This window comes from Cibotium barometz, chromosome 52 (assembly GCF_041138505.1).
Source record: "Cibotium barometz isolate CiBa-2024 chromosome 52, ASM4113850v1, whole genome shotgun sequence".
NCBI lineage: Eukaryota > Viridiplantae > Streptophyta > Polypodiopsida > Cyatheales > Cibotiaceae > Cibotium > Cibotium barometz.
In genome coordinates this window covers 5471597-5543685 of record NC_141097.1, presented here as the reverse complement: position 1 = coordinate 5543685, position 72089 = coordinate 5471597, and the positions used below count along the sequence as shown (strand labels likewise).

The following is a 72089-nucleotide window of genomic DNA, read 5'->3' as shown; positions in this document are numbered from 1 at the left end:
TTGAGAAATGTGGTGCCATAGTACAAAAAGTGTAGAGCAAGGAGGAGAGCATGCACATTGAAAGGGAAGAAGAAATACGAAGGGTCCTAGCTCAAAGGTTGATTTATATGGGCACTTATAAAAGGTGAAGTCGCTCGCGCAATCTCAGCAATGTGCCTATTTTTTCGCTCAGCAACTCCATTTTGCTGCGGAGTGTATCTGCATGTAAACTGTCTCCGAATACCATTCTTCTTCAAAAATTCAGAGAACTCATACTCTCCCCCTCCATCTGACCTTAGGCACTTTACATATTTCCCTGTTTGCTTTTCAACCATAACTCTGAAATTCTGAAAATGAGTGAACACCTCACCCTTCTCCTTCATGAAGTATACCCACACTCCTTGTGTGGTCATCAATAAATGTCACATATAATACCTGCAGCCTCCCATAGACATGGTCTTCGTAGGACCCCATACATCTGAATGCACAACATCTAGTGCATTTCTGCTCACATTTTTGTCACGTGGAAATACATGCTTTGTTTGCTTTCCAAATTGGCACGCTTCACATATTTTCTGCATACCTTCAACTTTAAACTTTGGCAACCCTGTCACAATTCCTTTAGTCTGCATAGACTTCATTCTCTGCACATTCACATGTCCAATTCTTTTATGCTAAATGTCTGTGTCTGCAACAATTCCTGAACCATTTGCAAACATTGCAGCACTCACTCTGCCCACTCTGTTTACATTCAATGTAAACATTCTGCCCACTCTGTTGCCTTTTGCAACTAACTTGCACTTGTCTTTAAAGTCTTCAACATAACAACCATCAGGATTAAACCGAACCTGCAAACCCTGCTCAATCATCTGGCCAACTGAAACCAGATTATTTGTTATGTTCGGAACATGAAGTACGTCTACAAGGTACTTCACTTTGCCATCCTGCATAGACAATGGCACATCTCCAACAATTGGATGAGCAGTGTCATCCCTTGTTTCCACAAAACCTAGTTTTTCAAGGTTTTTCATCTCCTTGAACCACTTCCCGAACCACTTCCCACCGTGACTTGTCATGTGGTTCGAAGCACCTATCAATGTACCATACATCATCTTTATGTGTTGTTTCAACATTTTCAGACATGGCATTCACGACATGCTACATAACAAATAACCTTTCATTATCCTCATTGTTTCTGCTCGAGGATGCATAGCTGATTTGCTGCAATTTTCCATTTTGCATGTCAGCCTGCTTCTTATAACAATCTGCCTGCACACATGTCCAGGATTACCACAATAAAAACATCCACGTGTATCATTATACTGCCTTTGTCAGTTTCCACGACCTCTTTGACTCCCCCTGCCTCTGAATTGGCCTATTCCACCTGCATGTTGTTGTTGTTGTGATTTCTGGGACTGTGCTGCTGGCCATAATTCTGATTGCCTGTTCGGTCGCCACCTCCTTGGCCGCGTCCACGGCCTCCTCTACCTCATCCTCTTCCTGAACTTGTGTAGAAGGCCTGTTGCTCTGAACTGTTTTTGTTTTGTGAAGGCTGTTGGTCTTCACCCAAGCTCTTCTCTTCTATAATCAACAGACACCAAATCCGTGAAATTGGGAATGTTTTCCCGAGTCTGAAAGATAGATGTCTTAAACGCCTTGTATTGTGGCCCGAGACCACGTAGACAGACTTCCACCTTATCATCATCATCTACTGAAACGCCAATAGATGCAAGGGATTCCACAATACCCTTGATCTTCAATGCATAGTCATTCACAGACATACTCGTTTTCTCCACAGTATGAAGTTCATTCTTCAACTGTATCTTTCGTACCTTGGTATTCGTTTCATAGAGTTTTACCAAGGTGTCCCATGCCTCCTTGGGGGACTTGGCATCCTGTATGTGCCCAATCATGGTGTCTTGTATACTGATAGAGAGCTAATATATAACTTTTTTGGCTCCTTGGTTCCAATTCTTGAACTCTTTCACATCTGCAGCAGCAGTCGGATTGATCTCCGGTATCTCCGATGCCTCTTCATGCTCACCTTCTATGTAGTCCCAGTAACCCTTTCCCATTAGGAAATTTGTCAACCTGAACCTCTAAGCATGGAAGTTGTTCTTATCAAGCTTATCAGCAATAATCTGGTTTATGCCATCATTTGACATCTTGCCGCCAGACACACAAATTTACTAGAAACAACACTCTGGTTTGTCCTGCACAAACTGCTGTATTTTCTGCAGCGGTACTGTATTACACTCAAATGTCACAACCAGTGACCTCAATGTGCATGCATACACCCACCAATGGCAATTTTTGACCTCCTTGTAGCACACACAATGTCTGCATAGCCAATCTGTCTTCCTGCAGTTCTTAAAATAGAGTTCTACAAAGAATCGATGACTTACCCGCAGTGCTCAAAATCTCCTACTTTCTGGAAAACGGAGGTCGTAACACGCTCAAAATGCGTTTTCGGCCCAAAAAAAATTTGTCCTATAGGACAGAATAGTTACCCTATAGCTTTACTCCCACGAAGAAAGCTCCTCAATCAGAGATCGTTTGACGGTGCCTCTCGTAGAGCTCCCGACAAGGGTGTAGTCACCAACACAAATACCATGATCTCACCAACCATGCCAGTGGTGTAAGTGTGGGGCCTATCCCCCAGGCGGGTCATCAGTGTCCACCGCCTCACTAGATGAGCTCGATATCTCAACACTCTAATGGTCTATTATTCGCCTGGCCTAGCTCCTCCACCCATCATTTCCCTTGCTCCAGGGCTAACACTAGAAATGTTGAGAATAGCTATGGAAATAGGGAGGGGGTGGTTGCGGGCATCACGCCCCCAACCAGCACCAGCCCCAACTCAACCAGCACCACTAAGACCCAGACTAAAGTGGAACAAAACCGCAAACATCTCGAAGCTAATCACTAAGCTCGATGGGACTGGAGACCCCATCCCAAACTTAGAGATGTTTAACCAGATCTGTGAAGCCTTCGGCCATGTGGACGATCAAGTTAAGGTGAGGCCTCACCCTAGATGGTAAGGCCGGTCAATGGTTTAGGTCCTTGAAAACTGAGGACAAGGCCACCTTCAAAGCCTTGAAAGAGGCCTTCAAGGCTGGATATTCTCATCAAGGAGCCAGATGGAGTCCTATTGAGTAGCTACACAATGTTAGACAAAAGGATGGTGAAACCATCCGAGATTACTACATCAACAGAGTCAGATATCTCCACTCTTGTTGTAGTGCTAGAGACAAGTTCTCTAATGAAAGGTTAATAGGGAGATTTTTGGAAGGTCTGAATGACATACCCGTATATCATTCCTTGTATGCCTTGGCCCATACCTCCTTCAAGCAATGTTGCAGGAGTGCTATGGACTTCGAGGATAACTTTAAGGGAACACGTTCCCGAGAACTCCATGAGGGTACATTAGAAGCCTCATTCAAGACCACCAGCACGAGATCTAATGGAAAGAGAAAGGAGTCCACCTCTGGACAACAGGTTGAGCAATTGTCCGCTACATTAATGCAGCAAATGACCAAACATTGGAGGACTAGCCAAGGTCGGGATCGAGTTGTCCAACCCCATCTCTATCTGAAGAGGGAGCTAGTATGGTGCCCAATTTGTTGAGCTAGCCACACCAGCACAGAGTGTCCACACCTGCGACCCCCTTCCACCCTCTATTGCACATATTGCCAAAGATGGGGAAATCATGAAATTACAAATTGCTATCAACAAAGGGTTGCTCAAGCCTACGCTCTCCGCTGGCCTTGCCAACACCTGCGCTTCACAATGTACCTCAACCAGGACAAGAAGTGGCCCAAAGATGAATTCTCAGGTACCCGAAATACCCTTACCACCCCTAGTTCTCCCACCTCAACCCCCATTGCCGCGCGACTCACACTTGTTCGTCAGCTAACCCTGACGGAAATTTTTGAAGAAGGGGATGAGGGGGAATTTCCTGAAGGTCCCACCTATGAACCTCTAGAGCCAGCTAGTCTGACCTCCCAAATTCTAAGCCACTACGTGATGGAGAGCCACCAAATGTTTCCAATGTACTTAACTACCCCAATCCCACGGGGCCGGGACATGAATACAATGGCCAAACAACCACACACGCAATGCTACCATTGCGTAGGACCTCACCGAGTGGCTGAGTGTCCAATCAAGAAAGGGATGGCAGCGCTTCCATATTAACCCCTTTATGCGTTGGGTGTGGGATATACCATATATATAAGGATTCTCCTGCTGAGACCAGGAACAATAGGGAAAGCTCTTGAAGCAAAACCAGCACCAAAATTAATCGGCTCTGTAATAAGAGACGGCTTAATCCATACGGTCCCTCTCACATCGTGACCAGATTGCAGAACAGACAGAGGGCCGCAGCTCATGCTACAGCAAAGGCATCGACCTCGTGAGACAAGAGGCAAGCAAATGTCTTAGCCCCAAAGAATGTCCTTGAACAAGCACGAGCAACTAGACACTCGAGAAAGAAAACCATGAAAATTGACAAAGGGGATAGCCAGGTAGTTATCAAGAGTGGTTTAGAAGATGGCAGGACCACACATGCATCAACCTGTTTCGTCAAAAGAAGAACATCTGCTACACAGCCACCTGAGCTAGGTAACCGATTAGCACTAACCAGCTCCCTAAAAAGCTTATCAAATACCCTAATCCCATTGAGGAGAAGGAAAGACTCTTGGTAACTCAAGAACTACTCAGGGACTGCCAAGCTCAAATAGAAGATGAGCCTCCAACTGCTTACCTTGAGCCATGCCCTTTGGTCTCCAACATGAGACCTATTGAAGAGGCTCAGGTATATAATGGAGAGCTCCTAGATTAATCACCCCCTCATAGGCCAACACAAGCAGTAGCACCTAGTGTGATAGCTACCCCCACTAGGGAAATCGAGTAGCTGAATATCTCAAAAACTTGGGGGATGAGCATCTCAAAAGAATAGACATGGAGGTCCCCATCCAAATACCTTATACAAATAAGAGCTTGAGAACAAGCCAAGGCGACCTTTGTCACGTAATAACCTCTTCTCCTAGAGACATTGTTGGTCTCTCTTCCTTCCTCTCTTCTCAAATCCAGATCCCCATTGGCACCTTGCTTCAAGGTAGCCCAATCTTATGGAAGGATCTAAAGGATTTATTGGAGGGACGCCTCGGGGCACGCATGCAAGAGTCCTTAGAGCTAGACAGCTCTAATGAGTTAGAGGAAGATGAGAGTATTGAACCCCATGAGATCACTAGCACCTCCACAATTTGAGTAAATAAGCTTGGACAATATTTTGAAGGCAATGAGCTCAATGCTGCATTGTCAATAACATTCGACGGCCTCCAAGTCATAGAAATCCTGGATGAGGGAGCATGAGTGAGCATTGTTACAAAACAATGCTGGGAAAAATGGTGAGTACCCGCCATGGATGACACAAAATTACTGGTAAAACTCGTTGATGGAGCCACCGTTAGACCCATTGGTCTATTGAAGGCTTTGAAAATAAAGATCCTTGGAACCACCTTGGAACCACCGTTAGACGGCCTCCAAGTCATAGAAATCCTGGATGAGGGAGCATGAGTGAGCATTGTTACAAAACAATGCTGGGAAAAATGGTGAGTACCCGCCATGGATGACACAACATTACTGGTAAAACTCGTTGATGGAGCCACCGTTAGACCCATTGGTCTATTGAAGGCTTTGAAAATAAAGATCCTTGGAGCCACCGTTAGACCCATTGGTCTATTGAAGGCTTTGAAAATAAAGATCCTTGGAACCACCTTGGAACCACCTTCTACCGCCATACCTTTGTGGGGTGATGAACTTCAGATGTCAGGTTTCATATGACTGCATCCTTGGGTGACCTTTTATGAGGGAAACCAAAATGATCCACTATTGGGATACCAACCATATCTACATTTGAAGGAAAGATCAGATAGTTAAGATCAACCTATGCACCTGGAAGGTACATCCCATGAGCGGCAGACCCTTTGCAGAGGCCTCAGTAACAACTACCAGATCCATTGCAGAGGCCTCAGTAACAACTACCAGATCCATTGCAGTCCATCTATGTCAAACATGCTATAAAACAATAGATGATGAAAAGGATAGTGAGGAATGTGCACCTCTTTCGGAGCCAGAAGACTCTGAGAATTGGATGCATATCCTTGTTACCCTAGACATACTTGCAAAACGCACGGGAATCAGGTTTGCTACAGCCGAACGGTAGGAGATCACATCTCTCTACATGCTTAACAGTGCATACATGCCTGATGTTGCTACTCAGGAACCAGAATAGGTCGATAAAGTAAAACCATCATGGGGAACAGGCTCACACAAAACTCACAAGCCTGATGGATTCCCTGGGCCAAAATGCTATGTTTTCCCCTATTGATTCAGACACCCACTGGCTAAAAAATGTAGGGGTGGTTGAAGCACATGACCACTTCTACCAAATAGGGCAAAAGAAGTTCACAAATAACTCCCTTTTGGTCCACACGACCACCCCAAAGACAATGGAATCCATTGTTCCCAAACCCAGACTCAAAAAGCTTTGCTACTTTGCGCACAAAGAAGTTAGTGGCGTTGGCAGAAAAACTCGGGGGGGTCACTCGTATAAATATGTAAGTATCACGTGGGTTCAACAGGACATTTTAAATATTTAAAACTTACAGAAATATATTTACAGAGGGGATTTATTTATTGTATTTTATTTTATTTTTTACCAGATTTGAATAGGAAAGGATACATTATATTCACTAAAAAATTCACAGATAAGGGACTTTTTAAATAGGCCTTGAACGCACGTGGTAATATAGAGGATTTACATATAGTGACCCCCCCCGAGCGAAAAAAGAAGCCAAAAAACTGATAGAAGAAGAAAGTGCTATAGGGAAGAAGAAAGTGCTAGGGAAGAAGAGACCAAACAAGTGCCCAAACACTTCAAAACCTTCCAGATGGCTGACGGATTTGTGAAATATGACTCGGCACAAAGGTCCCACAATAGAAAACTAGGGACCTCATATGATGGTCCAGCCAAGGTGATGAAAATTAACATGGTGGGCCTAGGCAAAGACCCAAGGCTAGTATACATTGGAGATGACCTCTCTACCAAAGGAAGGGTCTGAACTCGTCATCGCTCTACTCATAGAATTCTAGGATTGCTTTGCTTAGAAGTACACGGATATGAAGGGTGTACCTCATAATCAAACACATCATTCCGATGGTCGATGGAGCAAGACCGGTCAAACAAAGGGCTTACCTTATGAACCCTAAGTATTCTAAGATAGTCCGGGAAGAAATGAATAGACTCATTTATGCCAGATTCATCTACAAAACATAGCACACAAAATGGGTATTACCCATCAAGATAGTACCCAAAAAGAATGGGAAGAAGGTAAGAGTGTGTGTGGACCTCAAAAAGGTCAAGATCACTATCCCTTACCCGTTTTACAGAGCACGTGCTTGAACGAGTCGTAGGAAAGGAAGCCTACAGCTTCCTTGATGGAGTTTTTGGCTACAACCAGGTGTTGATTGACCTCAAAGACCAGCACAAAACACCCTTTGCCATAGAATGGGGCACTTACGCATACCATGTATAAGGAATATCTTCAGAAATTCCTTGAGGTCTTTATGAATGACCTTTGTGTCAACTCCTTGTGGAAGGCACACCTTCACTACTCACATAAGGTGTTAGAAGGATGCAGGTTGTACTGCATTTCATTCAACCCACTTAAATGTCAGTTTTGGGTTGGGCATGGAGTCATCCTGGGACACATTGTCTCCTAAAGCTTTGCCAGCCGCTACAACTAAACGAGGCTAAAAGAAATTATACCACGCCAAAAAGGAAAGGGTTGGCCATGGTTTACACCATTAAGAAGTTTCACCGGCGACCAAATTTATCTTCTTCATAGACTATCAAGCCCTTCTATACCTGGTAAACAAGCCCTGTATAACAAGAAGAATCACGAGAGGTGGCTATTGATCTTGTTTGAGTTTGACTTCACTTTCACAGTGCGGAAGGGCTCACAGCATGTCTTGGTAGACCACATGTCAAGAATCCCCAACGCGACGAGCCACCCATGGTAGTTGATGATGATTTACCAAATGCCGCCCTATTCCAATTATGTTTAATTCTTGAGTGGGGCGAGGAGGTAGCACACTTTCTAGCCAATGGCTTACCAGTTAACCCCCTCCTAAATAAGGATTGTGGTCGATGCCTCAATAAATAGGCGAGCCCCTACCAACTCATTACATGCCAACTCTACAGGTAGGGGAAAGACAAGATTATCAAACATTGTGTCCGTGTGAAGATGAATACGTCTTCCTTCTAGAACATGCTCACTCTGCTTGTGCTGGGGGCACTTCAGGGTAGATATCACTACATGCAAAGTCCTCACATCTGGGTTATGGGGTGGCCCACCTTAATAGCTGATACAGCCGTGTAAGATTCCTCCCCAGTCCCTCAATATGTCCAGTTTCTTCCCCTGTAATCAATCCCCTTTTCAGAATAATAAAAGATCTTGTTTCTACCTGTTTCGGCCTAGAGAGAGAAAATATTCTAGAGAGAGATAATTTAGTTTTTAGATATATTTGGATGGAAAATATCCTTTCTTATTAAAATAAATTCCCATGAAACAGAAGTTTAAAAAGAAATTCCTAAGGTGCATTAGAAATAAATTATAATATTTATGCTCAAAAGACCTTAGCCTAAGGGTCCAGATTTTTTGAAAAATTTGGATTAAGGTTCTGAGGGACCAATAAGATTAATCCAAATGTAGGGAGGAGATAAATTGAAGAAATAAAAAAAACCTCCCAAAAATGAGTAAATACTCACATAAGATGAAGAGTGGACTAAGGACCAAAGGAAATATTAAAAAAATGAATTTTTGACACCTCAGAGTGGGGATTCCCCCTCATGAAGGAGGCACCTTTTTCTCATCATTGCTCCCCACTTTTAAATCAATTAAGTGAGATATTTCATCTCTCCGTTCTCCTATTTCAAGCTAGTTCCAAAAAGTAAGCTGAACTGACCAAAAAATGGTCAAAAATTGACCGAACTGATCTAGAAAATTTTAGAATCAGTTTGCTTGGTTTGAGGCTCACTTTTTCCTATAAATAAGTGCCTCCCCCTTTGTAAAAGCTTAATAGTGTTTATGCACTGTTACTCTATAAATAAGTGCCTCCCCCTTTGTAAAAGCTTAATAGTGTTTATGCATTGTTATTCTACTTTTACCCAGAGCCAATTACATTCAATTTTCTTGATAATTCAATTATTTTTTACTAAATCCTCTCCAAAGAAATTGGTGGCCACTCTTGATCTAAACAAGAGTAGAACCCTCAATCCCTCAAGCCAAAGGAAATCTTACAAAACTCCATGTAAGCTAAAATTTCTATTTTTAATTTCAAATCTATGGTTTTCTAATTTTCTTGTTTTTTTAGTTGATTAAAGTGAATTCTGATGCTATGCTTTGATGAAAAGGCCATCCCCTTCTCTTCCTTAAAAATTCAGCCTTTCTTTATCCTAGAATGATTAACAAATAGATTGATTAAAGTGAATTCTGATGCTATGCCTTGATGAAAAGGCCATCCCCTTCTCTTCCTTAAAAATTCAGCCTTTCTTTATCCTAGAATGATTAACAAATAGATTGATTAAACTTTTCTTATTGTTTACTCTCTTGAAATTAAAAATTATGTAGATTAGAGTTCTTTATATCCTATTGGGGTTAATTTAAATAGAAAATAGAATGTTAAAAATTGAGAAATGGTTAGCCATACAAAGGAGGTTATGGCAAAATTTTCTTGAATTTTTGTGGAAAAGAAAGTTTATTTTTATGTTATTCTAAAAGAGTAATTCCCACCGTTTGTGCATTCTAAAAGAAATATTATTGTTTACTACATGTACATATCATTGATATTAATTATTGAATTTAAATTCTATGCATAGAAAGATGCATAATGGAATTTTTTTTATTATAAAAGTGTTATTTTCATTGAATTTAAATTCTATGCATAGAAAGATGCATAATGGAATTTTTTTATTATAAAGTGTTATTTTCATTGAATTTAACTTCTATGCATAGAAAGATGCATAATGGAATTTTTTTAATTATAAAAGTGTTATTTTCATTGAATATAATTTCTATGCATAGAAAAATGCATAATGGAATTTTTTATTATAAAATCATTGTTTTCATTGAATTTAAATTCTATGCATAGAAAGATGCATAATGGAAATTTTTTTATTATAAAAGTGTTATTATCATTAAAGTTAAATTCTATGCATAGAAAGATGCATAATAGAATTTTTTTATTATAAAAGTGTTGTTTTCATTGAATTTAATTTCTATGCATAGAAAGATGCATAATGGAAATTTTTTAATTATAAAAGTGTTATTTTCATTGAATTTAATTTCTATGTATAGAAAGATGCATAATAGAATTTTTTTAATTATAAAAGTGTTGTTTTCATTGAATTTAATTTCCATGTATAGAAAGATGCATAAAGGAAATTTTTTAATTATAAAAGGGTTATTCTTATAAAAATTATTTTTTATGCATAAATAGATGCATAAAGAAATTCTTTTTATTTTAAAAGTGTTATTTCTATTAAATTGATTTTATGCATAAATAGATGCATAAAAGGATTTTCTTTTATATAAAAGTGTTATTACCATTGAAGTTGATTTTTATGCATAATTAGATGTATAAAGAATTTTTATATCAAAATTATAATTTTCTTTAATTCTATGTTTAATTTCTATAAGTATTTGATAAATGAATAAGTAAATACTCTGATAGAGAAATTTCTATCGTTTTATATTCCCTCGAATTGTAAAAAGAAAATTTAAAAAATCTATCGAAGTCGAAATATTCAGATAAATGATTAATTTATTCCTCATCGAAATTCATGATTAATTTAGAAATCAGTTAAGTGAATATTCAATGAATGAAATTCAGTAAAATAGTAACTGAAATATCACCCCCCTTTTTGAGAAAGATAGTTAAGGAAAAACCTTATCAGACTCGAACCCTGAATCAGACTATGACTAAGACCAAACTCTTTCATCAGTTTCGAGGAAAGAAGAAGTGACTAGTTCTAAAAAATACACTCAAATCTCCTACCAAATTTGAAACTAAGTTTGAGACCCTTCGAATTGATCTGTGGATTGTTGAGATATCGAGCTCGTCTAGTGAGGCGGTGGACATTGATGACCCGCCTGGGGGATAGGCCCCACACTTACACCACTGGCATGGTTGGTGAGATCTTGGGTGATATGCGGCTAGTGGGATGACAGGCTGTGTGGCAGCCATTCTAGAGACTGGCATAGTTATAGCGCCAGCTCATTTAGTCGGGTTCACACTATAGAGAACCCGTGTATGTATTTGGTTGAGTACCTTTCATATTGTGTGTACTCTTATTCTTGTATATGGTGTGTTGAGTGTTGAGTGAAGAAGAAGAAGAAGATTTTCAGCCTCTCACCTTGTGTGTTCTCTATTAAGGTTTTGTGAGTGTGTGTGTGCTTGCAAGAGCTCAAGCTCTCTTCCCCCCTTGCATCTTTTCATGGTATCAGAGCTTGGTTCGTGCTAAGGGCTGAGCTGCAAGCAAGAGAACCACAGGAAGGAGTATGAGGGTAAGAACTTCAACTACTCTTCCCTATTTGTGTTGGTGACTACACCCTTGTTGGGAGCTCTACGGGAGGCACTAGCAAACGATCTCTGATTGAGGAGCTTTCTTCGCGGAAGTAAAGCTATAGGGAAACTATAATGTCTTATCGGATTTCTGGGCCGAAAACGCGTTTTGGGCGCGTCTGGAGCTCCGTTTTTTTGAAAGCAGGCGATTTCGAGTACTACGGGTAAGTCATCGATTCTTTGCAGAACTCTGTTTTAAGAACTACAGGAAGATAGATTGACTGTGCAGACACTGTGGGTGCTACAAAGAGGTCTACAGTTGCCATTGGGTGTATGTATGCACATTGAAGTCACTGGTTGTGACATTTGAGAGTACTACAGTACCGCTGCAGTAAATACAACAGTTTGTGCAGAAAAACCAGAGTGCTGTTTCTGGTAAAATTGTGTGTTTGGCAAGATGTCAAATGATGGAATAACCCAGATTGTGGCTGAGAAGCTTGATAAGAATAACTTCCATGCTTGGAGGTTCAAGTTGACGAATTTCCTGATGGGAAAAGGCTATTGGGACTACATAGAAGGTGAGCATGAAGAGGCACCGGAGATACCAGATATAAATCCGACTGCTGCAGATGTGAAAGAGTTTAAAGACTGGAACCAAGGAGCCAGGAAAGTCATGTATTGGCTCTCCATTAGTATACAGGACACCATGATTGGGCACATTCAGGATGCCAAATTCCCCAAGGAGGCGTGGGACACCTTGGTAAAGCTTTATGAAACAAATACCAAGGCACGTAAGATACAGTTGAAGAATGAACTTCATACTGTGGAGAAAAAGAGCATGTCTGTGAATGACTATGCGTTGAAGATAAAGGGTATTGTGGAATCCCTTGCATCTATTGGTGTGTCAGTAGATGATGATGATAAGGTGGAGATTTGTCTACGTGGTCTCGGACCACAATACAAGGCGTTCAAGACATCTATTCAGACTCGGGAAAACATTCCCAACTTTACAGATTTGGTGTCTATGCTGATTATCGAAGAGAAGAGCTTGGGTGAAGACCAACAGTCTTCACAAAGCAAAAACAGTTCAGAGCAACAGGCCTTCTACATGAGTTCAGGAAGAGGACGAGGTAGAGGAGGCCGTGGACGCGGTCAAGGAGGTGGCCGAACAGGTAATCAGAATTATGGCCAGCAGCAGCAGCAACAACAATAGTCCCAGAATCAACAGCAACAACACCAACACGCAGGTGAAAGAGGTAAATTCAGAGGCAGGGGGAGTCAAAGAGGCCGTGGAAATTGGCAAAGGCAATATAATGATGCACGTGAATGCTATTATTGTGGTAAGCCTGGACATGTGCAAGCAGAATGCTATAAGAAGCAGGCTGACATGCAAAATGGGAAAGTGCAGCAAAACAACTATGCATCCTCAAGCAGAAATAATGAGGATAATGAAAGGTTGTTTGTTATGCAGCATGTCGTGAATGCCATGTCTGAAAATGTTGACGCAGCACAAAAAGATGATGTATGGTATGTGGATTCAGGTGCTTCGAACCACATGACAAGTCATGGGGAGTGGTTCAAGGAGATGAAAAACCCGGAAAGATCAGGTTTTGTGGAAACAGGGGATGACACTGCTCATCCAATTGCCCATGTTGGAGATGTGCCATTGTCTATGCAGGATGGCAAAGTGAAGTACCTTGCAAATGTACTTCACGTTCCGAACATAACAAAGGATCTGGTTTCAGTTGGCCAGATGATTGAGCAGAGTTTGCAGGTTCGGTTTAACCCTGATGGTTGTTATGTTGAAGGCTTTAAAGACAAGTGCAGGTTGGTTGCAAAAGGCAACAGAGTGGGCAGAATGTTTACGTTGAATGTAGACATGCCTGAAATGAGTGCTGCAATGTTTGCAAACGGTTTAGGAATTGTTGCAGACACAGACATTTGGCATAAAAGGATTGGACATGTAAATGTGCAGAGATTGAAGTCTATGCAGACAAAAGGAATTGTGACAGGGCTACCAAAATTTAAAGTGGAAGGTATGCAGAAAATATGTGAAGCATGCCAATTTGGGAAGCAAACAAAGCATATGTTTCCACGTAACAGATATGTGAGCAGAAATGCACTAGATGTTATGCATTCAGATGTATGGGGTCCTACGAAGAATAATATCTATGGGAGGCTGCAGGTATTATGTGACTTTCATTGATGACCACATAAGGAAAGTGTGGGTATATTTCATGAAGGAGAAGAGTGAGGTGTTCACTCACTTTCAGAATTTCAGAGTTTTGGTTGAAAAGCAAACAGGGAAATATGTAAAGTGCCTAAGGTCAGATGGAGGGGGAGAGTACTTCTCCAATGAGTTCTCTAAATTTTTGAAGAAGAATGGTATTCGAAGACAGTTTACATGCAGATACACTCCGCAGCAAAATGGAGTTGCTGAGCGAAAAAACAGGCACATTGCTGAGATTGCACGAGCATTGATGGAAGAGAAGAATATGCCGCATAGCTATTGGGCTGAGGCTGTTTCTACAGCAGTATACATCATGAACAGGACTCCAACTGCAGCCATACATGATGTAACTCCAGAGGAGAGGTTTACTGGCAGAAAACCAGATTTGTCTGGATGCATTGCATATGTGCATGTGCCAGATGAGCTAAGAACTAAGCTGGATCCGAAAGCTGAAAAATGTGTGTTTATTGGATATTTCCTTGAGCAAAAGGGATACAGGTGTTCTAACCCTGCTACACGTGAGTTGAGGGTAAGCATATGTGCATGTGCCAGATGAGCTGAGAACTAAGCTGGATCCGAAAGCTGAAAAATGTGTGTTTATTCCCTTGAGCAAAAGGGATACAGGTGTTCTAACCCTGCTACACGTGAGTTGAGGGTAAGCAGGGATGTTGTCTTTGATGAGATGAGCAGCTGGTATGCTGCTGATAAAGAAGCTGTTGGGGCTGATGTGAGTGGAAGTGTGGTTGCACAGAATGCAGGTCAGCAATCACAGTCTTTGAGTGGACCAGGAGAGTCCTCATCTAGTGGGTCTGTTGATAGACCATGGAGTGGCAGGCTGCGTCATAATACCAACCCTGCAAATGTGATTACTACATCACGTAAAGGAAAAGAGAAAGTGGTTGAGCCCCTTGGTATGCATTGATGAGGCTATTGGAAATGTGTGTTGGGAGAAAGCTATGGATGAGGAGATGGATGCACTATATGGAAATGAAACTTGGGATTTAGTGTAATTGCCTAAAGGCAAGAAAGCCATTGGATGCAAGTGGGTGTACAAAGTTAAACATAACAGTGATGGAAGCATAAATAGGTACAAGGCTAGATTGGTAGCCAAAGGATATGCGCAGACATATGGGATTGATTATGAGGAAATTTTTAGCCCAGTTGCCAAGATGGCAACGGTGAGAGTTGTGATAGCAGTGGCTACGTCAAAGCAATGGTCTTTACATCAGATGGATGTAAAGAATGCATTCTTGCATGGGGATTTGCAAGAAGAGGTGTATATGTTGCAGCCACCTGGTTATGAGAATGTGGGTCACCCCGAGCATGTTTGCAGATTGAAGAAAGCCTTGTATGGCTTAAAGCAAGCACCAAGAGCATGGTATGACAAGATTTCTAAATATCTTGTCACTATTGGCTTTCATGTAGCCAATGCAGATTTCTCGCTGTATGTGAGACATGGTGATAGAGGAGTTGTGCTTGTTGTCATCTATGTAGATGACTTGATCATTACGGGGGACCATGATGCAGAGATCTTTGATGTAAAGATCTTGCTTAGACAGAAGTTCAAGATGAAGGATCTGGGGGAGCTCAGATATTTCTTGGGCATTGAGGTAATTAGGTCACCACATGGTATTGGATTACTGCAGAGATAGTATGGCTTGGACATGTTGTCCAAGTATGGTATGACAGGCTGTAAGCCTATTTCTGTGCCATTAGATCAGAATGGCAAGTTGAGTGCAGATTTAGGAGAGATCTTGGAGGATCCTACTATGTACAGGCGCATAGTAGGAAGTTTGATCTACACGACGATCACCAGACCAGATTTGAGCTATGCTGTTGGGTTGGTGAGTCAGTTTATGAAGGTTCCACGGAAATCGCATTTGGATACAGTGAGACGCATACTAAGGTATGTGAAGTCTACTTTGCATTGTGGACTATTCTATGAGACTGGGACAGAGATATGTGTACATGGGTACACAGATGCTGATTGGGCTGGTAGTATCTCAGACAGAAGATATGTGTACATGGGTACACAGATGCTGATTGGGCTGGTAGTATCTCAGACAGAAGATCTACCAGTGGCTTCATGTTTTCTTTGGGGAGTGCTGCCGTGACTTGGAGCAGCAAGAAGCAGCCTACGGTTGCTCTATCGAGTACAGAGGAGCTGCTATGGCAGCATGTGAGGTAGCTTGGTTGAGAAAGCTACTTGCAAATTTGGGTCTATCAGTGGATAGACAAGTTGTCATTTTCTGTGACAACATTAGCAGTATACAGTTGGCCAGGAACCCAGTCTTTCATGCTCGTACGAAGCACATAGAGGTCCACTACCATTTCGTCAGAGAGAAGGTCACCTTGACCTTGTTTATATCAGCACAGAGGATCAGGTAGCTGACATCTTCACCAAAGCATTGGGTACAGAGAAGCTCCGCAGATTCAGGGCTTCGCTTGGTGTACATGAGATGGAGTTGAGCTCGAGGGGGAGTGTTGAGATATCGAGCTCGTCTAGTGAGGCGGTGGACACTAATGACCCGCCTGGGGGATAGGCCCCACACTTACACCGCTGGCATGGTTGGTGAGATCTTGGGTGATATGCGGCTAGTGGGATGACAGGCTATGTGACAGCCATTCTAGAGACTGGCATAGTTATAGCGCCACCTCATTTAGTCGGGTTCACACTATAGAGAACCCGTGTATGTATTTGGTTGAGTACCTTTCATATTGTGTGTACTCTTATTCTTGTATATGGTGTGTTGAGTGTTGAGCGAAGAAGAAGAAGATTTTCAGCCTCTCACCTTGTGTGTTCTCTATAGGGTTTTGTGAGTGTGTGTGTGCTTGCAAGAGCTCAAGCTCTCTTCCCCCCTCTGCATCTTTTCATGGATCAAGGTTACCGAATTCGAGAAATTATGTTATGAAATTTAGTAATTCGATATCATGAAGTTTTGGGAATACTGATTTAAGATATGATCATTGTATTCAAAAGAAAAATCAAACTGAAAACTTGCATAGAAACTCTGTTTTCTTAAAGGATTGTCTTACACTAGAATGCTGGAGGGAGCATTTGGTATATGTTTTTCTAAGGGAAGTTCAGTTGCAATAGCTAGCGGGGAGTGTTCAACTCACGCGGCGGCAAAGCCTGCCTAGGTCTTGACCAGCCTTGGTACGGTTACAATGGTGCGCTTCTGGTACGATGGACAAGGGCCGACGAAGCGGTCCCTGAGTGAAGTGCCAGGACACCTAAGGAGGATCCTGGAGGGTTCTGACCAGGCGATGCACAGGCTCGCGGTGCCTAGGACACCCATGCGTATGTCGTGGAAGATTGTATGATGGACCAATGATTATTGTAATTTGTTACTGGATCTTGTTGCTGATCAGTTGGTCTCAACGAAGAGTCTAGAGTGATACTGTTTTTTTTAGAAACAAGGATTAGATGGAAATTTTGAGTTATGACATCTGTAACCTTATAAGTTGAGTTTTAAAGAGGAGTGTGTGCGTATCTATATTCGAAAGCAAAAGTTAAGAAAGGCATTCAAGTATGGGTGGGTGAGTAATGGTCTGGTTCTATCGATTCTAGTGGTTGGGTGGTGGTTAACCCATGGGCCAGATGGGGTAAGGCTTGAATCAGTGGAGTTTTAATAATGAAATTGAATAATAGGAATACGCTTAGAACTCGAGTAGTTAAATAAAAACCTAAAGACTTCTCTAATGATTAGATCAATAGCTGTGCGCCTAATTCGGTTAGGAAAAAAGAGTTGATTTCTTCAAGTTAAGTTTGTAATAGTTTTCCTTTTATCTGGTTTAATCAGGTGGAGGATAGTTTAGTCTCTTGACCCCGTTAGAAAATTCGTTAAGAAAATCAGAAAGGTGGAATCGTCCCCATTTTTCGGGCAAGGAAATTTTTTCCTGTTTCGGTTTCGGAATGACCACCAAATTAGTCTCGTGCCCAGACATTCGAGGGCGAGGCTCCGAGTGGGAAACCCTGCCCCCCGTGCAAGAGGAAGCTACTTTCGCTGCTAACAACTTAGAATCCAGTGCACGGAGGGGGCAGTGGGATCCCACAAGCCGACGGAATACGTTAAGCGGTGCGATGAATGCCAACTAGCAGTAATCCCCCGCCGCTTTAAGGACAGCATGTCCCTGAACCCTATTATGTCCTTGCAACCATTCAAAAAGTGGGGCATTGATTTCATTGGGCCCATTAGTCCCATGACTAGGTACACTCAAGCCAAATATATAATCATTGTGTCACACGGACTATTTTACAAAATGGGTCAGCTCGGGCTACCCATAAAGGTGATGTGCGCTCTACCACAAAGTTCCTATATGAGTCAGTAATCACACACTTCGGTTGTCCCCTTGAGCTTGTGAGCGATAATGGAACGCACTTTATTAATGAGGTAATCCAATTCCTCTTATAAGAATTCCTTGTCACTCATAGAAAATCTTTCCCATATTACCCCCAAGCTAATGGCCAAGCAAAAAGCACCAACAAAGTTCTATGTGACATTCTCACCAAAATTGTCGAGGCCAGCCATTGCAACGATTGGGAACAAAAGTTGCCGGCAGCACTTTGGGCCTATCAAACTTCCTACAAGGCCACCAATGCCACACCATTCAGTTTGACCTATGCCAATGAAGTTCTTGGTCCCAAGTTTATGCATTGTTGTACAAGAAAAAATCACAAGGAATATCTTAGACTATCGCGTGTTCAAGCTTGAAATGCTTGACGAAACATACCTCCTAGCTATATATAGCATGATTGTAGAAAAGCTAAGGCATAAACAATGGTTTGATGACCAACTGAAGAATAAGAAAATGAACGAGGGTGACATGGTCCTCCTCTTTAGCACAAAAACACATAAAAAGAAACTCGAGCTTAGAGGGTTAGGACCTTTCCTAGTCACTAAGATAACCTCGCAAAGCAGTGTGCGCATAGAGACACTCGACGGTGTCAAAATGGCGGGATATTTCAATGGTAGCAAATTAAAACACTACTATGGCCCACTAATTGAAACCACCGTAAGGGCCATTCATGACAAAAAACAAAGAAAAAAGGACCACGAAGAAATGAAACACGTAGCCCAACAAGAGGCTAAAGCAAGGCAAGCCAAACTTAGGCAGAAGAATATAGTGGTCACCGCCCGTATAAGGGCCATTCATGACAAAAAACAAAGAAAAAAGGACCACGAAGAAATGAAACACGTAGCCCAACAAGAGGCTAAAGCAAGGCAAGCCAAACTTAGGCAGAAGAATATAGTGGTCAACATGGCCCAAGTTGTACACCTCGAAGAGGAAGAATGGGAGGTGAAGCTTGCTCGATTATGGTTAGGAATTACCACCCCGATGAGATTTGCCCAAAAATTAGCTCTTGTAGATACATAGGTCTCATCAGACATGGCTTTCCCTCGAGGAACCCCCTTCATCAAAGACACTCCTGCCATGGTAACAATAGTGGTATCTCAAGAAGTTCACTGCTTAGACACAGCCTACACCTTTGTTCCACATTGGAAATAATCCCTTGGAAGGGAAGTTTTATGTGATGCCTACATGAACCATGCACGAAGAGATACTTCTCAAAAGAGGCTGGATGGGACACAACCGGTGCAACATAGACTGGGATGCAGGACGGCTACCTTACAGCTAGCCCCGGCCAAAGTTACAGTCCTGAGACGAATGAAGAACCCTGACCCACCACTGCTCCCTCATGCCAAGAAGTTACCCCTCCACTCACCACCATTATTCCACCCTCCATTCCACACAGATCCATACCGCTCAAAAAGTGGTCGTTCATCACTCTGGGCGCACCACTGTCTCACCTCTTCTCCCCTACCCCACTTGACAGAGCAGTCCAATCCGAACTCTCAAAAGCCACCTCCACTTGTTGACCCCACCCACAATACTAACCACACTAACCCTCTTAACAAAAATAACAAACGCATATAGGGAAAGCCTTCTTGACACCTAAAAGGATTCTAATGGCGTAAGGGTATTATGAAGCTACTTCCACTCTATGGATCCCTCGAAGATCCAACTCTCATCCTCATATACTGGCAACCCAAGCTCGTGGGCCCCCTCGTAGGCAACCAATTTGACAACCCCAAGCCCACAAGGTACAGGGGATGACAGACGCCTGCCCAAACGCTCTGCAAGGTCAAACTATCCTCACTCATGTCCTTAGCCTTGCCCAACAACAACTTCTCGGTAGATCCCAAAACTTCTACTTCTGACTCAACATTACTATGAGGGCACTCGCCACATTTGGGTCCCCAAATCACCAAGGCACCAACTCCCAACTCTTGTCACTCCGCAGTTACCAACCCTTCAATGGAAACCCAAAGTGGCCTCCACCAAACCAATACTGCATAGGAGAAGGGGAAGAAAAAGCTTCACGACGACCCTGTTCCCCCCCAATAGTAGCCCACAGTCCATACCAAAGATATACCCTCGACTTTGGCTACTCCTCCACCTGCCCTCATTGTCAAGCTCCCTCGGAGTACTCCCAATCAGCCCTTAACCTCTTCATCCTCAAGTACTCCCTCGTCACTAGACTCTAAACTCCCCAAGTAATTCCCAATCCCATCCCCTAATTGGAACTGCCTCCTCCATTTGGGGAATTGGGCATGCAGTCAGTACAAAACCCATAATGGGGTGCTGGCTACATAGCCCATGGGTACAAAACATGTTTGTAGGGTGCCCTAAAAAAAAATCCTATTTGCCACGGCCATATCATTAAAAACTCTAAAACTGCCATAGCCATACCATTCAAAACTTTAGGGTTGCCACAACCATACTAAATTTTCCACGGTCGTACCATTCAGAATTCCAAATGCCATGGTCGTACCAACCTCCACTTGAAGTGCCACGACCATACCATTCTCCTTTCAGCATTGCCACGGCCGTTCCATCCTCAAATCCAACTACCACGCCCATTCCAACCTCAACACTCAAAGGACACAATCGTTCCAACCAAATGGTACACCCATTCCAAACAGATGCCACACCCATACCAAACGAAGATCAAAATGGTACACCTATACCATGCTCGTTTCTTGGAAATGCCATCCTCGTACCATTTGTTTTCCATGGTTGTGTCCTTCTGAAAACTATATATATGGGCCCCACCCTCTCATTTCCTCACTTTCTGTTTTCAACCTAGCCAAACTCTTGCCAATTTTGTTTTCTCAAGCGTTCCCTTTCTGACCACCCTCCCTCACCCATGGCCGACACCACTGACGCCTCCCTGGAGGTCCTCAAGCACCCCACCCTCAGGAAGAAGCGCCTGGTGGGGGGACGCTTCAAGGAGTATGGCCACCACACCCGACCCAATTATCACACTTGGGAGAACAACGTATAGTTAGCAAATACACGGTCCACTCCTTTATGAAGAACAATCATAAAGTGGAGCATAAGCTATTATATTTCACTGGACCTTGCTACACGACCATTGTTGTTGATCTAGTCATCATCGTAGCCCACCTGGAGCAGCTGGGGCTTAGAGGCCTACCCACTACGGAGCCCTGGTGGGGGCCTCACCTATACAACTGCATATACTTTACAAAGACTTAAGATGCAAACCATGCCACAAGTCAAGTGCTGGGATAATGAAGGACAGGTGTGCAGATAGTCCATCTTAGCGTAGACCTGATCCGAGAAGCCCTCCACCTCTTAGACTGGATGAACCATACATGCAGCTCACCAATGCCCCACGGTTGACTAAGGGCACTTTCAGGGGCAGCACTACCAAAGACGGAGTGGAGTGGAGTGGAGCAATATCACTCAAGAGGAGCTCATGATGCCGGCCAGGGCACTATCTTTTTTATGGACCACAAGGTGGATAGACCGCTTTAGCAGATGCAGTCTATTGACATTGGCCAGAGTCCACCAAGGAATGCCCGTCAAACTGGGCTGAATATTTGCATAAGAAGCTGCATGGAGTTTGTTTGAACCCTCAAGGCAAGCTCGCGGCCGCTACTCTCCTCACAAAAGTCATCTACCACGTCACTGGATAGGAGGAGCTTCCCCAAGCAGTGTAGCTCAGCGCGCAGATGCAGTCCCCATATCTCTGCCTCCCCCCCCCCAATCCTCTCTAAATTCATCACCACTAAAGGGCCATCACTCGGACGCCAAAGGCAAAGAGTCCATTCCCCCTAGGCCAACTAGGTTCCCACCCCCAAAGAGTAGGAAGCTGAAGATACCAAACACAAGGCCGCTGAGGAGGCACAAAGGCATGCATTTTTGGAACATAACCTTTGTGAAACCCCACCCCTCGTAGGATCTTCTCCTTCCCCCCCTCATAAAAATCAAAAGCGGGCCCCTCTTCTCCTCAATCCTCCCACTTTAATACTGCGAAAACCCTCCGCTGGGCATGGTAGCTTCAAATCTAGCTAAAGCTTATGCAGAGAGCATCTGTGCATCACATGGGGAAGTACCAAACTTCACCCAAGCCTTCTCACACGTCTCACAAGCTCATTACATAGATGCTGGACTGCATTTATCGCAGAGCAGGAGATTGCTTCATTGGCACATCAACAAATGTTGCTTGCGAAGGCTCAAGAGAAGAAAAATGGAGAGGCCATGTACGCATCTACCCTCAACAACATCTGTAGGGAGGTCCTTGATGAAAAGGAGCATAATTTGGTCAATGCTCTCTCCTCTATTTTAGAACTCTAGCACTAGCTCCAAGCAACACAGGAGGCAACACAGCGGGCTTGCTACAACCTATCTCTTGCCCAAGCCATAGCCAAAGACTTCCACCAAAGAGCTACAACCGAAAGAGGCCCTCAACAAAACAAGTCTCGACTTCCAGCGCTACCATGCGATAACATAGGAGATGCTCCACCAAAAAGAGGCACAACTGGAAGCCGCGGAAGTGAGAGTTGCACAGCCACCCCACCACCAACACCCTATGGCCCCTCCTCTGGTGCAACTAAGAAGAAGGTTGATGCCTTGATGGACACTACGATAGATCTACATATCCTTGCCATCCCTCCCCCCAAAGCCCATACCAACTCCTCGTCGACCTCCACTACAGGATCATCTCCATCCCAGACGAGCTGTGTCCTTACTCGTACCCATCCCAACGAATAGCAAATGCCCTCTGCTACCTCCACCCCAAAGGATGGGAGATCGTACGTGCAGCTTACCACTCCCTTTGCCGGCCGAGATGAGCTTCCCCCATACTCCGCAGTTGGCCTCTTGATTCTTTATCACAGATGTCATATCCAGATGGATGTCATGAAAGCCACTGACATCATGCAATTTGATGACTCACATGTGGCATTTCCAAGGGAGTTTAAAGCTGCGAAGGCCAAAGTCTTCTTTCGAGCTCACGGCCCTGAATAATCAGACAAATAAGACAACAACAATGACCATGACGACAATGATGGAGGTGATGGAGCCCCAAGAGCCCAAACCCCTCAACCACTACCACCCTCATCTTCCCCCCATCAACCTTCGCCCCCCAACTCCTCTCACCCCAGCACCAGTACACAACCACCCCCACCCCCACCTGTTGGCACCACAACCCACACCCTCTTCCCCTTACAATCCTCTACACCCATCCATTTTCCCATTCCACCTCCCTCACCAACCAACCCCCCCGCCCTCCCACCTTAACACCGAACTTAGGCCTCCCCACCACCCTTACCGAATTACCCTCAACATAGGCCAGGCCTCCCCCAATCCTTCATACTAGCCTCACCACTATTTCCTTGTCATCACCCACCCCTCCAACTTAGGCCTCCCCACCACCCTTACCGAGTTACCCTCAACATAGGCCAGCCTCCCCCAATCCTTCATACTAGCCTCACCACTATTTCCTTGTCATCACCCACCCCTCCAACCTCATCACCATTGCCCCCAAGAAACCCCTCCCCCCACCCTTGGAAGAAGGCGGGATCCCACCGCCACCACCACATGAGCGTGAGGAAGTAAACCCTCTGTTCAATCCACTAAAATGGCATGACCCACTCAATCAAATGGAGCTTGAGCAGGCAATTTGGATCCTATTCTGTTGACAACTCCAGGCAAAGCCGTTCACAAAGTTCATGGATCGCATGGACATCCATGGCATGCGTCCCTACATCGACGCAAAGCATCACACAACTGGAAGTGCAAGCATCCCCCTCGACAACGTGGCAGCTAACCATCGGCCACTCCTTGCTGCTCATCCCATCACGTTCGATCTCAAGAGCGAGCAGCTGGCCTGGCGGTGGCCTTTCCTGTAAGCCATACATATGGGAGCAATACTACAAGGCACCGCACCCACTCCGGATAAACCTTGAATACTTGACAGTCGGACAAAGATGGGCCTAGAATCTCTTCACGAGGAGCAGATAAAGAGCCTAAAGCTTCTATTCAACTTTCCATGGTTTTCTCCTCCAACGCCCTAGCAACCGTGCACTGAAGATAGCATGTTATAGTGCATTTATTCGAAGATATGATCAGGTGCCAAATCCTGCGGTGGTCACCACTATAAGATTCTTTAGCCTAATCATCACGCTGCTAGAGCCATTTCCTGACTGGAACCACTATTATAAAGGCATGCAAGGCTTGGCCTTTGACATCAACAAAGGGCCAACACTGAAGCGGATCTTTGGCTACTAGGTACGTCTAGTGGATGCCAGCCTGACGCCTCCAAACATTTAAAGACATGATGGATACAACTTTCTAGACAAGCTACCGTGTCTTCCATTGAGCCCCTTGGCATCCTACCTTGCTCCACAACTTTATCAGAACCTATTTGATCTACTACCATTAGATCTATGCTAGCTCCGAGAGGACGGACCTGAATTAGGGAGAGGGGTATGTTAACCACTTTGATTAACATCATTTTTTAAGCATGGCCATGCTTCTTGTAACTTATCTTTTTGTAACCGTGCAAACCGCTAATTGATAAAAGAGATATGGGATGACCAAGCTTATGGCTTGTGTAATGCCGGTCATTGGAATGAGATATACATAGAGCTAGGAAGCTAGTTTTGGGCCCCCAAAAGGCCGACCATTGTTAAATGAGAGCTCTTGTATATAAGACATTTTATGGAATATTAAAAGGGACAATCCCATTAGTCTCAATTGAGTTTTGCTCCCTCTCTCTCTCTCTCTCTCTCGCTTGTGGATGCTTGCTTATGTGGTAGATGCTTGCATGCTTGATTATTGTGGTGTGTGCATGTTAGGGATGGTGATGATCTAGCTTCTCCTCTCTTCTCCCCTCTTTTGTCTCTCTACCAAGATCCCTCTTGCATGCATGTTGACATGGAGTGAAGGTTGAGCTTTCCATAGCTCCCTCCTTTGCTCTTCACCTAGCTTGTGAATCTCCACTTAGGTGACACAAGTGGTAGTGGAGTGAGCCCCTAGAGGCCTCACAAAGGGGAGTTAACCCTCATTAGGGTTGGCTAAGTGCAATCTATGTACCCATGTAGTTGTATCTCTGTGTTAGCCTCATAGAAAATTCCATAATCAACTATGAACTTTATATACCTGAGAATCCATCTAGCCACATCTAAGTGTGGCTTCCTTAGGGTTTGCATAAACTAACTCACAAGTCCAACAACATAGCTCAATTCTAGCCTTGTAATGGTCATATAGATCAAGCTACCCACTATGCGCCTGTACATAGTGGGCTCCTCCAAAATCTCACCTGTATCTACGATGATAAATCTTTGTGTTCTGCTTAATGGCACTGAAATAGGCTTACAACCTGTCGTACCATACTTGGACAACATGCCCAAACAATATTGCCTCTATAACAACAAAATTTCATGAGGTACTCTCACCACCTCTATGCCCAAGAAATAACTTTTATCATCATGACATAAGTTAAAGGTATATGCATCATTGCATCCAAATCCATGTGCTTGGTTCCTCGATTAGGGAATACATCAATTACTAACAATATGTCCATCCAATTTTTTCTAAACTTCTGGAGGTGGGAGTGATGCATACATCAAGTCCTCCTCCTCAACCTTGTTTGGCATAATCTTTGGTTTGCACACTTACATTGACGTAATGGAGTCATTTCCAAAGAGTGTGAGTCTTCGAAGGTCGTAAATCCACCTCTAGAACTTGGGTGTTTTTCATAAAAAGATTTGATCTAAGGCCCAAGCATGCACCAATTTGGCCTCCCTCATGAAACCTCTACAAAGTATGACATTATAAGAATTTCTGTGGTGCAAAAGTTCAAATTTGTCTAAGGCCCAATCATGCACCAATTTGGATTCCCTCATTAAATCTCTACCAAGTATGATATCGTGAGAATTTCTGTGGTGCAAAGTTCATCACTACAAAAGTGCTTCACCATCTATTGCAGTTTCTTGATATCCATTGTGGTAGATAGGAATGATTCCACTCGTGTCATCATTTTTGTAGTAATAACCCAACTAGTTCATTGTAATTTCTGTGAATTTAGAGGCATTATTCTCTTCCCTCAAATGCTATGATGTTTTGATTATTGGTTTATGTCCTAGTTTAACCCACTGGTTTAATTCGTGGATCTGAAGTTCCTTCAACCCATTCTTTTATGTATCTCCATAGGGTGGGATTTCTATGAATCAATCAAGGGTCCAACATGTATTTTCACCTTTAACGATAGGCATACCATCAGGCTAGCTACATCTCATGGTATGTATGCTACCTTCTTATCCCTCACCAGACGTTCAATCCCTTTTTCGGATCTAGAAGTATACACTTTTTCCATCATTTCAAACATTTTGCTCATGAGGTTATCCTCTGACTCATGCATGGGGCTAAGCTCTTGCTCATCCACTAGTTCTTGAATTGGATCTAGAATGTCCAATTCTCTTTTTCATCTCAAATATTTTTCGAGTTATACTATCTCTAGGGTATATTGTCTCTAGGGTATACTATCTCAAGGGTATACTGTCTCAGGGTTTTATTACTTTTTAGCTTTTTCTCACTTTGTCCTTGGGCTTCCCTAGGGTATATTGTATCTAGGGTATAATGTCTCTAGGGTATACTATCTCAAATATTCTCTTGGGTATACTTTCTCAAGGGTTTTATTACTTTTTAGCTTTTTCTCAAATTTTTCTTGGCCTTCTCTAATCAACCCCTTAGTTGTCTCGAGTTTTCTAATTTCTTTTTCTACGTTAGTATTTTCTCCCTTGCCCTTTAGGATTGTTGTCCTTTCGAGGACTATTTGTTTAGGAGATGTTTATATAGAGACGGGATAGAGACACTCTCTTTATTTGACCCTGTTTCTATTTTCCCTTTATCAGAACCATCCTGGATTAGGACTATTGACTTGCCCTTGCTTACCCTTTTTGGTCATCCCCTCTTACCTTTTTCCTTTTGTCACAACCATCATGGATTAGGAACGTTGATTCATCCTTGCCTACCCTTTTTAGAGGTAAGAAGATATTCATTTTCTTTTAATGGTTCTTCGACAAAAGCTTGATTAATCGAGGAGGTGGTTATGGTGGTGGATAGGTGGTGGTAAGGGCACATTGGGGGTACCTATAAAATTCCCATGTGTATCCTTGTCCTCACATAGGTGTAGGTCTCGTATTACTATATTGGGGAGTTGGTGGTGCTGGTAGAGCTAGGGTTGGTTTAGCTACCGGTACTTGTGTTAGAGCTTGTCTGAACACCATATTTCCAAGGCATCTTTAATGTGCACAGTATAGCAATTGTCTAGGACACATATGCCAGCAATCTCTAGTGCTTGAGTGAATGACTTGACACTTGTAGATGGCAAAGCCAAAGATGGAGTCTTGTTTTCCTCAAGTTGGGTAATTCTAATGTGTTATCCTTAAATTCTATGGCCGATTTGCAGCACGCATCCAATGTGGCACTTGTAGATGGCAAAGCTAAAGATGGAGTCTTGTTTTCCTCAAGTTGGGTAATTCTAATGTGTTATCCTTAAATTCTATGGCCGATTTGTAGCACGCATCCAATGTGGCAGGTTTTGACAAGAGTAGATAGTCATTCATTCTAAGGTCTCGCTCGATCAAAGTAGATAGTCATTCATTCTAAGGTCTCGCTTGATCAAAGTAGATAGTCATTCATTCTAAGGTCTCGCTTGATCAAAGTAGATAGTCATTCATTCTAAGGTCTCGCTCGATCAAAGTTATAGTCCCTTATAGAATCACGACAATAACTCTTCACAAAGATGCTATTTAAGCAAAAAGATTAAGGGTGGGGGTTTATCTAGTTGATTAGAATGTTGGTTACATGATTTGCATGTATATTTAATGGGGATGTAGGTGGGTTTAATGAACTGATTATCATGTTGGTTAAATTATGCACCACTTCTAGGAGAGTCCAACTGACATGGAGTCACACTAAGCCTCTAAATATGTAACCAATCTTCTCAATCAAGAATACAATATAATATACTTCTACCCATGATGTCGATCCCAGCTGCGTACTCTGTGTACGATTTAGCTAACTTGCTAATCAACTAATTATTAATTAACCCACCTGTAGGGCAGGCTGTCTTCTAAATTTCTACACCTTAATCAACATAATTTGCATCGAGAATTCCATTGACTTTGCCTTAATCTCATCAACAAGTTGGGGGCAAGTTTTTTGACAAGGTTCCACATCTCCTGGAGTGTCATAGTGATTTGTACCCTGAAACCATCCCAGAAGGACAAGGAGGAGGGAGATAAGCCATCACATCTAAGACACTTACTCCGGGGGAGTGTAAGGAGGCGGTCCACAAGGCTGCCATCTGTGACTAAAGGATGAAGCTGGTCCTTCACAACCCCAACTATGAGGGATCAGATAACTAAAGACTGAAGTGATCCTTGCTATTTATAGGCCTTTGAAATTATCCATGCACCTAAGGAGAGCATTGATGGAGGATGATGAGTGGTGCAAATAATTCTACCAGTTAGCTTGATGGTTGATCCAACATTGGCTAGTCAGTACGCAAAGGAGGAGCTCAGGATGATGGTGGGTGTTGCCAAGGACTGTGTGATTGAGGAATAAGAGTTGTGCCCTAACATGAGGGTGGTGGTGCATCGCTTGTGCAAGGGCCTTCCCCTGCTAGTGCAACCTTCCAAAACTGATGATCAAGAAATCACCACCATGCATGGCCATCACCACCATACATCAAGAAAGGCCATGGACAACCACATGCATGGCCTTGGCTAAATGCAATGGGAAGCAGCCCGCGTCAATATGGGCTGCTTCCCAAGGCCATGCATGTGGTGGCCATGGCAAAGCAAGTGAGACCATGGCCAAGCAAGTCAGGCCATGGGCAATGGAACTGGATCCACTCCCCCACAAAAGGGTGCAGACACAATTTTGGCATGCCTGCACTCATGGAGGGACAATCGTCATGCCAAAATGCCTTGCAGGTTATGCCCATAGAAATGTGGGATTTAGCGATTGAAATTTGAAGAAATCACCACCATGCATGGCCATCACCACCATACATCAAGCCCCACCATGGCCACCACATGCATAGCCTTGGCTAAATGCTATAGGAAGACACGGGCTGCTTCCCATAGCATTTAGCCAAGGCCATGCATGTGGTGGCCCTGGCAAAGCAAGTGAGGCCATGTTAGAAATGTATTCAATGTGTGTTACTAAGTGAGGGAGGCCATGGATTCAAATCACATTCTCCGGTCAAGACATTCACTGAGGTAAGTGAAAGAGAAAGCAATGCCACATGGTAAGAGAAAGAGCAAGGAAGGCCTGTAACACCACAAGCTTGAAAATGGCAAAAATATATGGGAAGAAGTCCGCGTTGATCCTAGCTGCTTCCCAAATAATTTAGCCAAGGCCATGGCAAAGTGGCGATCATGGCAAACCCCCTTCTGTTAACTACATCTCATAAAATAGAAAGCATGGCGATCATGGCAAACCCCCTTCTGTTAACTACATCTCATAAAATAGAAAGCATGGCGATCATGGCAAACCCCCTTTTGTTAACTGCATCTCATAAAATAAAAAGCATGGAGATCATGGCAAACCTAGAAGGCGATGGTGAGCACATTGGACGCATGATGGTGATGGACTTCGGCTTGTAGGCGATGATGCTGTGAATTGCGATGTCCTCTCCTTCCAGGTGATGGTGCAACCTTAGGGCAAGCAACATGTGAGTTCAAGGTGGATGATAGATATGCCTCAATTGAGTTTTGGAAAATGCTAAATGCTGTGGTTAAGAAGTGTGGCTTTGGAACTCCAGAGTTTCGAGGGTTCATGGCAACGAGGCTAGTGCTAATTGGTTAGCTGTGCGGTCCTGTATAATGGCAGTGCTAAAAAGATCATGCAAGGCAAGGGGAGGTCTTGTGTTTTCCACTAGGGAATAGAACATGCTCAGTCACACAAAGAAATGTATATGTGCATCCTCTCAGGAGGACCAAAAGATTTTGTGTAGAAAATTGAGGGAAGCCTCCACAAAGGTGGCTGCTAAACAGTGCAAGCAAGAATTGTAAAAAATTTGGAGAATTAATCATGCCATGAAGGGAGAGATTCCTTGCTTGGAGACTTGGCTAGCATGGTGGGATGTTAGGGCCTTCCATTGGGGGTCACAGTTTCTTACGCAAAATGAAGATGGATTATTTTTGTGTCGACAACAAATCTAGCCGAGGCAAAGCACTCAAGCATGAAAGAATATGTGGAATTCAAAAATTGCATTTCCTTATATGAAGCTATTGGTGTAGCCTTGTTGGTAGCTTTGCAAAGCTCAAGCTACAATGCATTTTTTATAGGAAAGCACTTGGGAACTAGTCTGTAGCTTGAGGGCATCCATGAAAAGTTCTATAGTGGGGAGGTTTCTGCAACCTCCGATAAAAAGCTTGCTGATTTGGCTAATTCAACAATGAAAGAGGCTCCTAGGAATTAACTCTCTTGAGATGCAATGTGTTTGTAGGGAACAATGTAGTGTGCGACGTAAGCGTCCAATGTTAAGCTAATTTAAGGCTATATAATCTATACACATTTGATAAGAACCATCTTTCTTGTCAACTAGCAAATTGGAGAAGCGAACGGTGAGAAACTGGAGTGAATGCATCCTTTTGCTAGGTACTCCTCTCAATAACCTTCAACACCTTATTCTACTCAACTAGCAAGCTCAACTAGCAAATTGGAGAAGCGAACGGTGAGAAACTGGATGCGTCCTTTTGCTAGGTACTCCTCAATAACCTTCGACACCTTATTCTCCTCAACCAAACTCATCCGATATGGAGGTCTATTGATTGCAGTTACACCGGGCACAATCTCTATTCAATGGTCCATATTTCTACATGGAGGCAAAGAAGAGGGCAGGACAGACTTGAAAACATCTGAAAATTTTGTCAGAATTTTATCTTGCGAAGATTTTGTGGCATTATGAGTTGGAGTTCCACTTTCATGCGTGTCTACAACACTTGGAAATTTTTGAACCCAACCTAAAAAGAGGGACTTACAAGTTATTTTAAGCATTTGTGTAGCAGTAATTAATGCATTCTTGGGTATATTTGGCTCACCTTTAATGTGATGCATCCTTCCCTTATGCATGAATTGATAGACATGCGTTGCAAAGTCAATGAGAGGCTTCTTTCGTGCATGCCATTCTTTCCCTAGCACAACATCAAAACATTCTAGTCGAGTAATATCAAAGTCGAGCTCCTCAAAATAAGACTGATTAGTGAGACCAAGGCCTATAACCTCTTGGTCCCAAACCTCTGTTCCTTTTCCATCTTCTAGCTCAACTGTGTAATGATATGGCGATGGTTGAGTCTTCAACTTTACCTTCTTGACAAGTTAAGAACTAACCACATTATGGTTAGAGCATGTATTGAAGAGTATCTTCAATTCAAAATTGAATTCTTCATTATAATAAGTTATGTAATCTGAAATTGGTAACCGTGACTTTCCTTTGAAGATCAGACTGTCTCTGTAGTTGTCGGTGCTGCCCGTTTTGTCAATTGAGACTAAGAGTATCCTAGTAGAATGTTTGAGTGTCTCCTCTAGAGTATCATCCAATGAATCTTCCTCTAGATCATCCCCGTGATTTGAATCTATAGGCTCAGTGGTCATATTTACAACTTTGTGCTACTTCTTTGATGGAAAATCATGCCTTTGCTGCTTGACCATACAAACATAGTATAAACCTTCATTTTTTGTTTCTCAAGCTGTTTTGGAGTGAGAGAAGATCTACGGTCATTCTTTATTGACATCTTTCTCTTATCTCCTGCAAGAATCTTTGTAGAGGAATGTACACTAGACATAGATGTATTTCCCTTTTGCCCACTAGTGTACCTTGAAACTTTATAAATAGGTGCATAAAATGAAACTTGGAAATTTGACCCACTACTTGATTTTGACCCTTTTGACCATCTTCATAAACTAAAGTCATTTCTATAGCTTTGGATAAAGTTTGAGACTTCTCACGGTGTAGCAATGGTCGAAGTTTATCACTTAATCCCAAGGTGAATTTATGAACCTATAAGAAATTTGTTAAAACTTACAGAATTTTCATAAGCGCATCTCGATACTTGTTAGCATACTACTAAACTGTACTTGGGGGGTTCACCTAAAAATATGTAAGTATTCCACGTGAGTTCAAATGAAGGAGTTTTTCAATTTAAAATTTTAAGATAAATTTACAAAAGGGGTTTTTTTAATAGATTTTGAAAAAAAAACTGTAAGTCCATAAAGAAAAAGGGGTCATTTTACCCCTCGAGGAATTGTAAGATTATTTTGAAAGATAAAAAACCAAGTATCAAGGTCTCTACTTTGATCATCTGATTGCACATAATTTTGAATAAACATATCCTTAAATTTCTCCCATTGCCTTGTCCTTTTGATTTTTCCTCCACCAACAACGATAAGCCACATCCTATAAGTTATAAATAGCATGTTGGATTCTAATGTACTCATTTGTGATATCACATAAATTAAAACATTGTTTCCACTTAGAAAGCCACTAATCTACTATGTCAATTGTGCAAAAAGGTAAAGTACCAATGTACTTTGGTGGTTTTAAATCCTTTAGTGCAAGTTTTTATTTTAATCCCTTTTCCGGTGTACCCTCATGACTACCCAAGTGATGTGTATCTGAAGTTAGCTAAGGTATTGTGGGTGTTAACATAGTGTGGATATCATTGATAAATGAGTTCATTTTCTCTTGCAAATCATGGATTTGTTGGCAAAGAGGGATAGACTCCGGTGATTATGGTTGGGTAGAGTGATCGAATTCCATTTTTAACCAATAATATGCAGCAAGCACCAAATGACAAAAAATAAAAAGAGAAGGGATAAGTGAGCCCCCTGGTCATAAAGATGTCAAAGCTGATGTAGGTTGATGCCATGGAGAGATACCACATGCTTTTGAAACCACCACCAATGAAAGATCTTGCCAAAAAGCTAACACAAATTTCTTTGTTGCACGGAGTGGTGAAAAACTAGCAAGATTGGCTCTCCAAAATTTCTCAAAAACTTGAAGAAAGGTCTGGACCCATAAATAGCTCCTTGAGACCTTTGAAGGGATTAACCTTAGGCTTGGATTTTTTAAAAAGAAGATTTAGGTTTAAAAAAGTGTGGCCTTATTTCTTTCTCTATTGACAGTTGACGGCGCGACGACGACGACGACAACGACGGTGGCCTCTTACATAGTGAAAACAAGCAAGAATAACTGGCTGCTGCTGTAAGGAGGCAAGCAAGAATACCCGACTGGCTGCTGTAAGGAGGCAAGCACCTTGGTGCTTAGGCATGTCCCACTTTGGTGCAGTGCTGCCTATAGCATGCCCTTAGCGATTGCTATTGCTATCGTGTAGCCTGTTGCTATCGTGCAGCCTGTTGTTGCTATAGCACTACCTGTTCAATGCCGCCATGTGCTGGAGCGGACAAGGATAGATCTCAAGCTCCCATGCTTGTCTTATTCTAATTTGGAGGGCCCTACGATTTTCAACCCTCATTTTCTAGTCAGTCAAACCCCTTTTTTGATGCCGGATTATGTTCTCCCTCTCACACACACACACACACACTCTCTCTCTAACACACACACACACACACTATTACACATTCTCTCTCTAGCACACAAACACATACACACTATTTCACACTCTCTCTCTAACACAGACACTCACACACACTATAACACACACACACACACACACTATAAAACATGAACATAACCTTGCGGCGGGTAACAAAAAAAATACAGATGCATTGGTAGGATTTGAACCGCGTACCTCCTACTTTAAACTCATAAATGTTTCCATTACACTACACTCCAATTGGTGACAAACCTTGCAAGAAAACGTAATATAATATTATTTTAAAAACCTAATTGCATAAAAATGGGTGTCGAAAACCCACCAGAGCCCAAAAAGTGACTAGGCTAGTGGGCTCGACGACCTTTCCATCGTGTTAATACGACAATGGGGGGAGCTTGAGATCTATCCGGAGCACGTGAGTTCAAGAGAAGTTTTTTATTTACGAACTTATGGATTTTTAGCTTAAAAAAATTGTAAAGATTTTTTAATCACCTCTAAAACTCTACTATGTAAAATGTCAAAATTTATAATTAAGGGGCTGAAAATACTGTTGAAGGTGTTTAGTGGCCAAACACTAAAATCTAGAAAGCACGGGATGAAAATCTAGAAGGTGTTTGCTGTTGAAGGTGTTTAGTGTTTAGTGTTTAGTGTTTAGTGTTTAGTGGCTAAACACTGAAATCTAGAAAGCACGGGATGAAAATGCTTTTGAAGGTTCGTGCAGTATGGATGAGTTGGTGGTAAGGAGTTGAACTACTAAGTGTGAGATCATGGGTTCAATTCTTTAAATTGTTTTTTTCCAACTAGCCATAGGCCCAAGATTCTCTTTGTAGTTATCATTTTTCATCATTTGTAGGTGCTTTTTTATCTACCCATAGGCAATGCCGTTGAGGAAGCACCTTGTGGGGTGTTGAAACCAAGACCTCTCGGTCCTATAGGCAAACACATTTACCACTTGAGCTATCATCTCATTGGCTGCAGGTTTGATTCTTGCTTGTTTGCAAAAACATATTAGTAATGTGTGAGATTGCGGGTTCAATCTCACTCTTGGAGTCCCAAATGGGAGATTGCGAGTTCGATTCTTGCTCGTTGTTGCAACAATAGATTGGCGATGGGAAATAAACTTCTACCAAAAAAAAACTTTTGAACACACTTAGAATCATTTAGTAATCCCCTCACGATATGGGGGAGATCTAGGGAGTAGAATATTGCATGACATTGAGGGCATCTAGGGTGATCTGTTCACACAATGTAGCTAAGCAAAGCACAATAGTTTTGATAAGTACAAGAATGCACTCTTGGAATTTGTATTGATTGGAGGATGTTGAAAGACTTGTTGGAGGAATTAACACCTAGTGGTCAAATTTTTTTTTGAGCTTAGGATCAAGGTGTAACTTTGTTGTTAGAAAACCAGATATTTGCTGGCCAATCTTGGTTTGGGGATAATTCTCCTTATTTTGATTGGTTGGGGGTGATGCTAGCAATGAACTTGATTAGTGTTTGAATTTCTCAAAAAGTATTTCCATGCTTAGTTCCATACTTTTACACATAAAATCACAAAAGATGTGCCCCCCTCCCTCAAAGTCCCATTCTGAGGGGATGTAGCTGACGAGCTAGAGGCTACACCACTTGCACACACAACCCTATGATGTGAGGGCTCAAACACACGACCTCTTGGGTAGAGTGGGTCGTGATAAACTGAGCTACTAGGGCAAGTGCCAGCTTATCTATTGTGTGTTATTTTTAAAAAAAGGAAATATATGAGGGACAAAAAGCTGGTAACTTTATTCTTATGTAAGCCCGTGAATAATTTATCAAGGTTTTTACAATCATACTGTGTCTCCAAGTCAAAGTTTTTGTGCCAATGTACAAAATGTTTAGACACAAAAGATTTGACTTGCCTGCTAAAAAATACTTTAAAAAGTGCCTAAAAGGGATGGTAAACGAAGGAATTGATGTATCCGGCCTGATTTTACCTCTCCTCATTGTCAAAGTCAAACCCCACGCATGCATGAGTACATCCAAAAACAAGCAAAACACATGTTCCCCAAAGGATTTTCATTGATAATACACATATTATCATCACATGCAACATTGACCACTTCCCTTCTTTCTACAACAGGATCTCCAAGTAACTCACTCTTACCCCTCCCCTACATATGCACACAAATTCCACACCTAGATCTGATAGTGATTTCATTATTAATTTCTTCTCAAGGCTCTTACCTCATCAATCGCATCCTAAACAACACGAGAAACAGAACTTGAATAAATATAAGAGGCCCTTCTCTGATTCCACATGCATGGGTAAAGAGTCCATCTTCTTAGAGGCCGCCGCTTATTCCCTCTTCTTTGAAGATCAAAGATTTATAGCAACATAAAAAGGAAGATTAGGAATATCACATTGCCATGTGTTGTGACAATTGTATGTTTCTTTATGACTCTCTTAAACCCTATCCTAGCATATGGTCCACTTAAAAGGTAGAGATTGGATTTTGTGGGCTCACTTTCCCACTTCTCACATGGGAAGTATTACTTATTGGTGGCCACAAATTATGCAGCAAAGTGGACAGAACCAAATGCCATGGTCAATAACAAGGCAATGAATATGGTATCCTTTATGAGGTAGTACATATATGCTGAATTTGGGTGTCCTTTACAGATCCTTACATATGGAGGGAGGTCTTTTTGTGAGTGACTTGACTGAATCTTTCGTATAGACAAAAGCAACAATGAATTTTTTTTGATGTTAGAGACACTCTTAAAATGGGGTAAGCAACGAACTTTTTTTCTCTTGTGCACGAAGGGGGAGGGGGGAGGGGGGAGTATCTTCTAAGTGTCTCCAAGCAAACATATTAACTTTAAAATAAGTGATACAAGTAGGTGACCCGTGCATTGAGTATCTTCTAAAAGGGGCAAAAATGAGAGTCCATATTTCGCCTAATGCAAGCAGAAGTCCCGCTCTTCACATGAGCCCATTATAGAGGTACCTTTACCATGGAACCAAATTCAAGTTCTTCTTCAATCATATAAGTACAAAGTGTTCAATGCTAAGGCCTAGACAACAACAATTTTGTGCTCATTTCCAGCATCATGGGAACCATGACATAACTCATTTTTGGTACCAAGGAAACCTAACATGTGGAGTTCAACACCACGACAATAGCTGCTCCTTGCACCATGGCTACCATTGGCCTTATAAGCCCCACTAGTCAAGGTATAAGATCCATGACCTACCTATCAAAACACCCTTATAGCGAGGTATGTATAGACCCCTTTAGTTGCCATATCCACCTCCAGTACTACCACCTCAATCGGTTCTTTCAAGAATTGCACTAGTATAACAATACTTGATGACCTAGCCTATAGAGTTAGAAATCTAGGAATAGGAGAGCTATGAGTCTTATGACCAACAAGACCCATATAAGTAGCAACAATATGATTCCTATGTTTATCTTAAAGCTTCACCCATAGACTACACCTCTCTCTGTTCAAAGCTATGGTGTAACAAAGAGCAAGAGACCTCAACAATATGGTACGTAGGCCATCAATGCAATGCTTTTAACGTAAAGTCCCACACTATATGACACAAAATCCCTTGAGTGCTCCAAGAACGTTGAATCTCATGCCCAACCCCAACATAATTCCTTATGAAGGCATATGTTACTTTACAAGTGCGGATTCGACCATATGTTTACCAGGATTATCTCAACAGAGTGAGTCACCCCCGTGGGTAGAAGCTTCTACATGACCATTTTGAGGAGCCTTAACTTGTTAAGTATACAAGGAGGATTTATTTAGATAGTCCCCCTTAATGCCATTACAAGGCTCTAAGATAAGAAGAGGGTAGTAGCCAAAGGAACATCCAAGGCTACCAATAAGCATAAATCCCAAGCTTCAACTTTGAAGCAAGTAGCCAAAGAGATGGGGAGGCACAAGCCACGAAGGCTGCATCGTCCCCTAACAAGGCTAATGAACTAGAACAAGAGATCTAGAAGAAGAAGACCTTAAAGAGCATGCATAAATACAATGCACTATGAGCAACGACATTGTGACCAATGGAAGTGGAAGTGGTTTGGACAAGAGATCCAAAGCTCCATTCCTTGGTAGAGATAGCCTACAATCTCCCACTCAAACCCACTCTTCCCAAGGAAAAGGAACCCATAGGCTATGAAAACCTTCCAAAGAAACTCAAGGAGTACCCTAACCCTATGTTGGAGAAACATATAATGAAACAAGCCCAGAGCTTGTGAGGAAGGTACATGCTGAGCTAGAACCAGTGCTGGAGTAAGTGGTCGAGTACAAACTACTAACCTAGCTTGAGGTATCCTAGACCCTATCCCAAAGTCAATCATGGATCCATTGAGGGAACCTTAGAGTTTGTACATGCTCTCTGTAGTTGGTAGATATCAATATATGTGTTTGTTGCATGGTTGATGATGGAGCTAAAGAAGTAGATTGTTCTTAGGATTTTTGGTAAAGATCATCTTCTTGTAATTATTTTTGTGTAAGGAATCATTATTTGGATAACCTATTGTTAGAGGTTCTTGCTACTTTTCTGAAATAGAAATCTTTTGCCACTAAAGAAATTGTTAATGGAAGTTGGGTTTTTCATAAATAAAGATAGGGTTTTTCATAAATAAAGATAGGGTTTGATTTATGTTTGTGAGTGATCATTGGGAGACCAAGAGTGTAATTATTGGTCGGGTGTGTGTTTTATGAACCCCCTATAACATTAAGAGCCTACTCAATTTTTTTTTTCATCATACTAAATCCTCATATCAACCTCTCATCATCTCTCTTCCTCACTTGCCTGTTCTCCATTATATCAAGAATTATTGGTGTGTGTTTTGGTTTCTGGTGATCATCCAAGGTTGTTGCTCTTGCATGAGGGAGTAGAGGGGCGCTATAGAGGTTTGCTGCTCTCAAAATGTGTATATATACATATACATTTGTATACATACATACATACATATATACATATACATATACATGTATATATATATATATATATATGTATATATATATATATATGTATGTATGTATGTATATATATATATATGTGTGTGTGTGTGTGTGTGTGTGTGTATGTACACACACACACACACACACACACACACACACACACGTGTTTTAAAATAAAAAATTCTCTTCCTTTTTTTTATAACTTTTTTTAATTATTAAGAAAACCCTTGATTTTTTATTTTCTTATATTTTTAAATACATAAATAATTAAAAAACACACACATACTGATAATACTATTTAAATTAAAAAAATTGCATGCCCCCATCTGCATGCCCATAAGTCCCGCATGCATCCCATTATGCCAGCCTTGTGTCACCTGCGTTGCCCACCTCCCTTGCTTCGCTGCTGCTGCCCAATTCCAGTTTAGCCACCACTACGTTACTGGCTCCGTCGCGCATCGCCGGACTTGCCCCTCATGCGCCTCTCCTCTGTGTAGAAAATGTGGTACATAGAGTTTAACACAGTGGGGTAGAGGTGTTAGTCTCTAAATTTTGATAATTAAAGTGCATGTCTTCTCTTAATTCTCTCTCAAACTATGGACAGCAACTCTTGATCTTCTTCATCGCCCCTACAAGAAGGAGAGACAAGATCAGGAAGATCAAGAGAGCGATTCTCTCTCAAACTATGGACAACAACTCTTGATCTTCTTCGCCACCCCCTACGAGAACGAGCTTTCAAAGCTCTTTCAAAGCAATATTTGATGTGCTTAAGTCAGAGTTCCTTGTTCCACATGCGGGCCTTTGCTTCTCAGAGGAGTGGATGAAGAGAAGAATGAAGATTTTTCTCTCTAATAGGAGAGCAAACATCAAGAGAGTGGCAAAGAATAATTTAGAAAAGCCGAGCATTTGCACACACGAGGAGTGGATGCATGTACGCAGCTTCGTGAGAAAGCACCCACATGCTTTTCAACAACAAGCAGTCGGCAAGTGCTTCCCGACTATGGAAGCGAGGGGCTTCACACTTTGGCTCGGGAGGAAAGTCCTCCTTCATTGCTTATTTCGTAAGTACCTATTTTACTAATCATTTCTTCTCCTCTTTCATTTTGTTTTGTACTATATTTTTTTCTTTAACTAATTGTGTGTGTGTGTGTGTGTGTGTGTGTGTGTGTGTGTGTGTGTATATATATATATATATATTTTGTAGAGGGAGGTTGTTGGGCGTGACCCAATAAAGGAGGTGTACAACTATGGCTACAGAGCCCCCCATCCGCAATTGTGGGTGTGGATGTGCATGCAAGGCATACACTTGGGCGAGTCCGTTTTGGGGACTCAAGCAGATGAGGTAAGTAGTGAAACAACCCTTCTCTTATCTACATCTAATTGATGGCATGTATGTAGGATAAAGGGGAAGAGGAAGAGGAAGATCCAGATTACGAGCATGAAGCGGTAGAAGGAAGTGAAGAGGAGGATGAAGATGATGATGTGATGAGCAATTAGAATTTGATGAGGATTTTGATTAGCCACCTCTTCATTGATATATTTTTTGTATATATCGTGAAATATAATAAATTTTGGGCTCACTTGCATTCTTTCCAATCTATGTGTTTTTCATGTTTATGTTTGTGTCATAAAACTATGACTCTGTTTTAATTAAAAAAAGAGCTGGGGCAAAGTGGGGAGTCCTGTGTAGACTCCCCACCAGTTTGCCCTAGCTTTTTTTTATTGCATAGTACTTTCGCCTACTGAGAATAGAGAAAATAGTAGTAAAATATCGCTACTCAACAACCTCGGGGGTGTCACTCATAAATATGTAAGCGTAGCACGTGGGTTCAACAGAAGAGATTTTAAAACCCTTTTTTTACACATTTTTTGCATACAGAAGGGTACCATTTAAAGGGGGTATTCACAGATTGAATAGAAAAAGGGTGTGTTTTATTCATGGAAAATTCACAGATAAGGGGTTTTTAAATTAGGCCTTGAACACACGTGATATAGAGAGTTTACATATAGTGAACCCCCCGAGTCAACAGCGCTATTTTTGAAAAGATGTAGGGGAGAAGAGAGCTTGAGCTCTTGCAAGCACACACACACACTCACAAAACCCTAAAAGAGAACACACAAGAAGGTGAGAGACTGAAAATCTTCTTCTTCTTCACACACCACTCAACACACCATATACAAAGATAAGAGTACACACCATATGAAAAGGTACTCAACCAAATACATACTAGGGTTCTCTATAGTGTAAATCCAACTAAATGAGTTGGCACTATAACTATGCCAGCAGTCTCTATAGAATGGCTGTCACATAGCCTGTCATCCCACTGGCCGCATATCACCCATGATCTCACCAACCATGCCAGTGGTGTAAGTGTGGGGCCTATCCCCCAGGCGGGTCATCAGTGTCCACCGCCTCACTAGATGAGCTCGATATCTCAACAATTTCACTGCTGAACAACGAAATTTTACTGTTGATTGAGCAGCGCTATTTCGCTGCTATTTTCATTGCCTAGCAGCAAACTTGTGCAACAAAAATAATGGCTTTTCTAGTAGCAAAAATAGCCTGACATCTCCTTATCCTTCTAGTTATAAAAGCGTTGCTATTTTCGTTGCTACACCCTTATTCTCTTGTAGTGAATATATACAACAACGTCGTATAACAATTGAGCATGTGTGTACATATGGGCTTCATGAGGCATTGGCAACAACCAAGTGCGGATGATGACATGGAGGAGAACCATAAGAGAATGTTACACAATATGCCACACCATTTAATGACATCATCGGGTAGATTGCAAAAGCCCTAAACCCTAAGCTTTAAACTTGTCGTACTCTACCTCTCAAATCATCTCAATTTTAAAGTAGGTTTGGAAACCTCCGGACATCATGCATGTCCGATTTGTGAATCATTACTTGTTTCTGAAAGACCCTCTACTTATTTGCAACGACCATGTAAAGAAAAATGGTATATTTCTAGTTGAGAATCTAAATGCATTACTTGGTGTTGCGAATGTGTCCCCTCAAAATGAGCAATAGATCGATTACTTGGACCTTCAACAACCCGAGTGGAGTACTAGACAGATAATGACACAAGCAAGTACTAATCAGCCTCAGGTGAAGAAGAAACTATGGTGGACTCTCTGACGTATTTGGAGCAAGACATGGATGACATGATAGACGCCCTACATGACACAGGGAATATTGAGCGAGAAACAATGCAGGAGATGGGTGATGTCCATCGACATACAAAGCAGGCCTCAAGAGAAGAGCAAGAGTTGTGTAGGTTGGCCCGTACACCTCTGTATCATGGTGCGCGTATATTTGTTTTGCGTACATGCCTCGCAGTGCTAAACTTGCAATTAATATTTGGATGATTCCATACCAGCGTATCAAAACTTTTTGCGTAAGTACTTATCACCCTTTCAATTTTTAATCTCTTTCTGGGGTCCTTTTTTAAATCATCATTTGTGAATATGATAGGTCATTGAGAGATCAAATATTTCTAGAAGGCAACGAGATGCCTACAGATCGTATGTGTTCAAAATCCATATTACAATCCATTGGTATGGACTACGATTCCTACCATGCTTGTCCAAATGATTGTGTTCTTTATTGGCATGAGCATGTAGGCATTGCACAATGCCCACAGTGTGGAGAATCCAGATATAGGAGAGATGTCCAAGGAGAAACCTGCAAAAGTACTCAGGAATTTCCCTATCATTCCACGAATTCAAACCATGTTCAAGTGTAAATCCATGGCTTTCTATGATGTCTTGGCATCGAACCACTAGATCCACGGATGATGTTATGCGTGTGCTCGTCTCCCTGATTGCCCTACATGGAGACACATTGAAGAGAAGTGGCCAGACTTTAATGAGAAACCTCGTAATATTCGCCTCGGGCTAGCTATGGATGGTGTGAACCCGTTTGGTCTTAAAAGTTCAACATGGAGCACATGGATCTTGTGAACTACAATCTTCCAGCGTGGTTAGCAATAAAGAAGGGACATCTTTTTCTCTCATTAATAGTCCCTGGGAAGTACAAGGTGGCCAACATGGATGTGTACTTAGCACCCTTAATAGGTGGCCAACATGGATGTGTACTTAGCACCCTTAATAGAGGAGCTACAAAGTTTGTGGGAAGGAATTGATGTTCATGACATGTCGTCAAAGAGGTTTGGACCATTAGGGGAAGGTTGAGGTCTATAGGGGCCCTTTAAGATGCCATGTGATTAAAAGGTTATTAAGGAAAAGGACCAATCATGTGATGCCATGTATATAAAAATGTTGGGTGATTAAATGTGGTCAAAAGATTCTCTAGAAGATGCCTTTTGTACTTTTCATTCCCAAAAAGTGGGGGGGGGGGAAGTTTTTGAAATTTCGGACATCCATAACTTCTACATATGAGCTCAAAATTTGTCGGAGATTAGAGATCCAGAATCTACTCCGCTGAGCTCTTTCCATAGATATGTCACATGATATGGTTTTGCCCACTCAATTTTAAATTCAATTTTGGCGAGAAACTTTGAAATTCAAATGTCTAGCCATTTGAAGAAAAAGAAGGTATCTAAAGTCAAAGAAACTTAACATTTTAACAAAAAGTCATTAAAATCATAATATGGCAGCTTAAAGGGCCCCTATAGACCTTAACCTTCCCCTAATGAAAGAGAGTTCTCATTACGAGGAATACTAATGTGGACTATGCATGATTAGCCAGGCTCTACGGAGAATGCAGTGGTAAGCTATTTTGTTATTATGTAATAGCTATTGATATATATGTGGATGGTTGTGTAATATTATTTGTTTTAAAACGGGATATCAATCTCTAGGTACAATGCGTGCCCTTTGTGTGTACCTACACTAGATTCTCATGATTCAAGAGTCTTGAGAAAGATGGTGTATGCGGGTCACAAGAAGTATCTACCAGAGGACCATGAGCTACGTGAGGGCTATTTGGGTCGACTTCCTCCTACACTAAAGGCAAGCGATTGGAAGAGTGCATGGGAGGACAACGAAGGGTCTCCACCCCCTAGAATGAAGCGGTTGTCCATATTCTGTCGACTACCATATTGGGAAGGTCTTCTAACTAAGCATTTGCTTGACCCTATGCATATTTTTAAAAATATAGCCATAGTGCTTTGGAAGACTATTAATGGGGTCACAGAGAGCAAGGGCCAAAGGGAGGATTTACAAATAAGTGATTGTATGCGACACTTATGGCCCCAAACCAAAAGTGATGATAAGTTGCTATTACCTAAAGCTCCTTGAGTATTGACAAAAGAAGATAAATTAGCTCAAGTTAAGAAGTGCATTTCGGAGTTTCGTACTCTAACTAGATGTATGCACTGCCTAAAGGGGGTGTTGAAAAAGGATAACGAGCTCTCCAGCTTAAAATCACGTGATTGGCACAAGTTCTTGCAACTTGTCTTGCCTGTGGCCATAAAAGGTTTCCTCACCAACAACATTAAGGGATACAATATACAAGATTAGCACCGTGGTCTGTTGGATTTCATTGAAGGAGATAAGAAAAGACACTTTGGAAGTAGCCCGCTTAAATTCCATAGAAGCAATTACATTAGCGGAGAAATTTCTCCCGACCAATATCTTAACCATACAAATGCATCTTCTAGTTCATGTTGTGGATGAGGTGGCTGTGGCAAGGGTCGTCCATTCACGTTGGATGTTCTTTTTGGAGAGGTTCATGAAGACGCTAAAAGGATTTGTTTGTCAAAGAGCTCACCCCCAGAGGGAAGTATGGCAATGGGATGGCTTGTGCAAGAATCCCTCATGTACATCACAGAGTTTCTTAGTATCGTAGACCTTGAAATACCTAAACTGTGGTCAACGGAAGAGGATGATAGGGTAATTGGAGAACAACCACAAGGACAAGGGATTGAGGTTAGCATTGATATACGGCGTTATGATATAAGATCAATAAATTTTGCATCTTAAACTCAAAGAGTATGCAAAAGTGGTTCGAGTGGTATGGAGAGGCCAAGAACGAAAGGAATTGGGCTCGTCAAGCTTTTCGAAGGAGTTGGACTACGGCTCGCCAACCATACCCTTCATTGTTTGCTATACTTCCATACTTTCCATCAAGTAGCTGGCTCCAACAAACCTTACAAGAAGCAAAACTTCATGATAAGTTATTACGGATGAGGAAGAGGAGCTTGCATACGGTTGTGACTACCATGTAGGTGATTTCATTAATTCTAAGCCTTGATATGTTCACATGTTTTCCAAATATTGTTTATAACTTCTCCATAATCTAACGATGTGTTATTTTCTTTTGGTATCGAAAATTTGTGGCGTTGTGGTCACATGGACGCCATTTTCGAGTGGAGCAGATCGATAAGAAGAGAACAACATTCGATTATGGTGTTAAAGCAAATTTCATGCAGGAAAGCAGGACTAGGGCAAGTGATTAAAATATGGATGTGAACATGCTTGATTACTTTGGAACCATCCAAGATATCATCAAGGTTGGCTTTAGAAAGTTTCATATGTTTATCTTTGATGTTAAGTGGTTCAAGGTATTCACAACAGGAGCACATGCAACCGTACGAAGAGACAAAGCCGGATTAGTTCAAGTGGACTCCACAAAGATATGGACAGACCAAAAAGACATATTTGTACCACCAGATCATTGTGAGAAAATAATCTTTAAGGAGGACCCAAGAGATCTAAGATGGTGGTTTGTAATCCAAGTGGCACCTCGTAATAAACAAATATATAAAAACATGGAAATAGACGTAGATGACGCAGAGATTAGTGTGGGCCAGTAAGATCAAGTTCCACTACATGTCGAAGTACAGCAAGAGCAAGGGCTAGACGAAGGGATAAAGATCGAACAATCAGACGACACAGGAAATGTTTCAGACATAGTAGACGATGATCTTGTGACGAAGAGCCAGCAACAAATGAGGAACCAGAGCGAGAGTTAAAAGATTTAAAGGCCAACATAGATACATCGTCTATTCCCACACGATTTGAAGATGGAGGGATTTTCCTTCAAATAGATATTTCTGGAGCTAATCATCTTTTTGAAGATGAGAGGGTTGATAATGATCAACTTTGATTTTGTAAACATGCAAATAATCTCACATGTTATGATTTGATGGTAATGTATTTATTAGTTTCATTTAATTTTACAAGTATTTTAATATACTAAGTGAAAAAGAAACATATATATTGGTAATAATACAAACAAGGAAAAAAATAAAAAATTAAATATAGCGAAAACTTTTTCAATGTTTATAGCGACATTTTTTTCGACGTTAATAAAGACATATATAGACGCTTATTTCGACGCCGCGATAGGCATCAAAAAACATCGTCGGAACATAGGCATCGTGTAGTAGTGAAAGTATGATTACCTCTTTTTGTACACCAATGGGAGTAATGCATTCATTGAAGGGTGCCTTCACAAAGACAAAAAATAAAGGAGAGGTACAATTATATGGCCTCAAGACACATGATTGGCACAAGATATTACAAGTATTCAAATAAATTTTTATTCATTTTCTCTTTATGTTACATAATTTGTAGGCTCATATACTAACTTCCATTTTTTTTTCAAATTGATTCCACCAAGTTTTGGGATGATGAGAAAGATACTTTCATAATGCCTCAATACTATCAATAGGTTAGCAACCCAACCAACCACCAGTAAATCTTGATGTAGCATTAGAAACTCAATGGAGTCTTTTTGGGCCCTTTAATTTGCCATTGCCTAATGGAGGTGATTAAGAAATAGACAAATAGGGAGATTACATGTGGACTGAAACCAATGGTTTGTAAGAGCCTAGAAAGTAGTGGTCAAACTTAGAATAATAGGCTAAATAGGCTCTTTTTTAATTTTTAAAATCAACTAAAACTCAAAATTTTTTTAAGTATATGAGTTTTTCCCCTATTTTTTATAGAAAAGGATAGCTGCAGCGTGCAGCCATCATTAAGTAAGGTCTCTAAAGTGATAGAGGCCCAAAAACGAGTTCCCATGCATTCAATGCATATTCCCCTTCACTTTCCACTATCCCACTCTCCCACGTTCCCTCCAAAACGCTCTCTCTTCCCCCTTTCTCATAGCAGGGCGTTTTTCACTCTCTAGACTACTTCTTTTAGCTATCTACCTCTTGATCTACCTCTCTCTTCAGTCAGAAACCTAGATCTATAGCTATGGAAGCTTGATCTGCAACCTCCTCTCAGAAGCTATGGAAGTTTGATCCTCACTTACATTTCCTTCCTTCATCCTTCTTCCTTGTCCAACCTCCTTTTACAGAGTGTAACAGCAGAGCTTAGCTATGGAAGCTTGATCTGCAACCTCCTCTCAGAAGCTATGGAAATTTGATCCTCACTTACATTTCCTTACTTCATCCTTCTTCCTTGTCCAACCTCCTTTTACAGAGTGTAACATCAGAGCTTAGCTATGGAAGCTTGATTTGCAACCTCCTCTCAGAAGCTATGGAAGTTTGATCCTCACTTACATTTCCTTACTTCATCCTTCTACCTTGTCCAACCTCCTTTTATTACAGAGTGTAACAGCAGAGCCAAGCTATGGAAGCTTGAGTTGCAAATGCTTTGGCTCTCATAATCTTACTCATTGTCTCCTCTCAGCGTCTCTAATATCCTCTTTCAAAGTGCAGTAATAGCACAGCCAAGCCCTTGGAACTTGCTCTACAACTCCTTCTCTTTTGTACATCTCCCTAGTCTAAGTTTTTTTCTCACCATTGTATTTTCCTTTGCCATCAAGGTTTATAATCTCCCTAATATATACATCTGATGTCTTCTTCTAGAGCTCGAAGGCCTCCGATCAGTATTCAATCTCTCTCTTGTAGCAGTGGTCAAGATGAGGATGGGCACTGGAACATCAAACAGTACGAGAAGTGGAATTGGATTACGATGCAGCCTAGTACAAGAGGAACCCACAAGGTGTCAAAGCGATACGTTGATATACAAAGTCACCATTGGAAAGGGCGGATATTGGAGCTCAAACAAGATCGTGATGGAAAAAAGCTAGCCAAGGTCCAACATGTTTACAAGGCAACAGAGCTGAAACTAGCAGACCATGACCAACGTCAACGATTTCTTGCAAATTGTAAGTTATTTCACTACTTTATATTCTTGTTTTTAAATCAATTGTGTGCTAATAATGGTATACTGAGCACTTCTTTGATTGTTCTTGGGTTCCTCTGTGTAGATATTTTTCCCTCAAACTATAGTGAGTGGGAGCCTATGGAGGCAATTTCAGGAACCTTTGAAGCATACCATGTGGAGCTTGGTAGTTTAATCTTTGGAGGGTGTCCAGCTGCACAACTTCTTGCACGAAACATCTTCTCATAAACTTGACAAATGAGCAACTAGTTGCAAGTGACGATGCAACTGAGGTATGTCCTAACTTCTTAGTTGTAAAGCAAATTATTTTTAGTTGTATCATTTCACGCTTCCTAACTTCTATATTGACAGGTTGACAGACTGCTTTTGAAGTGGACAAGTTTGCTATGCGCGTAGGAGGAACGCAGCCAAAGTCAGAGGGTCGAGATGCATCTCTTTGGCACTACATACCTGCCCTCAGAGCCGACATAGTGCGGGTTTTTCATTTAGACTATTTTGAGATCGCCTATGCCGAGCTCCTAAAATGTAAAGCACTTAGTGCAGTCTTGTCGGAGAACCCCTTAGCCTCAAACATAAATAAATGTATTTTGGTAGCTAGGGAAGCTGCCTTGTATTGCTTTACAGGCAAGCATCCCGGCTCAATTTTAGGCCATTGTGCCCTTTCTCAGGCTCAAGGAATCAATGAGCCGAGTGATATATTCCAAAGCTTAGGCCAGAAACCAGCCTCTAGAACTCTCTCTCCTGAGCTCTTCCAAGAGCTTATTAAAAAGATGTAATGCAAACTTCTCTTCCAAGTTTAATAAAATTTTTTTGTTGTGCATTGTAAGTTATGATTTTTCCTGGCGTACTTGTGATATACCATTTCAAGCCTTGCAATTTCAAGATTTTGTTCATGTGTTCATAAAAAATATTGTTTAGGATTCATTTTAAATGTGATCGTGATTAAAAAAAGTAATCGAGATTGGGTTAGAGCGGTACGAAAAAATGTTGTATTTATAGATGTATACACACTCACATATATGTATATATATGTACATATATGTATATATATGTACTTATATGTATATATATGTACATATATGTATATATATACAATGGTGTGTGTGTGTGTGTACCTATATATAAAAAAGATTCTGGGGCTATTGAGAAAGATATATAATATATATATATATAAGATATATATATATATATAATATCTTATATATATATAGGATATATATATATAAGACATAAGATATTATAAGATGTTGGGGCTATTATAAGATATATATATGTATATATATATAATATCTTATATAAATATATAAGATTTTGGGGCTGTTAGGGCACCTAAAGGGTCTTATGAGCCTCACAAGACCAAAAATATCCAAAAAAAAAGCCATGTGCGTTACGGCACGGAAATCGACATTTTGACCTGGTCAAACTGGCAATTAATGCGCCGTAGCGCACATGGTATTTTTTTTTATTTTTTTGGTCTTGAGGCTCATAAGGCCCTCAATAAGGGTCTCTAGGTGACTTTATAGGCTCTACCTTTTTTGTATATATATATATATATATATATATATATATATATATGTGTGTGTGTGTGTGTGTGTGTGTGTGTGTGTGTTTGTGTGTGTTTTTTTCTCTGTGTATAGTGCTTTTATATTTTTTTAATGAAATGTTCATTGGCACTGAGCATACAAAAAAAATTGGACTCAACAAAGAATGTAACACAACTCAAAAAGCTTTCATTAAATTGTGAAAATTCTACAAAGGAATTTGGAAACATTACAAAATTTTGTAGGGAGAACTACAAAGTGGGTTAGCCTATTGAGGTAGAAGGCTACGCTCTAAACGTAGGCGTAGGGCTAGGGACATATCTACAGGCTTCAAAGTGACTCTCTTGGCATGTACCATAGCCAGCACTGATGAGTCTTCAAAAACAGAAACTACAATATCTTCAGCAGCTTCTTGAAGAGCTTCAAGAGCTATGCTCTGTATGCGGTCAACCCTGTCAGTAAATTTTTCCATTGTGTCTCTCACCAGTCGAGAGAATGGTGCCTTGGGGATGAGAAGATCTGTGCTTTTCTGATATTTCCTAATCTCTCGTAGCACGACTGTCCCTGGCCTCCATTTTCTCTTCTTCTTTGTAACCGGTGGAGGCGGTGGTGGTCTTTGATTCTCCCACGGTGGTTGTTCAGACCTGAACTTCTTTTTCTTTTGTGCACGCTCTTCCTCTTCTTGTTGGTCTCGAAACTTGCCCTCCATTCTTTTGCCACACTTCTTGACTGGACGTCTGGATGTTGTGGCTGCTTGTGGCTGTGCTTGGCTTGCTCTCCTTGCGTCCTCTTTGGGCTGTTGTCTCTTTTGCATTTCTGTCTCCCAAGCCGCCCTCACGAGAGCAAACTCTTTGTCAATGGTATCTTTTGTGATGCCATAGGACAAGAGCTCGACCTCCCTGTTCTGTAAGATAACCTCTAGCTGTTCTAGGGTGTCGGCCTCAATAACAATCTCCGGTGGTTGCCCTTGACCTTTCTCGGCTTCTTTTCGAGGCCGCTCTTCTTCTGCTTCTCTACTAGGCTCTGCTTCTTCAGCTTCCTTCCTGCGTTGCGCTTCTTCGGTCTCCTTCCTGCGCTCTTCTTCTCTCATCTCCTTTGCCTCTTGCTCTGTTACTATAGGTAGATTTTTCCTTTTTGCTGTAGCAGGTAGTGGGCCGAGTTGATAAAAAAACCGCAAGTCTTGCTCCTGTCCTTCTGGCATGGCCTAGCTATGTACGAGTGCGAGAGATAGTGGGAGGGCAAGAGAGAGTAGAGCACAAAGAAGAAATTGAAATGTGGTGGCTATAAATGAAAAATGACTTAAATATGTCTATAAATATAATTTTTTAAAACTTTTAGAAAATTTAAAAACATAAAAAGATTATAATCAGAGAGTTTAAGCCCATGAGGAACCACACGGACGCTTGCTTGCTACCCACTGCCGTAGTCTCTCCCTAGCATTTGATTTGTTATATCCTTCAGTTCTTCTTGCATTAACAGTTTTCATTATTTGATGCCTAAGAGACAAATTACCGTGAGTTTTCTGCCTTTTTTTGCAAACCAGAACGCGATAGAACCAGTTGAACATTTCATGGAGCGCATTATTCTTGACTTTGCCACCACCATGGCGAGTGCCCTTAAAATACACGGCCTTTGCTTGGTAATGTGATTTCTCCATGCCTTGATTGCTCCAAAGTACTAAAGAGCCATATCTATCAAGAAAGTATGGCCCATGTGCATACAATATATGCTGCATAGAAAATTACAAAAAGTCAACATACAGTATGAAGAACATACTACAAGGACACAAGAAATATAACATTACCATGTAGTGAGTAATGTGTGTTTCTCCCCATGCCTTGACCATTTCTTCTGTAAATCTACAAGTGGCTTGTTTAAGTGCCTCAATACCATGGTCATCCAGGTGAGGTCGCTCTAGAAGATCGACCATTTTATTACACACCTCCCATACACGTGCACGTTTTAGGCCAAGCCTGGCATCATTTCCTCGATATGTTGTAACATCACATATCTTCTTCCAAATTTCAAAGTCAGTGTAGCTATGAGAACCCAAGTGGTTTGATAGCAAGTGTCTTGCCTTTGATCCACCCATGCAAATTTTATTAGGGTTGTCTTGTGTAGGGTTTGATTTTCTGTCCTTTGTCAAGACCACTGCTCCAGCACGTAATCCCATAGAGGAAAGTACACCCTCTAGTGCACGTATTGACTCTTCTCGTCGATCTTCGGGCTCCATGTTCCAGACATAGTTTATGTGGAGCATCAATAGCTTATCCAAAATCCTGAGTCTTGCATGTAATGTGCACACTGTTGAAAATACAAGTGAATAGGGTGTGTGTGGGAACAAGCTCTTGGATAGAGGCTGTAAAAGAGAAGATGTAATTGTGAAAGAACCTGTGAAAAGGTGAGAAGAATCTACTGGGAGAGAATAAAGGGTAGCATGAGAGAATTTAGGAGTGTGGAGATATTCAGGGAGATATTCAGGAAAAGAGAAGAGGTGGAGAGAATCAGGCAAAAGGTGGAGATATTCTGGGAGTGAATCATGGAGAAATCAATGGGATTAGATGCTTGATGTAAACTCTATAAATTGAGGCATAGCCCTAATGAGAATTTGCTGGTTTTTGAGTATCCATGCCTACATTAATCTATTTGCTAATTATTCACTAATTACGTCTTAATCACTTGCTAATCACTTTGTTAATGATGTTGATTCTAGTGTTTGATCCACCATAGCTCATCATTATGATCAAATTTCAACATGATATCAGAGCCATGCCTAGAATCAATCAGATTTATGAGCCCATTAGTTAATTAATTAGAATTAGTAGATAATTAGCAAAAAATCAAATTTTTAGTGAGTTTTCACTTCACCCCCAGCCAGTGGAGGATCTCTAGCACCTTGCACACTCTAAATTAGGGCACAAGCTTCTAACACAAGCTAGCCAACTCCTTTGGCTACAAGCACATCAAGACGGCGCTGCAAACCACGAAGGCATTCAGGAGAATTTACAATTTTAGCCGGCGCGTTTTTTTCTGAGTAATCTGCAGATTTCTCCTTGCTCAAATCAAATTGCTTCAATTCCTCCTAGCCCAAGGGGTAATCAAGCATGCTCTACAAGCTGGTGAAGACAGAAATCAATTTCATCAAGTCTACAGTGAGATCCAAACTCTTCATCAAATCTGCAGGTGGCTTTGGTAAAACAGAGATTAAGCTTTCATTATTTGGTCAAATCTTGTGTTTCTTGGCTTAATCCTCTACTAGACTCATTGCTATTGATGCCTTTGAAAGCATTTGAGCTCATTTGAAGTGGAAGGCACCAAATCTGGGCTCCCCGCATACTCTGTTTTCTGCACACAAACTAGAGCATTAATTTGCTAATCAGTGATTAATCAATGCTAATCACTATATTTTGGTGCAATTGAGGGTTCAAATTAACCATTAGGTATCTGATACAGATCCCTAAAGCTTCAGATTGCAAATCGGAGTTGGTTTGATACTCCAACCATCCCGTACAAATTGGTTACCCTTAATTTAATGTAATTTCTGGTGATTTTATGCTGATAAAATTGTTGTAATCATCTATTAAACACCAGATTGAGTTGTAAAAGGGTAGACACTACCCTTGAATCTTGAATTTGGATCAAGAGGTAAGACCCCCTTCACATCACCATGAGTTCAGCACAGGAAATAGCCAAATTTAATGGGAAACAGTTTTATACATGGCAGACAAAAACCATGTATTTGCTGATGAGGAAAAATCTGTGGGGATTAGTTGAAGGGAGAGATGAATGCCGAGAGAGAGGGGAAAATGAGTGGAAGAGTAGGAATGAAAAAGCATTGGGACTTATTGCACTCAGTTTAAATGATGAAATCATTCATCACATCACAGGGATACAGTGGGCAAAAGATGCATGGGATGAACTCAATAAGTTATTTGGTACACAAGCAAAAAATTCCAAGATAAATCTGTTAATGCAATTCTACAAATTGGACATGAAGGAAAGTGAACCTTTAATCACACACTTGAACAAATATAAAAGCATTAAGCAACAGCTGGCAGCTATTGGCAAAAAGGTAGAAGATGATGAAGCATTAGCTGTACTTCTGAAGAGTGTGGACAAAGGAGATTATGAAAACATTGTAGCAACACTAAAGAATGTACCTGAACTGAAGATACATGAGATAGAAGCAGCTCTACTAGAGCAAGAGAGCAGAGGCAAAGAGAAGAAAGGGCTCGACTCAACAGCAGGAGAGGAAAAAGCATTCTTCACCCGAGGAGGATTCTCTCGAGGACGAGGACGAGGAAGAGGGTGTCCAAGGCTACTATAAGTGCCCGCGACCTTGACTAAAGTGCTCACACATACATCTACCACGTGGCCTACATCATCGGTGGCTCAGAGGTGGTTTTACTTTGTTGGGGCAGGTTACATTGGGTTGTGGGGTCTCTCTCTCTCTCTCTCTCTCTCTCTCTCTCTCTCTCAGAGATTTTCACATGGCTCCTCACTCTTTGGAGCCTCATATCTTCTCTTGTCTTCAGTCTTCTTGTCGTGGCAGCATCTCTCCACGCATTCATCTCTTCTTTCAGTCTTCTTGGGGCAGCTTCTCTTCTTGTGGCAGCTTCTCTTCTCGTGTCCATGTCTTCCTTCAGCTTTTCTTCTTGGTGTGGATCCTCTTCTTGGGAAGAGATATTCTTCTTCTTTCATGGCTGGGACCATGAGCTCGTCCGTCAGGTCATTTTGCTCCATGTGAGCAACATGTTTCAATGTTTTGCTGATAGTTCCTTTGGGCTTTTTATGTTTATCTTGTATCATTATGCAATGCAAACCCAAATTTATGCGGGAGGTCTTACCTCTTGCCTTAATCTGGACAAGGGCAGTGTCTGTTCCCATTTTTACACTGATGCAATGTGCCCAATAGCACATTCCCAAATGCAACTCTGGTTGTGAATAATCTTGAATTTGAGTGAGATTTACAGGCATTAACCAAAGGTTAAATGCAAAATGATGATTTTCATAATTTTATCAACACAATTTTTCCAGAAATTACATTAAATTAAGGGTAACCAATTTGTACGGGATGGTTGGAGTATCAAACCAACTCCGATTTGAAATCTGAAGTTATAGGGATCTGTATCAGATACCTAATGGTTAATTTGAACCCTCAATTGCACCAAAATACAGTGATTAGCACTGATTAATCACTGATTAGCAAATTAATGCTCTGGTTTGTGTGCAGAAAACAGAGTATGCGGGGAGCCCAGATCTGGCGCCTTCCACTTCAAATGAGCTCAAATACTTTCAAAGGCATCAATAGCAATAAGTCTAGTAGAGGATTAAGCCAAGAAACACAAGATTTGACCAAATAATAAAAGCTTAATCTCTGTTTTACCAAAGTCACCTGCAGATTTGATGAAGAGCTTTGATCTCAATGTAGACTTGATGAAATTGAATTCTGTCTTCACCAGCTTGTAGAGCATGCTTGAAAACCCTCGGGGCTAAGAGGAATTAGACCCATTTGATTTGATGAAGTAGAAATCATTGATTTACTGCAGAAAAACGTAGCTTTTTAATCAGCAAAAATCGGGAGCTTGTGTGGGCGGTTTGCGCTTCTAATTTGATGGGCTGGAGCTCCTATGGGTTAGCTATCTTGGGCTAGAAGGGTTTGGGCAATGGTTGAGTGTGCAAGGAGAATGGAGTCCTCCACTGGCTGGGGGTGAAGGGGAGAAGTAAAAACTCACTAAAAATTTGATTTTTTGCTAATTTTCTACTAATTCTAATTAATTAACTAATGGGGTCATAAACCTGGTTGATTCTAGGCATGGCTCTGATACCATGTTGAAATTTGAGCAAAATGATGAGCTATGGTGGATCAAACACCAGAATCAACATAATTAACAAAGTGATTAAGACTTAATTAGTGAATAATTAGCAAATAGATTAATGTAGGCATGGATACTCAAAAACCAGCAAATTCTCATTAGGGCTATGCCTCAATTTATAGAGTTTACATCAAGCATCTAATCCCATTCATTTCTCCATGATTCACTCCCAGAATATCTCCACCTTTTGCCCGATTCTCTCCACCTCTTCTCTTTTCCCTAAATATCTCCCAGAATATCTCCACACTCCTAAATTCCCTCATGCTACCCATTATTCTCTCCCAGTAGATTCTTCTCACCTTTTCACAGGTTCTTTCACAATTACATCTCCTCTTTTACAGCCTCTATCCAAGAGCTTGTTTCCACACACACCCTATTCACTTGTATTTTCAACAGAGACTGCTACAGCAAACCCAGTGAAGAAGGAACGACATCGGCAAACTTCATGGAGGCTCCAAAGGAAGTGGAGTCGGATCATCTTTTCTGAGAGAGAGAGAGAGAGAGAGAGAGACCCCACAACCCAATGTAACCTGCCCCAATAAAGTAAAACCACCTCTGAGCCACTGATGATGTAGGCCACGTGGTAGATGTATGTGTGAGCACTTTAGTCAAGGTCGCGGGCACTTATAGTAGCCTTGGACACATAGAGAGAGAGAGTGTGTCAAGGACTATGGAGTCTAGGGACTTGAGGCACTGGTCTCACGGGCTATCAAGTAAGAGAGAAACTTGATACAGGGTCCAGGTGTGCTAGGATTATTCACTTGAGGGGAGGTGTTGAAAATACAAGTGAATAGGGTGTGTGTGGGAACAAGCTCTTGGATAGAGGCTGTAAAAGAGAAGATGTAATTGTGAAAGAACCTGTGAAAAGGTGAGAAGAATCTACTGGGAGAGAATAAAGGATAGCATGAGAGAATTTAGGAGTGTGGAGATATTCTGGGAGATATTTAGGGAAAAGAGAAGAGGTGGAGAGAATCAGGCAAAAGGTGGAGATATTCTGGGAGTGAATCATGGAGAAATCAGTGGGATTAGATGCTTGATGTAAACTCTATAAATTGAGGCATAGCCCTAATGAGAATTTGCTGGTTTTTGAGTATCCATGCCTACATTAATCTATTTGCTAATTATTCACTAATTACATCTTAATCACTTACTAATCACTTTGTTAATGATGTTGATTCTAGTGTTTGATCCACCATAGCTCATCATTATGCTCAAATTTCAACACACACATGCACTTGACATAGTGGAATGTCCAAGATTGGGTTCCAAGCATTGTCCTCCTGGTCACGACTAGGTGGCTTGCTCTGGTCACAACTTAATATGCCATTATGCCATACCTTTGATCCTTTCCTCTGTTCAGCATCAAAAACGATTGCTTTTTTTGCACCCACCTGTTTTTGACTTTTGCCTTTGCTAGGTTGTTTCCCTTTTACTCTTGAGTCTACTGCTGTCTTGGAATGACAATAGTAAATACATGAGAATATAGTATTCGCACCTGTTTTACAACCCAACATACACTTTAAGGTTTTTAGATCGCCACCCAAGTGCCATTCAACGTTAAAGCAGCCTATTCCGGGAACATCAAGCTTTTGACCATTGACCTGACAAGAGACGACATGTTGAATGCCAGACCGTTCAAAATACCACCTCAAAGTATCATGGTTCTCTTTTGGGAGGACCCATGCTGCTTGCCACCAGATGTTCTCTGATTGAATGCCGTAGTAGTCTTGCTTATGCCCTTGACCCCTATTGTTGCTGTCTTCAGTTGCATCCAACTCTTGGGTCTCTAAAGGCTTTCCTCTAAGTGCTCGGCTCATCAAGGTTAAACTAACACGCTCCAGTCTTTGACCTTTAACCACTTGACATTCATCCAGCTCCAAGACAAACACGGCATTTCCACCTGTCTCTTCAAGTGTGAGGCCATAGTACTGAATCATTGCTTTTTGTAGCACTTCCATGTCAATGTAGACATTGTTATATGCATTGTATTCAAAGGGTTTGATTATTGGCATTGGCATAATATCCTCCACCCACTTGTACCCACCATTAAACATGGATGCAGTATCACCATTAGCACACTTCTTTGCCATCTGTAAGCTATAAAGTGTTGGAAGCAAGGATTGCGTAACTCCCTTTGCTCGCAACCCTAAAGTGATTGACCTGTACATTGCTCTATAACCTTTCTGGCTAATACTACCTGCTGAGTCACATATATCAAGCATCTCTTTGGGTGTGACAATTTCTTTGATTTCCTTCAAGAAATGTTGACGAAGGGTCTCCCGCAGCTTATCATTACCAAAACCTGTTATCATTTCCATGATATCCTTCTCCTGAAGGACATGCTGAAGAAGGGAGACATTAACATTGTCCTCAGCGTTGTTACATCCTAGTATAGCTGTTGCACATGCCCTACAATCGCAAGAGTCACCCATGAGAGATGCTTTATTCATTAATTGCTTCTCAAAGTTGCTATAATTCCTACAAAAATTTTTACCTGGTTGTTTGTTTACGCCTCTTGCATGCGCCTGCTGTCGTAGAAAGTAACCCAACAGCTTTACGTTTTCTTTGCCTTGCGTGATATCCAATGGGAAGGTGAGTGAAATGGTGAACACGACGCCGAAGATTACGAGTGGAGTGTTGAAGACAAACATAATTATCAGTAAATTGATTTATTGTGCGCACATTCTTCTGCACCTCAAGCTCCTCTAAGAGCTCTTTAATCCTCTGCATCAAACTATTGATCTGCTTAGTCGATGCCGCTTGAAGCTGGTCGAAGGCAAATTGTGTTTGCCTCTTTTTAGCTGCCTCATCTAGCCACAACATGTGTAATCTCCTACAATAGCCAAGAAGCCCATTGAAACCATCACCAACAAACTTAAAAAAACTTATAATGCTTTTGAATGGTGGAGGGGCACCAGATATTGGATCTGGTGGATAAAGATTTCCATCAATCCAAAGATCAATGGCCTTTGCTCCTCCTTGCATTCGAAGCTGATCGTATGAAATATTGGGTGCAACATGCCTACTGCGTAGGGTTGCATATTCTGTCTCCAAATCAACCTGAAGGCGGATCTTAGAAGGCTTATTGGTGATGTCTTGTAGTGCCATCTACAAGAAAGTAGGCTTGTAAGCTTGGGTTGAATAGGAGTGGAAGGAGCAGGATATGGTATCAAAAAATAATGGGAAGAATGGAGATGAGGGTTGCTTCTCTAGAGCTGCATTGTGGATAGAGAAAGAAGTCAGAAAGGGAGCCAAAGAAACATAGAGAGGGTTGGCAATGGTGAGACGAAAATGCAAAGGAGACAATGCATCATGGGAAGCTTCTTTAGTGCAAGCTATGGCTGCTAAGCAATATAGAGAGAGAATACATCATGAAAAGGTTCTTCTGTGCAAGTCATGGCTACTATTGTGGGTTTGGAGAGAGAACCAAGTATTGTAGAGAGAATGCTCCTGGTAAGCTTCTTCCTTCCAAGCCATGGCTACTACTGTGGGTTTGGAGAGAGAAGGCTCATTTAGGAGTACAGACCTGCTAGCTATGGAGAGAGGACCAAGTATTGTAGAGAGAATGCTCATGGTACTAAGCTTCTTCCTTGCAAGCCATGGCTACTACTGTGGGTTTGGAGAGAGAAGGCTCTTTTAGGAGTATAGATCTGCTAGCTATGGCTTTTGGAGTAGAGAAAGATGCTTTTTTCCATGGAGAAGGAGTGCAGGGCATTTTAGAGAGAGGATTTAGAGAGAGAAAGAGATCTGGTGCACACATAAAAAAGGAGGGAAGAAAGTGACAAATTTTTGGAATGTTTGGAGTTCAAAAAGGTAGAAAAGGCTATGATAACTGACTGACAGCCCATTACAAAGCTTTAAAGTCACCTAGGTGGCCAGATCTAAGAATATCTCCTTTTTTTTTATTTTTTTTGTTTTTGTAAAAAATCAAATATATGCTTTTAGGACTAGGCCTCTAGGCTTGGTCAAAGATGGATTAGCATTTTAAGAATTTCACTAAACGTCCAAATTAAAGGGCCCAAGAAGACTCCATTGAGTTCCTAATGGTATAATGAAAGTGTAATTCCTTTGCTTTATGATTTTAGGTTGTGTTTCACGCCAATCAAATTGATCCAAAGTGGTGGTATGTTATACAATTTTTCCCTTGTTAAAAACATATCTTTCAAGATCAAGATGTTGAGACCGAATCTTTGGATGAGGTGCAAGTACTATCTCAATTAATCAACTCATTAGAAGAAGATGATGATGAAAATGAAGAAAACAATTTAGAGGAGGTCAATCAAGAACATGAGAAACATCAATACAAAGAAGATAATGATAGTGATATTAATATGGAACCCCATCTTTTCATTGAGCTTCGATTAGATATAGAAACACAAATGGATCTATTACAAGATGGGATAGATTCATGATTTTTGTAATTACTTTCCTTCAAAAGTTTTCAACTATATATATTTTTTTCAAACATGGCTTTAAGGGTTCTGATGGATGTTTTTTTTTACTATCATAATTTTATGTATGTATGTCACATGTATAATCTAATTTCAATCCTTCAACAACTCTCTAGATTTTTAAATCTCAATACAGCAACAATATTTTATTGTTACGCTCGCTGCTCGTCGCTGCTCAATAGCCAAATTAGTGTAAAAGTGAAATTTCGCTATTGTGGTGGTTGCTGCTCATCACAGCAGGCAAAATTTTATTACTATTGTCGCTACTAGGTAGCGAAATTTTGCTACGGAGCAACAACAAAATGCCCCAACACCCCGAAGGCGTAAATGCTACTTGAAAATACTGCTATGCCCCTGACATGTTATAGTGAGATGGATCGTTGAATTTTCTTCTTTCTTCTTCACTCCTCTACAGTTATAACATGAATGTAAGAGTACATACTATACGTGAAAGTACTCAACTACCAAACATACACAGTCCATACCCAACTATGCCATAACTCTATTAAACCAAAGTGGCTATCATACAACATGTAAACCATTGGCAACATATTAACGATCATTTTACCAAAACCATACAAACGGTGCAAGTGCGGAGGTGTCATCCATATCTACATTAGTTGAGCTCGATTTCTCAACAATCAACTGGATCACCTCATCGATGTTGAGTAATTCCTGCTCTCTAAGGTCCTTGACCTTTAGTCAAGGATTTGTCGTAGCATCACCCTCTGCCATTCCTTTTCTATAATACATGGCTTCAAGGGTATCCCGTGTGCAAGTTTGGAAGTCTTGCAAGACCTGATGCGAGGTATTATTGACCCCCGGACTGATAATGCAATGAGAGGTCTACATGGCAAGTGCATCTCTCACATCCCATCTCCTTTGCTTCTATGTTGGAGCTGCGGGTTGCAACAAGTTGCTCTTGCTCTTATAGAGCATCTCTACCACTAACCCTTGGCCCCTAGATGAATAGTAGGAGGATGGGTGTCTTCCACTACAACATAATGATAGTTCAGCAACGAAAATAGCAGCGCTCTTATAACTAAAAAGGTGCGGAGATGTTAGGCCTATATCGCTGTTATTTTCGGTGCAATGGGTTTGTTGCTTAGCAGCGAAACTAGCAAACGTACTGCATAATTTGGCTGTAATTTAGAATTTACAATGTACATTGTAATTTGCTTTTTCGTTGCTAAGCAGCGAACGTACTGCATAATAAAAAAAGCTAGGGCAGATTGGGGAGTCTGCACAAGACTCTCTAGTCTATCCCAACTCTTTTTTTTTCTAATGTTGACACAGTAAAACTAACATAGTGAAAAAGTGTAATGTAAAACTTACAAATACCAACAAAAAGAAAAGACATTTGCAAACCATGGTTTTAGGAATGTCAAAATTCAATTACAATACTTAGCGGATTACATAAGTGTATGTTTCCAAAAAACTCATATACAAGATAAAGCGTAATAAAAACCTATGGAGCTAGGGGCTATCTAGATCTCATGCTATGCGATTGGTATTGTTCCTTTTGGATCCATCCCTTTCGCTTCTCACATTTCCATTGATATTGACATGGACATTTGCACCACCGTTTCGAGTTATATGATCCAAAAACACAATAAAACTAACACAAGTGAGAATCAATTTTGCAAAAACAAAGAGGTTTAGGGTTTAGGAATGTACTTACTTACCATGCTTTGCCAAGCATCTCCTCCAGTAATAACAATCCATCCTTTATCAGTAATAACAATCCATCCTTTATCTTGCACCCTATCAAATAGAGCTTGCAAACCCCGTTGTAATGCAAAATTATATTTCTCTTGGGGGCGGTCCACTACTTCAAGCTGCAGTTGTACAAATAAGTGAACATTTTAGAAAGTTTTTATTTAAGATAACCTTCTTTAATTAAAAGATAAGATACAACGTGAGGCTAATATATACTTACAAATATTATTGGGATATCGACTCCTTCTCTCTTGCTTCATGTGTAACATCAAGACTCGAGTTATTTGCCATCTATCCAAGAAAATACATACATACTTAAAACTCTTATGCATAGAAAGCTACCGGCATGCGTTGGTTGCTACTAGCATGCATAGAAAGCTACCGACATGCGTAGAAAACTAACCGGCATGCATTGAAAGCTACCGGCATGCGTAGGAAGCACCCAGCATGCATAGGTTGATACCGGCACTTGTGTTGGAGGCTACCGGCATGCATTGGTTGCTACCGGCATGCATTGGTAGCTACCGGCATGCGTAGGAAGCTACCGACATCATGCGTAAGTTGCTACCAGCATGCATTGGAAGCTACCGGCATGCGTAAGAAGCTACTGGCATGCGTTGGTTGCTACCGGCATGTGCTGGAAGCTACCGTCATGCGTCGATAGCACCTCGCATGCGTCAATTGCACCTGGCATGCGTTGGAAGCACCTGACATGTATCGGTAGCACTTGGCATGCATAGGAAGCTACCGGCATGCATAGGTTGCTACCGGCATGCATAGGAAGCTACCCGGCATGCTTAGGTAGCACCCGACATGTAATGGGAGCTTCCGGTGCATTCCAGTATAGCGACGTACATGACTAGGTAGCATCCGCCTAATGCATAAGCATTATGCATAAGGCTCATGCATACTATGCATAAGGTTTATGCATAGCATTCATAGCTTGCACGAGGCTATACATTTGTAGCCTGCATAAAGCTATGCATAAGCCTCATGCATAAACCTTATGCATAAGCCGCCACATATATGAGGGTTATGTATTAGCCATATGGATAAGCTTAATACATAAGCCTCATGTATGCGGCTTATGGATGAGGCTTATGTATGAGCTTATACATAAGCCTTATGTATGCGGCTTATGCGTGAGGCTTACGCATAAAACCTCATGCATAAAGCTTATGTATCCGGCTTATGCATTAGCGATATGCATAAGCTTTATACATAAAACTTGTGCATATGGATTTATACATGATGCTTATGCATACGGCTAATACATAAGCCTCATGCGCATAAGCTTATGTATAAGGCTATACATAGAGGCTTATTGCTAATGCATAAGCTTTATACATGAGGCTTAATGCAAATGTCTCATGCATAAACCTTATGTATAAGCCTCATGCATGAGGCTTATACATTTGGTAATGCATAAGTCTTATGCATGAGGTTTATGAACTACCCTTATGTATGAGGCTTATGCATAAAGCAAAAGCCTAAGGCCAATGCCTAAGTTTTATGAACTAGCCTCATACATGAGGCTAAGGCATATGGCCACCTCTAGAGAGGAGCTATGCTGTCCATGTAGGGGAGAAAAAATAACAAATCCTAAAACTTACAAACCCTGTATGCTGTAGACGCTGCTTAGCACGATATTGTGTTGCTGAGCAACGAAAAAGCATTGCAGAGCATCTTTAGATCGCTGCGAAGCATCTTGAAAACCCCCGATATTTTCCTTCCAAAAACGCTTCTACGCTCCCGATGTGTTGTAGTGTTCTCCATTCACAAGGCCCCACAAGCCTTGGCTACCATGAGATTTCTGAGTCCCATCGTCAAGCTTAGCTTCTTGTGCCAGTACACCAAATACAATAGGCAAGGTTTGCATCTGTGCCTGCATCTTCATAAAAAGTTTTATTAAAAAATGGACACAAAAAGAAAAGAAATGTATGTGCACATAGATTTAAAAATGGACAGAGGCGTTTTTCTAGAAAGGCTCATGTTACAAAATTCAAGGCGCGTTGGTGAAGAAGGCTATGTTACACGGCATTTTCTGGAAAGGCTTGTGTTACACGATTCACATGTGTTAGTGAAGAAGGCCGCATGCAAGCAACCACGTAGGGAGGCGCAAAAAGTTCTACGTGTGCCCACCCGTATCGTGATAAGGAAGTTCTCACGCCAAGGATAGATATAAATTTAGATAATTGTACCTTGCAGAAGAAGAGTCCGGCGGCAAGGTAATATGCAGCAAGTGCTTCGCACCCTTGAGGCCGTTTTGCGACTGGTTTTTCCTGTGCTAAACGCTTGGTTTCTGTGTCTCAATACAATTACAACTTATCATCTGAGCTTCTGAATCCTATGACTAAATCTCTTTCGGCTTCACCTAGTTCTCTGCGTGCTGCGGAGCTTAAGCAAAGGGGAAGACCGAGTAGCTGCTTGAATATCTCCACAGCAAGAAGCATGGCAACGGACGGCAAGAAGCTCCCCCCTCAGCAGCAAGAGGGACAGCCGGGCCGGGAGCACGAAATGCGACCTACCCCCGAGTTCATTCGGCCCACATACAGGCCGGCCGGCAAGCTGATGGTAATCAAAGGAATTAGCCTCGCCGGAACGAATTTGATCTTGCATCGATAAATCGTGATCAAGATTAGTGTATTTAATGTATTGTATGCAAAATGCAAGTATGGCTACGCATAAATTAGATAACGTATGGTTGAATTGCTGCCAAATATATATTCATGTACGTTAAATCTGGCATGTGTCAGTTGCACTTGGCATGCGTTGGAAGCACCTGACATGCATCGGTAGCACCCGGCATGCATAGGAAGCTACCGACATGCGTTGGTTACTATCGGCATGCGTTGGTTGCTACCGGCATGCATAGGAAGCTACCCGGCATGTAATAGGAGCTTCCGGTGCATTCCAGTAGCGATGTACATGAATAGGTAGCACTCGCCTAATGCATAAGCATTATGCATAAGGCTCATGCATACTATGCATAAGGTTTATGCATAGCATTCATAGCTTGCACGAGGCTACACATTCGTAGCCTGCATAAAGCTATGCATAAGCCTCATGCATAAACCTTATGCATAAGCCGCCGCATATATGAGGCTTATGTATTAGCCATATGGATAAGCTTAATACATAAGCCTCATGTATGCGGCTTATGGATGACCTTATGCATAAGCCGTCACATATATGAGGCTTATGTATTAGCCATATGGATAAGCTTAATACATAAGCCTCATGTATGCGGCTTATGCGTGAGGCTTACGCATAAAACCTCATGCATAAAGCTTATGTATCCGGCTTATGCATTAGCGATATGCATAAGCTTTATACATAAAACTTGTGCATATGGCTTTATACATGGCTTATGCATATGGCTTTATACATGATGCTTATGCATACGGCTAATACATAAGCCTCATGCATAAGCTTATGTATAAGGCTATACATAGAGGCTTATTGGTAATGCATAAACTTTATACATGAGGCTTAATGCAAAAGTCTCATGCATAAACCTTATGTATAAGCCTCATGCATTTGGTAATGCATAAGTCTTATGCATGAGGTTTATGAACTACCCTTATGTATGAGGCTTATGCATAAGGCAAATGCTTAAGCTTTATGAACTAGCCTCATACTACATGAGGCTAAGGCATATGGCCACCTCTAGAGAGGAGCTATGCTATCCATGTAGGGGAGAAAAAATAACAAATCCTAAAACTTACAAACCCTGTAACATGTAAAAGCATAAAAGAGGAAACATAAAAGGGAGAGATCTCTTACCTTATGAGGCTTGTATGTGTGGATAACCTACAAAATCAAACCAAATAAAGAAGAGAAGTATTAGTAACCCTAATCTTAACCCTAATAGAAAGCATATACAAAACCCTAATCTTAATAGAAATCTTAATGAAAGATTATGCATAACATAGAAAACTTATTGAATCTTTCTTTTTTCCTTCGCATTATAGCTTAACCCTAACCCTAGCTTCTAAATAGAAAATATAATAGAGAGCTTTGATGGAGAGCTCTCCATCAAATCTCTTTATTAGGGTTTCTATGTAGAAGCTAGGGCTACGGTCAAGATTCAATGAGAAGGAAAAATGAAGAAAAGAAAAACTTAAAAGAGAAGAAAGAGAAGGGAAATACTCACAATAAAGCTTTAATGGAAAGCTTGTTTGCATAGGAAATGAAGGAAAATAGTAGACATACCTTGCTTGAGCTTGAGGAGGATAGGGTAGGAGAGGTAGAAGTGATAGACAATGCAAAAAGCTAAAAAAAACTCAGAGTACAATTTTATTGTATTCAAAAGATAAAACTACGTGGCGACAAAAGAAACGACCAAAAAGCAGATATTTTTACAGTATAGCAGCGTTTTTTTGCTGCTGTAGACGCTGCTCAGCGCGATATTGCGCTGCTGAGCAACGAAAAGCATTGCGGAGCATCTTTAGATCGCTGCGAAGCATCTTGAAAACCCCCCAATATTTTTCTTCCAAAAACGCTTCTACGCTCCCGATGTGTTGTAGTGTTCTCCATTCACAAGGCCCCACAAGCCTTGGCTACCATGAGATATTCGAGTCCCATCGTCAAGCTTAGCTTCTTGTGCCAGTACACCAAATACAATAGGCAAGGTTTGCATCTGCGCGTGCATCTTCATAAAAAGTTTTATTAAAAAATAGACACAAAAAGAAAAGAAATGCATGTGCACATAGATAAAAAATGGAATGTATGTGCACATAGATTAAAAAATGGACAGAGGCGTTTTTCTAGAAAGGCTCATGATGCGTTAGTGAAGAAGGCCGCATTCAAGATGGCTTATGTTACACGGCATTTTCTGGAAAGGCTTGTGTTACACGATTCACGTGTGTTAGTGAAGAAGGCCGCATGCAAGCAACCACGTAGGGAGGCGCAAAAAGTTCTACGTGTGCCCACCCGTATCGTGATAAGGAGAGTACACTACGCCAAGGATAGATATAAATTTACAGCAAGTGCTTCGCACCCTTGAGCCCGTTGCGACTGGTTTTTCCTGTGCTAAACGCTTGGTTTCTGTGTCTCAATACAATTACAAGTTATCATCTGAGCTTCTGAATCCTGTGACTAAATCTGTTTCGGCTAGTTCTCTGCGTGCTGCGGAGCTTAAGCAAAGGGGAAGGCCGAGTAGCTGCTTGAATATCTCCACAGCAAGAAGCATGGCAACGGACAGCAAGAAGCTCCCCCCTCAGCAGCAAGAGGGACAGCCGGGCCGGGAGCACGAAATGCGACCTACCCCAGAGTTCATTCGGCCCACATACAGGCCGGCCGGCAAGCTGATGGTAATCAAAGGAATTAGCCTCGCCGGAACGAATTTGATCTTGCATCGATAAATCGTGATCAATATTAGTGTATTTAATGTATTGTTACAGTATGCAAAATGCAAGTATGGCTACGCATAAATTAGATAACGTATGGTTGAATTGCTGCCAAATATATATTCATGTACGTTAAATCTGCTTAATCAAGGCTGATTAAGGGATGTTAAAACTGGATGGGCTTATATTATGTAGTTGAGGTGTATAGGGGAAGGTGGCATTGGTGACGGGAGGGGATTCTGGGATAGGGCGTTCTGTGGCGTGCCACTTTGCGTTGGAGGGCGCCACGGTCGCCATCACGTACGTGCCTGAGAAGGAAGAGAAGGACGCGGCTGACACCCTCCGCCTGCTCAAGAGCCAATACAAGAGCCCCCACGCCAAGGACCCCATCAAGATCCCCGTAGACCTTGGATTCGAAGAGAATTGCAAGCAGGTGTGTGTACATTTAAGGCTTTCGCCTGCAGCTGTAAGCTTAGCTTTCATTTCATCGATGGTTACTGTTTTTGGGTTATCAAATCCTTTTGCCTGCTGTAAGCTGGATACCTATGGATGTTTGCACATTCTCGTCAACAATGCTGCGGAGCAGCACGCCGTCCCCGGAATCGAGAGCATTCCTGCTGAGCAGGTGGAGCGTGTGTTTAGAACTAACATCTTTTCCCAGTTCTACCTCACCAAGTAATTATATGTGGCCCTCTCTCAACCTTCCATCTACAATTCAGTCAATTCAATTCAATTGATTACCAATGAAATTGATGCTTAATTCAATTGATTAACAACCCGCTGCTTTATCGTTTCTGTACCCTCATACGATCACTCGTGTCATGTACTTCTGTTCAATCCTCTGAATCATCATCAATGCGCCAACTTTTCTGTAATTGTTTGCTTTCCTTCTCTATTTTGTGAACACAGATATGCCGTGAAGCACATGAAGGAAGGGAGCTGCATCATCAACACATCGTCCGTGAATGCATACAAAGGCAACGCCAGCCTGCTGGACTATACGTCAACCAAGGGTGCCATAGTGGCCTTCACTAGGGGCTTAGCTCTCCACTTGGTTGGCCGTGGGATACGTGTGAATGGTAATTAATATAATCACCATAATGATTAATCCTTTCTAGTAGGGCTTTACTTAATCCTAGATGATAGTTACAACTGGGAAAAGGCTACAGTAATCAGCATTATTAATCCTGCAAAACTACATTAAGAGCTACAATAATCAACTACGCTTTACGGAGAAAATAATTACGAATGCAATGGAAAGGTGGAGGGAAATATTCTCTCAGCGTCTAAATTAACAGATTGTGAGATTAATTATTAACGTGTGCGCTTGTAGCTGTGGCACCTGGTCCCGTTTGGACGCCTCTCATCCCAGCCTCTTTTCCGGAGGAGAAGGTAGAGCAGTTTGGGGAGCAAGTGCCCATGAAGAGGGCGGCCCAGCCATCTGAAATCGGCCCTTCCTACGTCTTCCTCGCATCGGAGGAATCCTCCTATTACACCGGCCAAGTCCTGCATCCAAACGGTGAGAGCGAGCTAACTACAGTGGAATAATGCTCATAAGTCCTGTTTCATATCCTCCTTAAATAGGATTAGTTAACATTGGGGTTCTTAAATACACCCTCTCAATTTTGCAGGTGGAGTCGTCGTGAACGCATAACAAGTTACAACTTAGAAGAGGAGAGGAGAAGCTTCCCATAGCTTTTTTTTTGGAAGTGTGAAGAATCTCAGCGCTCAAAAGTTCCAAATCTCAAAAAAATTGTGGATGTGTTAATGAATTGGCTCTAATGCCCTAAGATACCTTCCCCTCCTCTCCTCCTGTAGGTGTGACGACCTTTGTCAACCTTTTAGTAAAATTTACTTTATAATAAAATAGATTTATTAGGTAGAATAGGTTTATTAGGTAGAATAGGTTTGTTTTATCTAGCACAACGTACTTCCCAACGGTGCATTGAAGTGTTTGTATCGGAACAACTCCTTGTATAAATCTCCCTCTTGGGTTCATAATAAACTCTCTCTGTTATGTGCGTTCTGTCTTCATTGCTAAACCATATGGGTTTTTTTGCGTGCTACATATGAGCACACGAATCTTGAGATTTGTCAAACTTTTGACTTTGTCAATCGAACTCAGTTTTTAGATAGCTTGCAAAAACTATTTAGGTGAAACTACCATTTCTAGTTTAGTCATTATCTGAAACCTTGCAAACACTGTTTAGGTGAAACTACCATTTCTAACCTTACAAATGGTTTTGTTAGCTGCCTTACCATCTTCATGGAGGGCTTTCATCACCACTCCCCACAATGGCTAATCTCCAACTTCAGGGTTATATGTCAGTAAGATCCTTGATCTCCAACTTCAGGGTTATCTCAATAAGGTCCTTCAAGAAGAGGCTTCAGAGTTATCTAAGTAAGATCCTTCAAGAAGAGGCACTGCACACCTCTTCTAATATAGCTCTGCTCGTCCCATAGCCAAGCTCTTAATTTAAAAAATCCAAGACGCTCATCCCATAGCATTGGCTCTTAATTTAAAAAATCCAAGATGCCCACAGTGGCAATCCCATCCTCAAGAACCATACCTTCTAGTTGCTCAACTCTAGGACATCCTCACTATACTGTTCAATCTTCAACTAATACTCCCAACAATGGGAACATTATATGTCGTTATTGTAAACAACTTGGTCATGTAAGAAAAGACTACAAGACGACCAGATGTAGAGAGCAGTCATCCAACCGGCCATTCCGTCCTCAAGCCAATCTAGTGGCTGCGGACCTAAAGGCGTACAACAACCTTTATGTTTTTACAAGATACAATTATCGTGTGTGGGCATCGAATCGCTTATTTCAGTTATACATCCATAAACAGAAGAATTGCAGAGAATAATGCATTGAGACAAAATTGTACACGTAGAGACGAAAGTGAAAGTGATTGTATTATACATCCATAAACAGAAGAATTGCAGAGAATAATGCATTGAGACAAAATTGTACACGTAGAGATGAAAGTGAAAGTGATTGTATTAGCTTCTTGTTCGATTACATGAAGGCGTAGATTGTGCCTTTTCGATTTCAAAAGGTGCAGCCTTTCGCTGCTATTTTAACGTTTCATATTTGTGATTTATGTTAGTTATGTTTTTTATTTACATTGATATTTTTAGGAATTCCAACAACCCCCCATAAATAAAAAACAGGGCATCCTTAGATTGTTTCCATTCCGGCTATCGCCATACACTTCTCATGTTGTTCTTGCACAAGTGATTTCGTTAGCCAATCTACAGTGTTCTCATATGAAGGGACATATTCAAGTTTTATAACTTCATTTTCAAGTTGCTCTCTTATGAAGTGTTCCTGTATGTCGGTTGCTCTCTTATGAAATGTTCCTGTATGTCGATGTGTTTCAGCTTTTTTGACTGTCTTGCTCTCTTTGCGGAATCTATGGTAGCCGTACTATTGGCAAGTATTTTTAGGCATATTTATGTCAAAGCCAAGCTCTTTGATGAGATTTTCAAGCCATATCACTTCTTTAGCGGAATCAATGATGGCCTTATATTTGGCCTCATAGTTGGACAATGATATTGTTGGTTGTCTTTTGCTTCGCCAAGAGATAGCGCCACCTGCCAAAATAAATATATATCCTCGTGTGTCGAGTGACGGGTCTCAAGATCGGAACCCCAATCAGCGCCCGAGTAGCCAATGATGGAAGTCTCCCCGTTAGATGTTGAGCTGTATGTGATGCCATGATTTTTGTGGTGCGTATATAATGCAATAGTCGTATGGTTGTGATAGCTTGAGCATCAATGGGATTATGCATGAAGCGTGAGAGAAGCCTTGAGGAAAATGCAAGGTCTCTAGCCTTGTGCCAGTGTGACAAGATAGCAGATATTTCCCAATATGCTCATATATTTCTAAGATTTCTAATTCTTCACCCAAGCGGATGATGTGTTATGAGGTTTGATGGTGGTAAGCTCTCGGAAGCGACTCGGAAGTGGTGTACATTACTCAGGAGTTGGGTTAATCTTGAATTTTGATAAAATGTCATTGATGAACTTGGTTTGTGACAAGTGCAGGGTTCAAGCTCTTCTATTGTAGGTGAATTTGCATGCTGAGAAGGTAGGAGAGCTCCCCCCCATCGGTCATGTGAAACGCCTCAGAGAGCTCGCGTTTGATGGCTACAAGTTGAGATGTATTTGAGGACAACAGCATGATGTCATCAACATAGAGAGCAAGGATGTGGTTTCCCTCAGGTGTATTGCGTGTGTAGACAGAGACATCAAACAAGTAGCGGGAGAAACCAGATTGCATTATGAATTCATGAAATCGGGAATTCCAAAGGCGTGGGGACTGTTTAAGTCTGTAAATTGACCTTTGGAGGTGACACACATAATTGGGGCACCTAGGATCCACAAAATGAGGCGGTTGTGCCATGTAGATGCTTTGATCAATGAACCCATTCAGAAATGGGTGAAAGCATGAATAGGTGGCTCAATAGCTGGTGTCCACCCAGGTATAGAGCTATTTGCACTTCATAATGGTAATTTAAAGGGTGCCTCAATCTTTAAAAAAAGACTTAAAAGAAACATTTTTTAAAAAGTGAAGACAACTGAAAAAAATGGAGCCAACTGAAACATCTTCATGACTTCACTCCTCTGAGAGTAGTGGTCGTGAGATACTCTCTCTCTCTCTCTCTCTCTCTCTCTCTCTCTCTCTCTCTCTCTCTCTCTCTCTCTCTCTCTCTCTCTCTCTGCACAGAACTCCATCTCTCTCTGTCTCTCTACCTTGAGCATGCACAAAGCTCGAGAGTAGTGGTCGTGAGATACTCTCTCTCTCTCTCTCTCTCTCTCTCTCTCTCTCTCTCTCTCTCTCTCTCTCTCTCTCTCTCTGCACAGAACTCCATCTCTCTCTATCTCTCTACTTTGAGCATGCACAGAGCTCTGCACACAGGCTTCCATCTCTCTCTCTCTCTCTCTCTCTCTCTCTCTCTCTCTCTCTCTCTCTCTCTCTCTCTCTCTATATATATATATATATATATATATATATATATATATAGAGAGAGAGAGAGAGAGAGAGAGCTCCAACACTAATGAATTCTCTGTGTGCAACAAAGAATTCATTAGTGTTGGAGCTCTCTCTCTCTCTCTCTCTCTCTATATATATATATATATATATATATATATATATATATATATATATATATATATATATATATATATATATATATATATATATATATATATATATATATATATATATGGAAGGCCCACAATCAGCAATTGAGACTTGTCAAATGGAGCTTGCTACAATTTTC

At 41.4% G+C, this 72089-nt stretch overlaps 1 protein-coding gene, 1 long non-coding RNA gene and 1 pseudogene across 2 annotated transcripts; 2 read left to right on the top strand and 1 right to left on the bottom strand.

The window, feature by feature from the left end:
- The first annotated feature begins 29700 nt into the window (after nucleotides 1-29700).
- On the top strand, nucleotides 29701-45529 carry LOC147608717 (uncharacterized; annotated as a pseudogene).
- Nucleotides 45530-61417: 15888 nt separating this feature from the next.
- Nucleotides 61418-65390, bottom strand: LOC147608716 (uncharacterized). Its single transcript, XR_015264351.1, has 3 exons — nucleotides 65229-65390; nucleotides 61663-61733; nucleotides 61418-61561 (listed from the first exon to the last, which is right to left on the bottom strand). It is a non-coding gene; the product is annotated as an uncharacterized LOC147608716 (long non-coding RNA).
- A 1191-nt stretch (nucleotides 65391-66581) lies between these two features.
- LOC147608715 (glucose and ribitol dehydrogenase-like) lies at nucleotides 66582-68470 on the top strand. The gene is made up of 6 exons (XM_086788337.1): nucleotides 66582-66757; nucleotides 67002-67232; nucleotides 67329-67468; nucleotides 67703-67872; nucleotides 68127-68312; nucleotides 68425-68470. The coding sequence occupies exons 1-6, from the start codon at nucleotides 66635-66637 to the stop codon at nucleotides 68445-68447; spliced, it is 873 nt and encodes a 290-aa protein (XP_086644463.1). The 5' UTR covers nucleotides 66582-66634; the 3' UTR covers nucleotides 68448-68470.
- Nucleotides 68471-72089: the final 3619 nt, after the last annotated feature.

Bases quoted from the DNA above. Each gene is read 5' to 3' on its own strand.
- LOC147608715 (XM_086788337.1), top strand. From the start codon at position 66,635: ATGGCAACGGACAGCAAGAAGCTCCCCCCTCAGCAGCAAGAGGGACAG. The intron at 67,873-68,126 runs GTAATTAATATA...GTGCGCTTGTAG, and splicing joins CCGTGGGATACGTGTGAATG to CTGTGGCACCTGGTCCCGTT. The intron at 68,313-68,424 runs GTGAGAGCGAGC...TCAATTTTGCAG, and splicing joins CCAAGTCCTGCATCCAAACG to GTGGAGTCGTCGTGAACGCA.